Source organism: Choloepus didactylus, chromosome X (assembly GCF_015220235.1).
Source record: "Choloepus didactylus isolate mChoDid1 chromosome X, mChoDid1.pri, whole genome shotgun sequence".
Classification (NCBI taxonomy): Eukaryota; Metazoa; Chordata; class Mammalia; order Pilosa; family Megalonychidae; genus Choloepus; species Choloepus didactylus.
The window spans coordinates 155,430,933-155,503,021 of NC_051334.1; positions in this window are offsets into that span (position 1 = coordinate 155,430,933).

The following is a 72,089-nucleotide window of genomic DNA, read 5'->3' on the forward strand; positions in this document are numbered from 1 at the left end:
ATTTATATGTAAAGCTTTAACACAAGATGCAGTTATAATACACAAGACTGCCAGAATTTGGGTGTTATTAAGATTTTTGTTCTATTTTACCAATGATCTATTAACCATACCAAGTATCATAAAAAAATTCACTGGGGACTATGAAACTGAGTGGGCCAAACAAAGGCAAGACTTAATAGAGAGAAGGAAGAGAGGATGCATTGGTTAATGTAGAGATAAACAGAGATACCAGGGCATCAGGAATAGTCATTGTCTAACAAGGGTTCTACCAGTATAAACATGGAAATAAAAAAGGAAAGAAAATCTTTTTAGATTATTTATGTGAAAAAAAGATTAAGTTCATGGAACCTGAACTGGAAGTGTAAGGTAGTACCAAAAGCATTTCCCTATACAGTAATCTGTGCATGCTATTTTCCCTAACTAGATTAATACAGGTATAACTAATTTATTGCACTTTGTTTCACTGTGCTTTGCAGATATTACATTTTTTTACAAATTGAAGATTTGAGGCAACCCTGTGTCAATCAAGTCTATCTGTACCATTTTTTTTCCAGCAGCTTGGGCTCACTTCATGTCACATTTTGATAATTATTGCAATATTTCAAACTTTTTCATTATTATTGTATCTGTTATCATGATCTGTGATCAGTGATCTTTGATGTTACCATTGCAATTGTTTTGGGGCATCATGAAATGGGCTCATATAAGATGGTGAATTTAATAAATAAATGTGTGTATGTTCTGACTGCTCCACTGACCCCATCTCTCTTTCTCTCCTCAGGCATCCCTACTACTCAAGACAGAACAATATTGAAGTTAGGCCACTTAATAACCCTACAATGACATCTAAGTTTTCAAGTGAAAGGAAGAGTCATATTTCTCTAATTTTAAATTAAAAAAATAGAAGTGATTAAGCTTAGTGAGGAAGGCTTGTCAAAAGTCAAAATAGGCTGAAAACAAGTCCTCTTGTACCAAAGAGTTAACCAAATTGTGAATGCAAAGGAAAAGTTCTGGAAGGAAATTAAAAGTGCTTCTCCAGTGAACAAAGAATGATAGGAAAGGGAAACAGTCTTATTGTTGATATGCAGAAAGTTTTAATGGTCTGAACAGAAGATCAAACCAACCATAGCATTCCCTTAAGCCAGAATCTAATCCAGAGCAAGACTCTAACCCTCTTCAAATATATGAAGGCTGAGAGAGGTGAGGAAACTGCAGAAGAAAAGTTTGAATCTATCAGAGATTGGATCGTGAGGTTTAAGGAAAGAAACCATCTCCATAACATAAAAGGGCAAGATGAAGCATCAAATGCTGATGTGGAGACAGCAACAAGTTATCCAAGAAGATCTAGTTAAGATTGTTGATGAAGGTGGATAACTAAACAACAGATTTTCAAAGTAGAAGAAACAGCCTTACATTGGAAGAAGATACCATCTAGGACTTTTGTAGCTAGAAAGAAGTCAATGCCTGGCTTCAAAGTTTCAAAGGACAGACTTGTTTGACTCTCTTCTTAGGGGCTAATGCAGCTGGTGACTTGAAGTTGAAGTCAATGCCCTTAAGAGGTGTGCTAAATCTATTCTGCCTGTGCTCTACAAATGTAACAATAAAGCCCAGATGACAGCACATCTGTTTACAAGATGTTTTACTGAATACTTTAAGCCCAATTTTGAGAAATACTGCTCAGAAAAAAAGATTCCTTTCAAAATATTACTGCTAATTGACAAGGCACCTGGTCACTCAAGAGCTCTGATGGAGATGTTCAATGTGATTAATGTTGTTTTCATTCCTGCTAACACAACATCCATTCTGCAGTCCAAGGACCAGGAAATAATTTTGATTTCAAATCTTATTATTTAAGAAATACATTTGATAGGATTATAGCTGCATTAGATAGTGATTCCTCTGATGGATCTGAACAAAGTAAATTGAAAGCCATGTGGAAATGATTCATCATTCTAGATGTCATTGAGAACATTTGTGATTCATTGGGAAGGGGTCAAATAATCAACATGAACAGGAGTTTGGAATAAGTTGACTTCAGCACTTATGGATGACTTTGATGGGCTCAAGACTTCAGTGGAGGAAGGAACTGCAGATGTGGCGGAAATAGCAGGACAACTAGAATTAGAAGTGCAGTGTGAAGATGTTACCGAATTGCTGTAATCTGGTGTTAAAACTTGAGTGGATGAGGAGTTGCTTCATAGAGCAAAAAAGGTGGTTTCTAGAGATGGAATCTACTCATGGTGAAGATGCTGTGAACATTGTTGAAATGACAACAAAGGATTTACATAAACTAAGTTGATAAAGGAGAGGCAAGGTTTGAGATGATTGACTCTGATTTTGAATGTTCTACTAAGGGTAAAATGCTATCAAACAGCATTGCATGCTACATAAAAATATTTTGTGAAAGGAAGTGTCAATCAATGCATCACTCTTCATTGTCTTATTTTAAGAAAGTGCCACAGCCACTCCAACCTTCAGCAAACACCACTCTGATAAGTCAACAGCCATCAACATCAAAGCAAGACCTTCCACCAGCAAAAAGATTATGACTTGCTGAAGGTTCAGACGACTGTTAACATTTTTCAGTTATAAAGAAATTTTTAATTAAGGTACATACCTTGTTTTGTAGATATAGTGCTATTTCACAATTAATGAACTACAGTATATTGTAAACCATAACTTTTTTATGCACTGGGAAACCAAAAGAAAAAAAAAATGTGTGACTAGCTTTATGGCAGTATTTGCTTTATTTCAGTGGTCTGGAAGCAAACCTTCATTATCTCCAAGACATGTCTTTAATGAGATACACTCAGGGAAATAGTTTCCTTTGCCCCCACTACCCAATTTCAACAGTATCTCATAAATTAATAGCACTTAAAGAAGTACCTTGTATATAGTAGGAACTCTGATATTTCTTCTTTAATGTAATTTTATTGAGATATAGTTACACACCATACAATTCATCCAAAGTATAAAACCATTGGTTCACAGTATAATCACATAGTTGTGAATTAATCACCATGATCCTTTTTAGAACATTTGCATTACTCCAGAAAAATAAATAGAAAGAAAAAAGAAAAACTCAAGCATCCCATACTCCTTACCCTCTCCCTTTATTGACCCCTAGTATTGCACCCTACCCAATTTTAAGATTTGCAATAGAAGTAGGTTAACTAAGACAGCAAAGTATTGTCAGAGATAGATATATAGAAAAGGGGAACAGAACAAAACATGCAAAAAAAATCCATACAATCCCAGGTAACTGATTTTTTTTGCTACATAGTTATACAATCATTATCAAAGATCAGGACTACTGGATTACAGTTCAACAACTTCAGGTATTACCCTCTGGTTATTCTAAAACAATAGATACTAAATAGAAGTATCTATATAGTGAGTCTGTAGTCACAGTCATTTCTTTTTTTGTTATTCATTTTATTGACATATATTCACATACCATGCAGTCATACAAAACAAAGCCTACATTCAGTTGCTCACAGTACCACCACATAGTAGTGCATTCAACAACAAAATCAATCCCTGACACCTTCATTACCACACACACAAAAATAACAAGAAAAAAAACTAAAGTGAAAAAAGAGCAATTAAGGTAAAAAAGAACACTGGGTGCTTTTTTGTTTGTTTTTTCCTTCCCACATTTTTCTACTCAACCATCCATAAACTAGACAAAGGGGAGTGTGGTCCATATGGCTTTCCCAATCACATTGTCACCCCTCATAAGCTACATTTTTATACAATCATCTTCAAGATTCATGTGATATGGGTTGTAGTTGGATAGTTTCAGGTATTTATTGCTAGCTACTCCAATCCACTAGAACCTAAAAAGGGTTGCCTATATTGTGCATAAGAGTACCCACCAGAGTGACCTCTCAGCTCCTTTTGGAATCTCTCTGCCACTGAAGATTATTTCATTTCCTTTCACATCCCCCTTTTTGTCAAGAAGATGTTCTCCATCCCATGATGCCTGGTCTAGTTTCCTCCCTGGGAGTCATATTCCACAGTGCCAGGGAGATTCACTTCGCTGGGTGTCAGATCCCATGTGTGGGGGGGGCAATGATTTCACCTGCCAAGTTGGCTTCGCTAGAGAAAGAGGGCCACATCTGAGCAATGAAGAGGCATTCAGGAGGAGAATCTTAGGCACAATTATAGGCAGGCCTAGCCTCTCCTTTGCAGAAACAGTCTTCCTAAGTGAAAGTCCTGTGGTAGAGGGCTCAACCCATCAAACCACCAGTCCCCTATATCTGTGAGCACATCAGCAACCATCAAGGTGGGGCAGCCCAATATCCCTCATTCTGCACCATCTTCTCAAGGGAGCTCTGCATATTTTTTAATTCATTTTTATTAACTTGTTTTTAAATCAACTATATCAAAATTTTTTTTTTTTAAATACAGTAAAAGAGCATTTCAAACAAACCATAAAAAAGGAGTAAGAAAAAGACAACTAACCTAAGATAACTACTTTACTTCTAACATGTTCCCACTCTACCCCAAGAAAATAACCTAATATAGCAACATTTCTGTGAACTTGTTCCTACCATACTGCCAGACTGACTTCCAGAGTGCCGGAACCATTATACAGTCCCACAAACAATGAATAAGAGTTCTAATTTCTCCACATCCTCTCAAGTATTTGTAGTTTCCTGTTTGTTTAATGGCAGCCATTCTAATTGTTGTGAGATGATATCTCATTGTGGTCTTAATTTGCATCTCTCTAATAACTAGTGAAGCTGAACATTTTTTCATGTGTTTCTTGGCCATTTGTATTTCTTCTTCAGAGAACTGTCTTTTCACATCTTTTGTCCATTTTATAATTGGGTTGTCTGTACTCTTGTCATTGAGTTGTAGGATTTCTTTATATATGCAATATATCAGTCTTTTGCCAAATACACGGTTTCCAAATTTTTTTTTTCCCATTGAGTTGGCTGCCTCTTCACCTTTTTGACAAATTCTTTTGAGGCACAGAAACTTCTAAGCTTGAGGAGTTCCCACTTATCTATTTTGTCTTTTGTTGCTTTTGCTTTGGGTGTAAAGTCTAGGAAGTGGCCACCTAATACAAGTTATTGAAGATGTTTCCCTACATTATCTTCTAGGAGTTTTATGGTACTGCCTTTTATATTGAGATCTTTGGTCCATTTTGAGTTAATTTTTATATAGGGTGTGAGGTAGGGGCCCTGTTTCATTCTTTTGGATATAGATATCCAACTCTCCAAGCCACATTTGTTGAAAAGACTTTTATGTCCCAGTTCAGTGACTTTGGGGGTCTTACAAAGATCAGTCAGCTGTAGATCTGGGGGTCTATCTCCAAATTCTCAATGCAACTCCATTGATCAATATGTCTATCTTTGTGCCAGCACCATGCTGTTTTGACAACTGTGGCTTTATAATAAGGTTCAAAGTCAGGGACTGTAAGCCCTCCCACTTAGTTTTTCTTTTTTAGAGTGTCTTTAGCAATTCGAGGCAACTTACCTTTGCAAATAAATTTGATTACTAGCTTTTCCAAGTCTGCAAAATAGGTTGTTGGAATTTTGATTGGGATTGCATTGAATCTGTAGATGAGTTTGGGTAGAGTTGACAACTTAATGACATTTAGCCTTCCTATCCAGGAACATGAAATATTTTTCCATCTTTTAAGGTCCCCTTCTATTTCTTTTAGTAGAGTTATGTAGTTTTCTTTGTATAGGTCTTTTACATTTTTGGTTAAGTTTATTCCTAGGTACTTGATTTTTTTAGTTGCTATTGAAAATGGTATCCTTTCCTTGACTGTCTCTTCAATTTGTTCATTTCTAGCATATAAAAACATTACTGACTTATGTGCATTAATCTTGTACCCTGATACTTTGCTGAATTTCTTTATTAGCTCTAGTAACTGTATCATTGATTTCTCAGGGATTGCCAGATACAAGATCATATCATCTGCAAACAATGACAGTTTTACTTGTTCCTCTCCAATTTGGTTGCCTTTTATTTCTTTGTCTTGCCTCATTGACTTGGCTAGCACTTCCAGCACAATGTTGAATAACAGTGGTGATAGCAGGCATCCTCGTCTTGTTCCTGATCTTAGAGGGAAGGCTTTCAGTCTCTCACCATTGAGTACTATGCTGGCTGTGGGTTTTCCATATATGCTCTTTATCATATTGAGGAAGTTTCCTTCAACTCCTACCTTTTGAAGTGTTTTTATCAAAAAGGGATGTTGGATTTTGTCAAATGATTTTTCAGCATCTATTGAGATGATCATTTGATTTTTCTCTTTTGATTTGTTAATGTGTTGTAATACATTGATTGATTTTCTTATGTTGAACCATCCTTGCATGCCTGGAAAGAACCCCACTTGGTCACGGTGTATGATTTTCTTAATGTGTCTTTGGATTTGATTTGCAATTATTTTCTTGAGAATTCTTGCATCTGTATTCATTATGGGGATAAGCCTGTAGTTTTCCTTTTTTGTAGCATCTTTGCCTGGTATTAGATTGATGTTAGCTTCATAAAATGAGTTAGTTAGTGTTCCATTTCCTTTGTTGTTTTGAAAAAGTTTAAGTAAGATTGGTGTCAGTTCTTTTGGGAAAGCTTGGTAGCATTCCCCTGTGAAGCTATCTGGCCATGGGCATTTATTTGTGGGAAGCTTTTTGATGACCGATTTGATCTCTTTGCTTGTGATTGGATGGTTGATGTCTGTTTCTTCTCTGGTCAGTCTAGGTTGCTCATATATTTCCAGGAAATTGTCCATTTCCTCTCCATTATCCAGTTTGTTGCCACACAGTTGTTCATAGTATCCTCTTATGTATTTTTTTTAATTTCTTCAGGATCCACAGTAATGTCACCTTACTCATTCATTATTTTGTTTATATGGGTCTTCTCTTTTTTGATTTTGTCAGTCTAGCTAGGGGCTTGTCAATGTTGTTGATCTTCTCAAAGAACCAACTTTTGGTGTTATTTATCCTCTCTATTGTTTTTTTTTTATTATTATTCTCTATGTCATTTATTTCTGCTTTAATCCATGTTATTTCTTTTCTTCTACTTGATTTAGGATTGGTTTGCTGTTCATTTTCTAGCTTCTTCAGTTCTTCCATTAGTTCTTTGATTTTGGCTCTTTCTTCCTTTTTAATATATGCATTTAGTGCCTTAAATTTCCCCCTCAGTACCACTTTTGCTGCATCCCATAGGTTTTATTATGTTGTGCTTTCATTTTCATTTGTCTGTATATTTATCAATTTCTCTTGCTATTTCTTCTTTAACCCACTGATTGTTTAGGAGCATGGTGTGTAACATCCAGGTATTTGTGAATTTTCTAAGTCTCTGATGGTTATTGACATCTAATTCTATTTCATTGTGGTCAGAGAATGTGCTTTGAACAATTTCAATTGTTTTAAATTTATTGAGGCTTGTTTTATGTCCCAGTATATGATCTATTCTGGAGAAAGTTCTGTGAGCACTAGAGAAGAATGTTTATCCTGGTGATTTGGGATGTAATGTTCTATATATGTCTGTTAAATCCAATTCATTTATCAGATTGTTTAGTTTTACACTTTTCTTATTGGTTTTCTGTCTGGTTGATCTAAGTATAGGACAGAGTGATGTGTTGAAGTTTCCCACAGTTATTGTGGAAACATCAATTGCTTCCTTTACTTTTCCCAGTGTTTGTCTCATGTGTTTTGTGGCACCTTGACTGGGTGCATAAACATTTATGATTGTTATTTCTTCTTGTTGAATTGTCCCTGTTATTAGTATGTAGTGGCCTTCTTTGTCTCTCATAACATCCTTGCATTTAAAGTCTATTTTATCTGAGATTAATATTGCTAGTCCTGCTTTCTTTTGGTTGTAGCTTGCATGAAATATTTCTTTCCATCCTTTCACTTTCAATTTCTTTGTGTCCCTGTGTCTAAGATAAGCCTCTTGTAGGCAACATATTGATGGTTCATTTTTTTTAATCCATTCTGTGAATCTCTATATTTTAATTGGGGTGTTTAATCCATTTACATTCAACATTACTACTGTTAAGGCATTTCTTGAATCAGCCATCTTATCCTTTGGTTTGTGTTGGTCATATATATTTTTCCCTCTCTCTCTTAATGTACTTTAATGTACCCATACTGAATCTCTTTAGTACCTAACCTATTTCCACATATCTCTCTCCTTTGTTTCTCTGTCAGTAGGGCTCCCTTTAATATCTGAAGTAAGGTAGGTATTTTATTGGAAAAATCTCTCAGCATCTGTCTGTGAAAAATTTAAGCTGTCCCTCAAATTTGAAGGAGAGCTTTGCAGGATAAAGAATTCTTGGTTGGAAATTTTTCTCTCTCAAAATTTTAAGTATGTCATGCCACTGCCTTCTTGCCTCCATAGTGGCTGCTGAGTAGTCACTAATTAGCCTTATGCTGTTTCCTTTGTATGTGGAGAATTGCTTTTCTCTTGTTGCTTTCAGAACTTGCTTCTTCTCTTCTGTATTTGGCAGTGTAATCAGAATATGTCTCAGAATGGGTTTATTTGGATTTATTCTATTTGGAGTTCGCTGGGCATTTATGATTTGTGTATTTATGGTGTTTAGAAGATTTGGGAAGTTTTCCCCAACAATTTCTTTGAATACTCTTCCTAGACCTTTACTCGTCTCTTTCCCTTCTGGGACACCAATGAGTCTTATATTTGGACATTTTGTATTATCTATCATAACCCCAAGGTCCATTTTGATTTTTTCAATTTTTTCCCCATTGTTTCTTCTGTTCTTTCATTTTTCCATTCTGTCATCCTCTAGGTCACTGATTCGCTGTTCAGTTTCCTCTAGTCTTGTACTATGAGTATCCAGAATCTTTTTAATTTGGTCAACAGTTTCTTTTATTTCCATAAGATCATCTATTTTTTTATTTACTCCTGCAATTTCTTCTTTATGCTGTTCTAGGGTCTTCTTCATGTCCTTTATATCCTATGTCATGCTCTTCTTCATGTCCTTTATATCCTGTTTCATGCTCTCATTGTTCACCTTTAGTTCTTTGATTAATAGCTCCAAGTACTGTGTCTCCTCTGATCTTTTGATTTGGGTGCTTGGGCTTGGGTTATACATATTGTCTGTTTTCTTTTTTCATGTGCTTTAAAATTTTCTGTTGTTTTTGTCCTCTTGGCATTTGCTTAACTTGATTGGGTTCTTTTAGGATTTGTAGACTGATTAAAACCCTTATCTCTAATTTGTCTGATCTACAGCTTCATGGAGTACACTTTAACTAAACAGCAGGTGGTGTCTGTGAGCCACCTATTCCCTTCAAGCCAATTCTCCCCCACTTTGTCTTTGTGTTGAGTGGGGGTGTGAGTCTTGTGGGGTCCAATTGGTGCACCATGCTTGCATGTGTAGTTGGTTTTGCCCTCCCTGTATATGGGGAATCTTTCTGAGTGCTTAGGGAGGCAGCAGCTTTAATAATCAAATCTCCCTGGTGTTCCTGGAGATTTAAAGCTGTTGCAATAGTCTAATCCTTCAGTTCAGTCTTGCCATAGTTTGTCTCTGCCACTGATCCACAAGTCCTTGGTATTGGCATATGGTCCCTGGGACTTGTGTTTGGGTCTCTGTTCCAAGCTGTGCACTCCTAGGTATTCGAGGGATGACTGTGCTATGTCACAGGTGAACACTGTCCCCTCAGGGTGGTTCTGTGCTGCAGGGCTGTGTAGAGGCCTTCCCAGTCTGCTGAAAGGATGGCTGAATGGGGCCATCCCCCATTCACACAGCTCCACCTTCCCAACTCTGGGACAATTAGCTGAGGGTGTGGGAAAGGCTAATGTCCATGCCTGATTTTGTGGTGTGTGAGTGTGTTTCTGGAAACACTTCCTGTCACACTGGGTTGTTTGGGGCAGCTCTGGGCTGTGGAGCTGATGCCAGGCAGGAGTGTTCCCTGCCCACTGAGAAGATGGCTGTAAGGAGACACCCCCCTTTTGTTGGGAAGGTGTGGTGTTTAGCAAATTTTCTCAGCTACTGGACTTATTGACTTGTGTCTCAGAGATCTCTTAGCTCTGCTCTTGTCTGGGCCCAAATTGCAAGTCTTTGATTCATTCTGTAATGGGCTTCTTAGAGTAATTGTTTTAGAAAAAGAGAAAAACAGGGGGAAAAAAAGGAAGGGCCCGCTTTGCCAATCTAATGGGCTACTGAAATGCTAAGAGACAAGGAGATTATGACCATTAAGGAATGATCCAGGGAGCAGAGAAAACAGCTCTTCAGACAAAGAAACTCACCTTCTTGATTTGCATATGAGCCTGACTCTGCCTGAGCCCTGCCCTTCCTTGTTCTTTGTTCACCAGAACTCCAAAAATCTCTGCTTTTATTTTTGGGTTTTCCTTGCTGTTTTTGCTATCCCTATCTCCTCTCCACTGGGCTGACTGCTCTTGGGTTCTCTGGTGTCTGGTCTCAGTCTATCTATTTTTGGAGTTTTTATCAGCAGAATGAGTTTGCAATAAGAGCCACAACTACTGTTTTCCCTCCTCTTTCCCAACACTGACAGCCCCTCCTCCCACAGGGTTGAGCCTGGCAGGGAGGAACATGGGTCTCCTGGCCAGGAAAAAAAGATTTTGCTGATCTCAGTTGTTCCATGTATTCATGTGTGTTGTATAAAGTTTGCCCAAAGTCAAATTGCTCTGTGGTGTCTGGTCCATGCAGTTCCTGGCTTTCTACCTACTGCCCTGGAGGAGTATCTAAAACCTACACCTCACCACTCTGCCATCTTGCCCCATCTCCCACAGTCATTTCTTAAACCCTAAATTCTCAGTTACACCTCCTCCCTCTCATTTGATATTTCTCTCAATCTTCATGGATATCAGGGCAATGATCATTTTATTTTTTTTAACGCTGGAAAGGGGTTTTGACCTTATGAGATAGAGGACTGAAACTTTTTATATTCTTGGAGAGACTGGTATGCTGTGTTTTTGGTTTTATCTGGCATAGGATCAAGCCAGAGGCTTAAAGATTCTGAAAGAATAAACTTACTAAGAAAAACTTTTATAGAGTCCTTGATAGAGCCCAGGACACTCCCTAGGGTTTTCAGGAATACTGTTGGTTGGGACTTGGCATACTATAGTAGTTTTCAGTATGTGGCTAAACTTCCATAAGAGTAACCCCCAGAATGAACTTTTGACTGCATTTGAAATCTCTTAGCCACTGAAACTTCATTTTGTTCCATTTCTTTTCCCTCTTTTGGTCAAGGACATTCTCAATCTCACAATGCCAGATCCAGGCTCATCCCTGGTTGTCCGTTCCCACATTGACAGGAAGACTTACACCCCTGGGAGTCATGTCCTATGTAGGGGGGGTAGTGAGTTTATTTGCAGAGTTGGTTGAGAGAGGCCACATCTGAGCAACAAAAGAGGCTCTCTGGCAATGACTTTTAGGCTTATTTACAAGAAGGTCTAACTTTGCCATTGCAGAAATAATTTCATAAAGGCAAGCCTCAAGATTGAGGGCTTGGCTTATTAATTTGGGAGTCCCTAATGCCTGAGAGAATATCAGGATTTACCCAGGTGTGGAAGCTTAATAGTTCCACATTTTTCCCTGGTCTCTCAAGGGGAATTTGCTAATACTTTTTTATTTTCTGCCCAAAATACTCTGGGCTGTATCTGGGTATTACATTCACCTGTACTGAATAATAAGATTTTATTTCTTATTCTAGTTTCCATGTAATTAGGTTGTTCATATAAAATGACAAGATAGTATAAATTAGATAGAGTCCTACAAAAAATTTAAATTTTGGACCAAGTAAATGTCTCTTCCTTTGGTCTCACACAGAAGTTGAAGTTTTAGAATGCAGACAATGTCATCCTTTCCATGTATTCTGATTTACCTTAGACCTAACCAGATCCATTTTATTCATATCTCTAATTGAATTCTGAAGTGTTTTTCAGCTTTCAGCTTCTTTCACAGCTGCTGTATGGAGTAATGCTGACTTTCAGAGCTACAATACTCTTAACTCAGAGTCTCAGGTGTCACACAGATACCCACAGTTGCAGGGAACTACCAGGTTGTATGCAATGAGCACAGTATCTCACAATTTAGAAATAACAGTTAAAACTCAGGAATAGATGTGACTGCTGTAAGAACTTACAATCTAGGAACCTTTATAAGGAAATTTATTTGAACATTCTGTTCTCCTTAGTCACTGATTGTCTAATTTCTGCCCACTTTCTATCCCCTGATAACCTATGCTCTCAAATTCAATTCTCTTAGTTTGCTCAATATAGTTATTTTAGTGATACCATATATTCTTTAACTTTTTTTCTGGCTTATTTCAGTCAACACAATGTCCTCAGTGTTCATTCACCTAGTTGGCATTCCACACAACTTCATTCCTTCCTGCCAACACTCAATATACTGTCATATTTTTACACCACAGTTCACCCTTCCATTCAACAGTCCATGTACACTTAGGCCATCTCCAAACATTGCATTTGAGAATAATGCCACCATAAATACCAGTGTGAAAATGCTTACTTGTGTCCCTGCTTTCAGTTCTTCCAAGTGTTTGTCTAATAATGTAGTTGCAGGATCAATTGGCAACCATATACTTAGCCTCATGTGGCGCCAACACACTGCCTTCCAGAGGGGCTACACAGTTCTATTTCCCTACCAACAGTGGATATGTGTATCTCTCTTTCCACATTTATCCAGGACTTGTGTCATTCTGTTTACTTTGTAAACAGTTTTATTCACACACCATACAACTCATCTGAAGTCATAATCAATGGTTCCTGGTATAATCACACAGTTAGGCATTCACCACCACAATCTATATGAGAATATTTCCACTTCTGAAAAGCAAGAAAAGGCTGTAAAAACAGAAAAAAAGAGAGAAAAAGGAGTAACAACAGCACCACGAATACCATAACCCTCCCTTACATCCCCCTCTTATTGACTTTTAGCTTTGGTATATTGTCTTTGTTACAGTTAATGAAAGAACACTGCAATTTTATAGTTAATCATAGACCCTAGTTTGCTTAATTGTATTTTTTCCATATACCATCCCATTTTTGACACTTGCAATGGTGAAATTCAATTGTTCTCTTTCAAGTAAAACTTTCTTATATCTGTACATGTAATCATCAACATTGTCTGCTCTAGGTTTTGTTATGTTATCAGTCCCAATTTTTAACTTCTATCTTTTCTTCTGGTGTCATACATGTTCCTAGCCTTCCTCTTTCAAACAGAATCATACTCAGCTTCTTTCTTTATACTTACAGTATTGCTATCATCACATAATATTGTGTTATCCTTTTCTGGACATTTACATTTGATATTGTTGAATGTTCTGTACTCTTTCAGCATCAAAGGTCCAATCTCTAATCTCTTTCTAAATCCTGAAAACCTGTGTTCTCAACTTTAACTCTTAGAGTTTGCTCACTATACTTAGTTCATATTAGTGAAATCATGGCTTATTTTGTTATTATAATGTCCTTGAGGTTCATTCACATTGTAGCATGCATCATTACTTTATTCTGCCTTACAGCTGTGTAATATTCCATCACATGGATATACCACAGTGTGATTATCCACTCGTCCACCTTCCAGAGTGTTTGCATATTCCCACCAACAGTGAATGAGTGTGCTTCTTTCTCCACATCCTCTCCAGCACTTGTTTTCTGCTTTTTTTCTTGATAATGGCCATTCTAGTAGGTGTGAGATGATATTCATATTTCCCTAATAGCTAGTGAAGTTGAACATCTTTTCATATGCTTTTGAGCCATTTGTATATCCTCTTTGAAAAAGTGTCAATCCTTGTCTTTTGCCCATTTTTTAAATTGGCAATTCATTTTTTAAATTATTGTTGAGTTGAGGGATCTCTTTATATATCCTGGATATTAAACCATTATCTGATATTTGGTTTACAAATATTATCTCCCATTGCATAGGCTGCCTTTTTACTTTCCTAAGAAATCCTTTCATGTGGAAAAGTATTCAATTTTGAGTAGATCTCATTTATCTATTTCTTCTTTCATTGTTCATGCTTTCAGTGTAAGGTCAAGGAAATCACCTCCTATACAAGATCCTTAAGTTATTTAACTATGTTTCATTCATAACATTTTATGGTCTTAGTTCTAATGTTTAGTTATTTGATCCATTTTGAGTTAATTTTTGCATAAGTTGTGTGATAGGTAAATCCTCTTTCACTCTTTTGGATATGTATATCCAGTTCTCCAAGCACCATTTGAGTCTATTTGACCACCTTATCAAAGATCAACTGTCCGCATATGGGAGGGTCCAACTCTGAACCCTCAATTTCATTTTGTTGGTCAGTATATCTATCTTTATGCCAATACCATGCTGTTTTGACCACTGTAGCTTTGTAATATGCTTTAAAGTCAGGTAGTGTGAGATCTCCCAATTCATTTATCTTTCTGAAGATATTTTTAGCTATTCAGGGCACCCTGCCCTTCCAAATAAATTTGATTATAGATTTTTCTATTTCCACAAAGAAAGCTCTTGGAATTTTAATTGGTATTGAAATGAATCTATAAGTCAATTTGGGTAGAATTGACATCTTACTGATGTTTAGTCTCCAATCCATGAACATGGTATGTCCTTCCACTTATTTAGGTCTTCCTTGATTTCTTTCAGCATTCTTTTTTTTTTTTTTTTTTTTAGTTTTCTTTGTATAGGTCTTCTATGTACTTTGTTAAGTTTATTCCTAAATAATTTATTCTTTTGGTAGCTATTGTAAATGGAATTTTTTATTTCTCCTCAGATTTCTCATTAGTAGTTTATAGAAACACTACTGATTTTTGCATATTGATCTTGTATCCTGCCACTTTGCTGTACTCGTATATTAGCTTTAGTAGCTTCAATGTATATTTTTCAGGATTTTATGCATATAGGATCATGTCATCTACAAACAGTGAAAGTTTCACTTCTTCCTTTCCAAGTTGGATGTCTTTTATTTCTTTTTCTTGCTTATTGCTCTATCTAGAACTTCCAGCACAGTGTTGAATAATGATGGTGACAGTGGGCATCACTGTCTTCATCCTGATTTTAAAGAGAAAGCCTTCAGTCTTTCTCCATTGAGTATCATCTTAGCTGTGTGTTTTTCATATATTCCCTTTATAATGTTAAAGAATTTTCCTACTGTTCCTATCCTTTGAGGGTTTTCATCAAGAAAGGATGTTGAAATTTGTCGTGTCTTTTCTGTGTCAATCAAGTCTATCATGTGGTTTTTTCTCTTTAATTTATTGATGTGATGTGTTAAATTAATTGATTTTCTTATGATGAACCACCCTTGCATACCTGGAATAAAATCCACTTGTTCATGTTTTGATTCTTTTAATGTGCTGCTGTTTTTGATTTGCAAGTTTTATTTTGAGGATTTTAGCATGTATATTCATCAAAGGGATTGGTCTGTAATTTTCATTTTTTGCAGTTTTTTTGCCTGACTGGGTTTGCTTTAGGGCTTTGCTTCAACAGTTGAGTCATCCATATTTTTCAGCCAAAACAGGGCTGGGTTTCCCTGTAGGGGATGTCTACCACCTCCAGTAGTATTAAGATAGGGTCTGGAACATTTTTAAAAGCCCTTCAATCCCCTTGTGCTTTTCAGTCTGTCCTTCAGATGGCTCTCTTCAGTGTCTTAATTGTCCTCAGAAGCTTTTTTGCCTCTGAGCACAGACTACATCTGAACAGGAGGGGCTGAAACATGGGATTCCTGTGCCCTCATTTTGCTGACCATAATCTGGCTCAATATGGGGCTGTGTCCTCCTTTTACCTATTGCAGAGGACCCCTCAGCTTTCCCATTTTTCCAGCTGACCCTTAGGCAAGGAAATGGCTGCCTGCTGCTGTTCCTTTCAAGGGTTGAGGAAGGGCTTCCTGATCCAGGGCTAGAAACATAATATTCTCAGACATTTTTCCCTCACTGACCTGGGCATTGAAATGTCCCACCCTGTCCCCCATGTCTCTGAATGGTGGGGTTCTGTCACTGCTGTGAGAGATTTTATGGTCTATGTCCCAGGTGGGAGGGATTCCAGATGCTGTTTCTGTGCACTTCCTGCACTGTGTGATACCAATTTAGGGGTAAGGGAGAGGACTGGCCTGTCTAGGATGGAAGATTCCTACCTGATATTTTTTCTCTTTCTTCAATTTGGTATTTGTAGGGTCCTTCTCCAGTCTATATCTTCCTCCAGAGCTCTGAACACTTCAGAACTGTCCTTTTTTTTTTGAATCTCTGAAGAGAGGTTTTAGAAGCTGTTTATATCACAATGTTGATGACTTCACTCCTCTGATATTTCTTGAATTGTGTGCTGATTCAATCAAACATAACTCTTCAGTTTAACATAGAGGTATCTCTTAAGTACAACACGATGTAGTGCTTCTTTGTTGTAATACCATTATTTTTAATGAAATAGTTTTCCTTAATGTTTACATATGTTTCTGTGTCTATCTATCCATTGATCAATCATTTATCTATCCATCTAACAAATGATTTCACTCATTCATTTATTTAGCAGATATTTATTGGCCCTTTGCCTTTGCTGGGCACTATTAGGCACTGAGGATACAGCCTCCATACAACCTCAAAAACAACCTTTGCCTTTATTGGGAGAAACAGACAATAAACAAATAAACATTAAAGCACATAGCATGCTAAATGGTGGTAAATTCTTTAAAGAACAGTAAGCAGGAAAGGAGTAGAGAGGGCTGATGTTTTATATACAATAGTCAAAACTGTTCTCAATAATGTGAAAGTTGAGAAAAAAATGAGATTTGAGATTTAGACACGAAGCTATCTGGAGGAAGAGAATTACAGGCAAAGGAACAGAAAGAATTGTCAAAGAGGAGAGGAGTGCTATTTTTAAATCACCCAAAAGGATGTGATCACCTAGGGAGTGAGTGAAAATAAGAGGTGCCATGTGCCCCAAAGTATAAACGTCTGGGATATTTATTACAGCCATTCATCCATTCACATTCTCATTCTTGCACTCCATCTGACTCTCTGAGAACTCTGGTACATGCTCAGGAATGAGAGCTAATGTAGCCAACTATACTGTCTTCACTTTCCGATCATTAAGTGTTAAAATAAGCATATTTTCAAAAATGCTTTATGTCACTATTCTGTTAGTGCACTCTGCCATGTGCATTGTTTACTACACAATTGTCTTTCTAACATATCTTTGGTGTTTTTTTTTTTTTTTTTTTTTTGCAGCAGTTTGATTTTAAAAAGTGTTAAAATCATAGTATTAAGACTGCCTCAATGGTTGCCAAAATATATCCTTTATGTTGGATAGAGGTTCCTTTGAGAAAATAGTGGAGGAAATGGTAAAAATTGCAAGAAAAATGATTGGGCAAGCTATTTGACATTATGGAATGCACACAAACCACTACAACTTGAAAGTACTCACTAAAATGGTGCAAAGGGAAGTTGTAAGAAACTACGGACAGAGGCATTTCATAACTTCTGGGGTTTTGAAGAGAGCAAAAGTGTGATTTTACACTGCAATATTTCTGGACACTTTTCCTTACGGACTGTGCTGAAAGGGATCTGGCTGATTTTGTTAGTGCTCTCATTTCAAGGAATGCAGTCTGGCTGCACACCCATATGTGTTGCCCTTTCTGTCAGTTGGTCATAAAATGATGTTTTCAATGGAAATGTTCCTTGTTTTTAAAGGACATCCTCTTTTCCCACACAAGCCCACTGTGCTTTTTGAGGTAGAGTTTGCTTGAAATTCATCTCCAAGAGGATAGAATCTTCAATACTACCTAGTCAAAGACTATCATTTTACAGGTTACAGAATTGTGGTCTAGAAAGGACCAAAATTTTTCTTAAGGTCACTACTTCAGATAAATGACAGATCTTTCACTTAAGCTTGGGTCTTTGGATTTCCCCTAAATGTTCAAAATTAGATATAAGCAAATACAAATCAAATAAGCCTACCAAGCTTTCTCCTCTTCAACCTTTGAATTTGTCACATGTTTTTCTCTTCTATAATATTCAGGAACAAGTTCTAGGCAAAGAATTATGAAATATCTTTGGAGTTTTTATTTAACTCTTTATAAAATTAAATATTGTACACTTTGAGGAAAGGAAACATATATTACTCATTTTCTACATTGCTTTGATATTTAGCAAAATGCTTCACATATTGTGGGTGTCCACAGAAAGCTGATTGAAAATCAATGACAAAAATGAAATACAACATATGAACACTATGGTTTATTTTAGATTAAATAATAGATGCTACTATTTATCCATCTCCAGGCACTGTGTTAAGAGATTCATATGCATATTTCACTTATTCTTCAAAACCTTGTGAGGTGGGTAGTATTACTACTATCCCCATTTTATGGATGGAAACACTGGAGTTGTGCAACTCGCCAAGGTCAGGCATATAAGAAGATATATGAGGGAGGTTCTAGAATCTATGGCTGACAGATTCCAAACTTAGGACTTTTTAGATATTACACTTTATTGTCTCCTAATCAGAAATGGTAAAAAAAAAAAAGAACAAGATTCATAACATTAATAAGGATCCTAGCTTCAACCAAATCTACATGGGACAGCAGGAAAATAAACTATCCCATATGGTTTCTTGGGACTTGTTTCCCAAACTATTTTCAATTCTTCTAGAATTCAGAAATGAATAAAATTATTTAGGCTAAAAATAAGTGGAATCATTGAAGTCTAACCAAAACTATGAACAGCAAATCTGTTGGCCCATTAATGGTAGTAAGTGAAATCTTAGGAAACATTTTTAGAAGTATATACCAAATGAAACCTGAACATTATGCAAGGCATGCCTCCCAAAACTATATATTAAATGAATTTCCTGTGTTCATTTGGTATTTAGCAGCATGCTTTTAATTATTGAATTTCTCTAAATAAGACCTACTTCTATAGATCTACACTTAATAATGTCCACTAGGAAGAAACTACAATGTTCTTAGCATTTAGCCCTCATAGCAAGCATGCAAGAGAGGTATTAATATCTCTATTTTGTAGAATCATATGTGTCATAACACTCTTATTGTTCCCAAGGTGGTTTCCAATGATTTAGGATGAAAGTGGGGAAAGGATAGTTATAACATTAATGTAAGTGACTTAGGTCAGGATTATTTTCACACCTTGTCAGTAATAATGTCATGTCCAGTTATGTTAGTAAATACCACCTTAAAATGTATGCTTTTAGAAATGGAGTTTTGGGTTCTAGTCACATAAATTACCATGGAAATTGTGTCTCCACGGTTTTCTAGAAATTTGCCCACTTTTCCTTCAAGAATGTCCTCTCAGTAACTCTGGAAAACTCAATTGTTCTGAGATGTTCATTGCTTTCATATGTGATTCCTGCATTAAGATAGAGGAACTGACATCACCTTCAAAATTCTTTCTGGGAGTAGAAGGTAGTTACAAGAAACATCTGTCACTTTGATCTATTGAGGGAGGCCTATACACCACATCTTGAGGCAGCATCTTCTTTGGGGAACACTCTACAGGTGAATAATAATGCAGATCTTTGTAACTGTCAGTGAAAGTAGCATTCATATGAGTAAAAGAAAATTAGTTTTCTGTAGTGTGGAATTCAAAATGATTAAACACATTCTTCTCACCCACTTAATACTGTACTAATTTTCTCTCCTCCACTCTCCCAAAACAAATGGACAGAGTAGACAATACTAATCTGTGTTAAATCCTGTCTAAAATATAAGTACTTCCTGTAGTATTCTTTCCACAAACCTGAAAATATACTTGGAAAAAAAATAATACTGCTTAAATCAAATAACAAAATGATCTTATGGTATTATTTTGCTCTGTCTAAACATCCTCTTTCATAGCTCAGACAAAAATCTGCTAGAATGGTATAAAATCCATCTCCTTTCTCCTGTCCCCACCCCCACTCTGTTTGAAGAATTCAATTTTGTAATTGTTGATTAGTGTGGCAAGCAGCTACATGGCATCTAAATATTTTTGATGAAAACTTTAATGAAATAAATGTCCTCAATAAGAATTTCAAGTGGAGTCTTACCAACACACTATTTTGAACTCCGATTGTAATGGAAAGATGGTGTTTTAAAAATTAGAGAGCCTGGAGTAGGATTCAGGCTCTGCAAATTACGAGTCCTATTTTCCTACACAACTCAAACTATCTTCAATTTCTTCATCTGTAGAAACAATAAAGCAAGAAAATATTTTACTTGCCTATATTCCTATGTTTTTGGTGAACAAAATTTGAAATTTGGGATGTGAAAATACACTTAAAATTGGGTTTAAATGACAAACATGGATGTGATCTTATTAATAGATGTGGCAATGGAAATATTTGAGCTCTATTCCTGATCTTGACAACAATTAGTAAGATCTTTACTATTCTTATGCTTCTCCTCTCATGAAAACAAAAGATGTATTTTATAAGATTTTTCATAAATATATTGCCTCTAGTTTATTGATGATAAAGTCTCTAGGTTTTATTAAAGGGATTATTTATACTTTTCTCTGGATATCCACATATACTGAAAGTATTGACAAGATGCAACCAACCAGATGGGCAATGTACAAATTTACCCATTTCTGCTTTGTTGAAAATGTCAGAGTGATTGAGACAAAAATTTGAGAAATCTCTCTATATCCTATTTATACAAGTAAAAGATATAGATTCTACAAGGCCTAGGTACAAATACAACCTTCAATATCATTCCCGCATTTAAAAAGTACTCATTGACTATCTATGATATATTAGGTACAATGCCTGACTCTAGGTACACATATCAAGAGTATAATTTGGTTTTAGTCTAATGGGTAAACAGATATGTAAGGAGATCAAGGAAATGGTCAGTAAGCATCTAACATTTATTAACCAAATACTATGTGCTAGGCACTATAAGACAATATGGTAACTGCTATAATGGAGGAATAGACAAGGTATGAGAGAAATCTAGAGGAAAGATCACCTAATTAATAGTTCTTTCTATGCTCCTGTAGTGTTATTTATGGTTTAGTAATATATTGTTCACTGTCCTGTGGTTATTGTTTATCCATTTTTTTCCTCTAATAACCCATAAGCAACTGGAGGACAAGGACATTGTGTTAGATGGAGAAGCCTAGTATTCTGTTATGAACATGGTAGGTACTAGATAAATGTCACTTAAGTTTCTTTAACAGAGTGTAACAATAAGCTAAGTAAAGTGCAATGAACTTTTGATTGTAAGTGGTCTTTTCCTTGACTTATTTGATTTCTGAAAAAGTACAACATGCTGAAAATGTTGCATCTTCAACATTTTTGTTGTTACTGAATTTTTTGTATTAGTGAAAAAAACAATACTTTCAAGAATCCATTGGAATATTTGATTAAAGCCATCTTTCATTTTGAGAACCTTACTTCTCTAAGAGAGAATGGTAAGCCTGTATATAGGTTTTAGGCTTCTTGAAATAAGTCTGTTATCCAGATACATGTGCCTTTATTGTCAATAGGGATCCAGTTGCCATGGCAAGTGAGGTATGTAGCATGTTACAGAGCAACATTTGTTGACAGTTTCAAGTTGGATTACTGCCCAGCCAGGCTTTTAGAAGAAAAGATAGTGCATATTCTATTTTTATAGTTAAAAATAATAGTCTTTGGTCTAAGTCAAACATATTCCCCATCCAAGATGCCCTCGCTATAGCAATTCACTTATACTTTTGGGGGATATTTTAAAAATTAATTTCTTACATTTAATTGATTCAAAAAAGGTGATTTCTCTGTATAACTGATACAATATGTTGTGCAAAGTCTTATTTATGGTGAAGAGCCTCAAGGTGTGCCTTTGAATATTTTTCTCATTTGCACAAGTACCTTGTATAGGAGTAGTGTTGGGAAGAGGGAGGGCAGAGGGGGTAGTTGTTCATAATCATGATTTTCTCTTTGCCAGCACAAAGATTTTTCAGATGATTACAACATAGGAGACATTAGGGAATTTACTTCATTTGCTCTTTCTTATAGTTTGGTTCTTGGCTAAAATTATATGCACTGCCCTATGGATGAAGACAGAGATGTAAGATCTAGCATCACCTTAGCTGCCATGGAAATTTCTTTTTTCAGACCAGGGATGGGTCAGAAGATCACTTGTATTATATTTAGTAATATCTGCCTGTGCATTTCTAAAAGTGACCATCCAGCTTGAACTTATTTGCACTCAAAGGCAAAGATGAATATAAGCTGAAGGGACAGCCCTCAATTGAAACTATCTTATCACACAAACAACTTTGCAGTTACAAGCTATGAAAAAGATAGACAGACCCAGATAGGGAAGATGAAATGTGGAAATAAGTTTGCAAAAGCTCCAAACAGAAAATCAGGCCGAGCCAACTGATTAAATAAAACATTGATATTAGTCACTCCTGATTTCATTCAAGACTCTTCCTTCTCCAGTGGTTGAGCCCCAGACAGTTTCCAAGAAGACAGTGTGAATACCATAAGCAGGGCATTAATCAGTCCTATGTTATTTGCAATGTTGGGTTTAGGCCCCCTCTTTGCTTCCTAAATGAGGATGTATCAACATAATCTCTCCTCTAAATCCCAACTCCCTCCAGTCCTAGCTCTCTAGAGTGATCGTTTTGAAAGAATAAAGGAAAAACCTCTAAAGCCAAACTTCTTAATGTCAGGGTCATGGAATTCTTAAAATTGGATAGAAAAAAATTACAGTATTATTTTCACTAACCTTTCATTGAAATTTAGCATTGTGGTTGAAACTGAACCACAGTGGTATTACCAGAAGCTCAACTTGGTCACCAAAAGAAATCACAGATTTCGTTACTATGCTCAGCATTACTTTGAAATTATGGTATTTTTAGGCCTCCTGCTAGACATTTTTACTTAATGTTTTAGTAATGAAGAGCATATATACTCTAAATAAAATTAAAAAAAATATTTTGATAACTGCAGTTTTATATAATTGGTTTTCTTTGTAATCCCTTGTATTTTATTTTATGCATTTAAGAAACATATATTCTGTGAAGGGGTCTATAGGCTTCATCAAAGTGACAAAGGGGTCAGTGGCATGACAACAGATTAATATCCCCTAATGGAGAAGTAGATGAAGTTAGTAAACTGTTCTGACCCCAACTTCAGTATTCATTTCTTAGGGTAGGACACTTACCTTTACCAGCAAATAAACTAAATTTTTAAATAGTTTCTAAAACTTGTCTAAGGAAAACAATCAGTTATGGTACTTCTTAAAATACAGATACCTGGACCAAACCCTCGACTTGCTGAACCAGACAGAGTGGCCTGGGATCTGTAATTCAAAGAACACAAATCTGTGCTTTGATCTTAGGAAAAATTGGGGAAAGACTGAATTAGAGGAATCTTTAAGGACTGAAAACAGGAATTTAGTTAAAAGTCTAGCAACTGGGTGAATGTGTTTTTGAAACCAGGATAATCAGTGTTACTCTGCCAGCCAAGGAAGGGTGGCTGACAGACTTAGGACAGTTCTCATGGCATGGTTCCAGACCAGTGGCAGCAGCAGTACATAGAAACTTGTTAGGAATGAAATTTCTTGGACCACAACCCAGATCCCATTTGCTGAATAACCATGGACTGCTCACCTGACCTCCTCTGGTGGTGGGCACAGAAATTTGTGCTTAACAAGCCCATCTGGTGACTACAACTGAGACTCATATTTGAAAACCAGTGTACTTCATGATGAATTTTGTGCCATGCTAAAGAGTACAATCTTTCCCCAGAATGTTAATAACTTTTTAACTGTTTTAATATTATACAATAAGACATACAAGTTACATTGACTTAGTGCATATATATGTATATGATATATAGACACATACAAAAAAATATTTCACAAGACAATCCCTATCCCTACTATATGTGATGTACTCTTAAGTATTCTATTCTATTTTTTATACTTTCTTATTTAAAAATTTCAAAAGATTCCAAATACTCTATGCCTACCAAGTAGCAATTTTCCTTTCCCCCTTCCCCCTGTAACCTCTAATCTCATTTCTGTCTCTATGAATTTGTTTTTTCTATATATTTCATATAAATGATGTCATACAGTATTTGTCACTGTATGCTTGGTTTATTTCATTCAGAATAATGTTTTCAAGGTTTGACATGTTATAGCATGAATTAGAACTTCATTCATTTTTATGACTATATAATATTCCATCATATGTATATACCACATTTTGTTTAGCCATTAATCTGTTCATGGACTCCTGGGTTGTTTACATCTTTTAGCTACTGTGAATAATGCTGCTATGATCATTGCTGTACAAGTATCCATTTGAGCTCCTGTTTTAAATTCTTTTGGGCATATACCTAGAAGTGGAATTACTGGGTCATATGGTAATTATATGTATAGCATTTCAGGAATTGCCATACTGCTTTCCACAGTGGCTGCCCCATTTTACTTTCTTACCAAAAATGCACAAGACTCCCAATTTCCCCCTCTTCTTTGCCAATAATTGTTTGCTTGTTTTTAAAATTTTTTGGTGATATCATATATATACCACTCAAAATTTCCCATTTTAAACACTTTCAAGTGTTATTAATTGCATTCACAATATTGTGCTACTACTACCACTATTACCAAAGCTTTTCCATCACCCCAAACAGAGACTCTGTACCCATTAAGCAATAACTCCACATTCCTCCCCTAACCCAAGCCCCTGGTAACCTGTAACTATTTTCTGTCTCTATGAATTTTCTTTATTCTAGTTATTTTACATAAGTGAGATCATACAGTATTTGTCCTTTTATATCTGGCTTATTTAACTCAAGATGCTGTTTTTAGCATGTATCAGAACTTCATTCTTTTTATATCTGAATAATATTCTAATATATATTATATATGTGATTTTATATATATATATATATCACAATTTGTTCATCCATGTATTTATTGAGGATACTTGGGGTGCTTACTTTTGGCTATTGTGAATAACACTGCTCTGTTTGCTGTACTTGTAGAAATATATGTTTCTGTCCCTGTATACAACTTTGGTTATATACCTAGGAGCAGAATTATCAGGTTATATGGTAATTTTATGTAAAGCTCTCTCTCAACTTTCTCAGGAGCCACAAAACTGTTTTCCACAGTGGTTCTATCATTTTACAATCCCACCAACAATGTAAAGTGGTTCCAATTTTTCCACAGCCTTATCAACACTTTTTATTTTCTGTTGTTATTTTTTATAACATCATAGTGGGTGTAAAGGGGTATCATGTAGTTTTGACTTGCATTTCCCTGAAGACCAACAATGTTGAGCATCTATTCATATGCTTATTGGCCATATAGGAAAATGAACTCAAAATGGATTTATGACCTAACATGGGAGCTAAAACCATAAAATTCTTACAGAAAATCATAGGGGAAAACCTTCATAAATCTTGTATTTGGCAGTGATTTCTTAGGTATGACACCAAAAGCAAGGCAACAAAAGAAAAAAATAGATAAATTGGACTTAAAATTTAAAAAAAATTGTGTGTCAAAAGATATTATCAAAAAAGTGAAAAGTAAACATACAGAATGGGATAAAATAGTTTCAAACTATATTATCTGATAAGGATTTAATGTCCATAATATATAAAGAACTACTACAACTCAACAACAGAAAGATAAACATCTCAACTTAAAAATTGGCTAAGGACTTAAATAAACATTTCTCCAAAGATGATATGCTTCATTTTAAAAATATGTTTTATTTAAAAAAATGATGATGGGTGACCCACTACCTTGAATGCATGAACCCAATGTTCAAAATGCCAGCTTCAAAATGGAGAACCACTGAAAATTTTAAGCAGAAGGGTGAAAGGACTAGTTTGCATTTGAAAATCAACTACCTATGACTAGGAGAGACTGAGTGTAGGAATAGGGGCAATTTCAGAAGCAGGGAGTTCAATTAGAAGGCTCTTGCAGTAGTTCCAGAGAGAAATGATTGAATGAGTATAGTAGTGGCAGTTGGGATTGAGAGGAATGGCCATTTTTGAGAAATATTTAGGAGGTCAGTTAGACAGAAGTATGTTATTCATCCCTTGTGATCCTATAATAAGGGAGGAGGAGACAAAGATGAATCCAAGGTAGTCATCCACCATAATGAAATGGGTACATAATGATCATCCACTTCCATCCTACAAGTATTAGAACTCCATAAAAGATTGACAAATACCTGGAGTTTTGTCAAAATTCTCAGGGGATGGTTTCCTAGAGCTTCAGGCCACTTTTCTTGTCTCCTCTAGGGGGAGAGATTTGATTCTGACCCTCGTGTTTGTTCACACTTAGTTGCCTATTTCTGCTGTCATCCATCATCTCAGCTCAGTCTTTTTTCAGGATACCTATAAAAGAGGTGTCCTTATAGATATATCAAGCCTCTTTTGTGAGGTATTCATGGCAATTAAAAAAGTCTGAATGCTCTATTTTTGGCATTCAAGGTCCTCTGCAATCTGACCTTATGCTTCCTGTTTAGCTTTTTGTTTTTCAGTTCTTTCTTAAAGCAAAATCTCAATTCCAGAGTGGTTTGTCTCCTTATGCTCTTTGGAACACAATATGCTTATTCACACATTCTGCCTTTTTAATTACATGGTTTCCTTCAGAGTTCCTTCCATGATTATCCAAGTCTTGACTATTTTTAAGGCTCAGCTCAAGCCCATATTCTCCAGGGAGTCCACAATGGTCTCACCTTCCTATACACAGATACAACATGAATTGTTGCACTACCATTATTAGCTTTCGGCCATGCAATGACTTGTATTGATGTTTAACTCCTTCAAGTGACTGGAAATCAGGAGACCAGGTTTCTCATCTGGCTCTTTCACTGGTTGGCTGTATGATTCTAAGCAATTTACAACCCCACAATTAGCCTGTTTCCTCATGTATAAAATGAAGTTCATTGACTAGATAATATCAAAAGTCATTTTTTTGTTTTATGTTTCTATAATTATTCATTTATATTCCTACCAAGTTCCTGAAAATGTGCATGTTGGATGGGCCTATAAGAATAAACAAATACACACACACACACACACACACATACACACACATATAATTATAGAACATAAATAAATTGGTAAAATGAAATGGAAGAAGGAATGAGACTAATGCAAAAATGAGGACCCATAGGATTCTATGCAATTATTAAAAATGGATGACCAATTTAATTCTCAGTTTCCAGCCAAAAAAAAAAAAAAAAATGAGCAGAAAATTCTGATCAAATACACGGTACAGAGAAGTGAAACCAAAAGCTCAAGAAAGGCAAAACTTTCTAATATTATAAACAAGAAGAAATTTCTCCAAAGGTTCAGTATAAAGTACTGTCATCAGTAACATCCTTACAATAAAGTGATAAGTGCTCCTCAGAATATAAAAAAATGGGGTTCCAATGAAGAACAGTTTAGAAAAAAAGCAATACAGTCAGAGGTGGGGAAGAAAGGGGAAGAGAGGAAGAATGAATGAAATAGGGTTTAGGCACATAGCTGTTTAATCTAGAACTGGATTTTAGAATCCTCAGACTGAGAATGAATGGCTTGCACATATATCCTTCATATACTGTTCCAAAAATATGTTTACTTTTGGCTAAACATTTTTTTAACTTTTTATTTTGAAGTAATTTTGAAACTGCATGACAGTTGCAAAAATAATAAAAGCCTCATAAAATGAACTCCAACATATCCCTCGCCAAATAACCAGATCCACCAATTTCAACATTTTGTCACCTTTGCCATATCATTCTATCATCTATCTATCATTGATCTATCTCAATTTCCAGTTATCTTTCTGAACATTTGAGAGCAAGTTGCACATATCATAATCCTTGAACACATAACAATTCCATGTACATTTCCTATGAACAAGGATATTCAATTATGTAATCACTTTAAGAAAAGTTATCATGTTCAAACACTTTAACATTGATATAAAGTTTACATTCTATACTCCATGTTTTCTTATGTCCCAATAATGTCCTTTTTTTCACCTTTTCCTTGTCTTCTTTAATGTAATTTTATTTAGGTATACTCACATACCATAAAATCATCCAAAGTGTACAATCAGTTGTTCACAGTATCCTCATATAGTTGTGCATTCATCACCAAAATCAATTTTGAAAATTTCATTTGTCCAAAAAAAATAAAAGTAAGAATAAAAATAAAAGTAAGAATAAAAATAAAAGTAAATACAAAAGTAAAAATAAAAGGAAAAAGGAAAATCCAGAGCATTCCATATCTCTCACTTCCCCCTATTTCACATTTTTTATCCCCATTTTTCTTCTCATCTGTCCATACACTGGATAAAGGGAGTGTAAGCCATATGGTTTTCCCAATCACATGATCACACTATATAAGCTTTATAGTCATAAAATCATCTTCAAGAATCCAGACTGCTGGATTGCAGTTCAGCAGTCTCATGTATTTCCTTCTAGCTATTCTAATACACTAACAACCAAAAAAAAAGGGATATGTGTATGTATGTATGTATATATATATATAATGCATAAGAAAAACCTCCATGATGACCCCCCATCTCGATTTGAAATATCTCAGTCACTGAAATTCTTGTTTCTTTCCTCATACCCCATTTGGTCAAGAAGGTTTTCTCAATCACATGATGCCAAGTTCATGCTAATTCCCAGGAGTCATGTCCCATGTTGCCAGGGAGATTTAGACCCATGGGAGTCATGTCACATATAAGGTGTAGGGAAGTGTGTTTACCTGCAGAGTTGGCTTAGAGAGAGAGGCCACATCTGAGCAACAAAAGAGGTTCTCTGGGGAAGACCCTTAGGCACAATTACAAGTAGGCTTAGCATCGCCTTTGCACTAACAAGATTCAGAAGGGCAAGCCCCAAGATTGAGTGCACAACCTTCTGAGTTTGTAGTCCCCAATGCTTGTAAGAATATCAGTAATTCCCAGGTGGGGAAGGTTAATATTTCCAAATTTTCCCCCACTCCCTCAAGAGGGCTTTGCAAATACTTTTTTTTATTCTCTGCCCAAATTACTCTTGGATATTTTGGGGCTTCAAACTAACCTGTAAAAATCAATCAGCTCTCACTCCCTATTCAAGAACTCATGTAATTATGTTGTTTGAATAAACTGCCCATAAAAGTTAAATTATATAGTGTGCTACAGAAAATATAGATCTCACACCAAACAAACATCTCTTCCATTAGTCTCACACAGAAGTCGAAATTTTAAAACACAGGTAATGTCATCCTTTACCCTTTAGTCTGATTTGTCTTTATCCTAATCAAGTCAATTTTGTTCATATCTCTAATTGAAGTCTGATCTCTTTTTCAGCTTCTTTAACAGTTGCTGTATGGCATAATGCTTCCATTCGTAGCAGCCAAACAATGGTTCTTAGTCGTAGGTCTCACACAGATACCCGAAGTTCCAGGAACCCATCAGGTTATACACAAAGAGCTCAGCATCTCAGAATTTAGAAATAGCTGTTTCAACTCAGGAAGGGATGTGACTCTGTAAGAGCTTACAATCTAGTAACATGTATAATAAGTCTTCCCCTGATAACCTATGCTCTCAGATTCAATTATCAGAATTTTCACCTTATTGTTAGTCTTTTCATTTCTAGCTTATTTCACTCAACATCCATTTGCCTATTTGCATACCTTACAACTTCATTTCTTCTTTATTTGATCAGGTTCTTTTAGGATATGAAGGATTATTCAAACACTAACTTCTAATTTGTCAGATCTACAGCTTGGTGGTGTACACTTTAACCAGCAGATGGCATCCATGAGTCACCTGTTCCCCTCAAGTCAGTTCTACCCGACTTTGTTTTTGTGTTCTGTGGGGGTCTGGTTCATGTGGGGTCCAGTTGGTGCAACAAGTATGGGTGTGTTGTTGATGCTGTCCACCCTGAATCTGGGACATGTGTCTGAGCAGTTAGGGAGGCAGGGCAGCTTTAATAATGAAACCTCCCAGGTGTTCCTAGAGATTTAAGGCTGTTGCAAGAGTCTAAACCTTCATTTCAGCCTCACCACAGATTGTCTCTGCCACTGACCCACAAGTCCTTGGTATTAGTGTATGGTTCCTGGGATTTCCAAGTGGGTCCCTCTTCCAAGCTGTGCCCTTCTAGGGCCTCTGCTGAGGGAAGGTTGTGCTATGTCACAAGTGCATGATGTCCCTCAAGGGAAGTTCTGGGCCACTGGGCCATGTAGGTGTGTTCCCATCCTGCTGTAAGAATAGCTGAATGGGGCATGTCAATATCCCCCTTTTCACACAGCTCCACCTTCCCAGCTCCGGGACAATTAGCTGTGGGTACACAAAAGGCTATTGTCAACTCCTGATATTGTGGTGTGCTCCATGATGCTGGAAACACTTCCTGTCACACTTGGTTTTTTGCTGTGGTTCTGGGCTGTGGCACCTGCACTGGGCAGGAGTGTTCCCAGCCCGCTGGGAAAATGGCTGCAAGGGGCATTGTTATTTTCCCCTTTTGGCTCACCTCTGCCTTCCTCACTCCAAGACAATTAGCAGTGGGTGTGCAAAAGGCTATCTTCCATGCCAGATACTGAGGCATACCCACAGTCCATTCCTGCCATGCTTCACTGTGTAGTTCTGCCATATCTGCAGTCGCTTTTGGGTTTTTTTAAGAAAGTACTAGTCTGCCTCCAAGCACCAACCCACAGTTTCCCCACACCACAGCATGGATGCTGGATGTTCAGCAGACTTACTCACTCATTTCAGAATGCAGACTCCTGGTTTCATGCAGCACATGGTCCCTGTGGATTTAGCAGACCTTGTCCAGCTGGTGTATCGCTGGAACTGGTATTCTGGGTCACTTTCTGGATTTTATCTAGTATTTTTCATGGAAGTGTTTTTTTTTTTTTTGCCCTGTCTCTCCTAGCTGCCATATTAGGTTCTCCTCCACTTCATTCCTTCTTGCTGCCACTCAATAGTCCATTGTATGCATACATCACATTTCACCATTCCGTTCATCATTCAATGTATCCTTAGGCTACCTCCACCCATTGCAAATCATGAATACTGTGTAACAAAAACACCAGCATGCAAATGTCCATTCATGCCCCCACTCTCAGTTCCTCCAAGTATACAACCAATAAGGGAGTTGTGGGACCATATGGCAACCCCCTACCTAGATTCCTGTGAAAGCACCACACTGCCCTCCACTGGGCTACACCATTCTAATTCCCCATCAACAGTGAATAGGTACATCCCTCTCTCCACATTTCCTCCAGTGCCTGTATCCCTCTGTTTATTTTTTAAACAGTTTTATTCACACGTCATACATTCCATCCTAATTAAACCATAAAAGGTTCCCAGTATAATCACACAGATATGCATTCACTACCACAATCTATAAGAGGACATTTCCATTTCTTCCCCAAGGAAAGAGGAAAAGGAGGGAAAAAAAGTGAAGGATAAAAATACAAAAATAGAAGAAAAATAAAAATAAACTACAATGAAAATGTCAATAACACCACTGCCAAGAATCCCATATCACTCCCTTATATCTCCTTTTATAGACATTTAGCTTTGGTATATTGCCTTTGTTACAATTAATGGAAGCATATTACAATGTTACTGTGAACTCTGGACTCTAGTTTTCATTGATTGCACTTTCCCTTATACCATCCCATTTTAAACACCTTGCAATGTTGACATTCATTTGTTCTCCCTTATGAAAAGCATACTTAAATTTAAACATTTAATCACCATCATTGGCTGTTCTAGATTTTGCTAAGTTATACAGTCCCAGACTTTATTTTCTGTCTTTCCTTCTGGTATCATACATGCCCCTAACCTTCAAATGTGTTAACAGTCATCTTTGTTTAGTGTATTTACAATATTGTGCTACCATCACACAGTGTTTTTCTATCCATTTCTGCATCTACACATTCAATTCTGTGGAACATTCTGTACTTCTTCAGCATCAAATGCCAGATTTCCACTCACTTTCTATCTCCAGAGACCCTGTGTTATCAACTTTAATTCTCAAAGATCAATGATTAATGATAATTCATATTACTGAGAACATAGAGTTTTCATCCTTTTGTTTCTGTGTAATTTCCCTCAGGATAATGTCCTCCAGAGTCATAACTGTTGTTTCATGTGTCATGACTTTATTCTGTCTTGCCACTGTATGATATTCCATTGTAGGTATATACCACACATTGTTTATCCACTTGTCCATTGATCGACATGTGGGATATTTCCATCTTTGGGCAACTTTGAATAATGCTACTAAAAGCATTGGTATGCAAATGTCCATTCATGCCACTGCCTTCAATTCATCTGAACATATAACTAACAATGGGATTGCTGGTTAATATGGCAATTCATACTTAGCTTCCTGAAAAACTGTCAAACTGCCTTCCAGAGTGGTTGCACAATTCTTCATTCCCATCAACAGAGAATAAGTGTGCTGCTTTGTCCACATCTTCTCCAGCACTTGTAGTTTTCTGCTTTTTTTTATAATGCCCATTCTAATAGGTGTGAGATGATATTTCATTGTGGTTTTGATTTGCATTTTCCTAATATTCAGTAAAGTTGAGCATCTTTTTGTATGCTTTTTTAAAATTCAATTTTATTGAGATTGTTCACATACCATACAATCATCCAATGTGCACAGTCAATTGCCCACAGTACCATCATACAGCTGTGCAACCATTATTCCAGGAAAGAAATAAAAACAATAAAGAAAACTCATATCCTCCCATACCCCTAACCCCACACCCTCCATTATTCTCTCATGGTATTGGTATAGTATATTTCTTACAGTTGATGAAAGAATGTTAAAATACTAACTGTACTACATAGTTTTCAATAGGGTATTTTTCTTTATATACCCCTCTGTTATTAACTTCTAGTTATAGTGTCATACATTTGTTCTACTTCATGAAAGAGATTTCTAATATTTGTACAGTTAATCATGGAAATTTTTCACCACAAAATTCAGTTTTATACATCCCCATATTTAACCTCCAAGTTTCCTTCCAGTTATATACATGATTCTAAGCTTCCCCTTTCCACCACATTCACACACCATTAAGCACTGTTAGTTATTCTCACAATAACATGCTACTGTCACCTCTGTCCATTTCCAAACACTTAAGTTCAACCTAGTTAAACATTCTGTTCATAATATGCAACTGCTCCCCATTCTTTAGCCTCATTCTATATCCTGGTAACATATTTCATGTCTATGAGTTTACATATAATAAGTAGTTCATGTCAGTGAGACCGTATGATATCTGTCCTTTTGTATCTGACTTATTTCACTCAATATAGTGCCATAAAGCTTTCTTAATCATCCTGTTTTTTGTTTTCATTTTGTCTTCTAAGATGGTTTTGTTCACCCATCATATCTTCTGTCCTTAGTAAACAATCAATGATTCCCTGTATAATCATGTATTTATGCATTCACCACCATCACCACTATCTATATAAGGACATCTCCATTTCTTCCCCAAAGGAGGAGGAAAATTCAAAGAATGTAGAGAGACAAAAGAAAAATAAAAGAAAGATTTAAAAAATGACAGCAAAAAGGCAACAAAAGGAAAGATAGAATTAAACTAAAGTACAAAAAAGAGTCGGACAACATCACCAATGCTAAGAGTCCCGTAACCCTCCCTTGTATCCCCCTTTTATAGGCGTTTAGCTTTGGTATATTGCCTTTGTTACATTAAAGGAAGCACAATACAATGTTATTGTTAACTATAGTCTTTAGTTCACATTGATTGCATTTTTCCCCAATACCACCCCATGTTTAACACATTGTAAGGTTAATATTCATTTGTTCTCCCCCATGTAAATACATATTTGTACATTTTATCACAATTGTTGAGCACTCTAGGTTTCAGTGAGTTATACAGTCCCACTCTTTATCTTTTCTATTTCCTTCTGGTGTCTGTCCCAAATGCTCCTAACCTTCCTCTTTCAACCATACTCACAGTCATCTTTGTTCAGAGTACATACACTGCTTTGCTACCATCACCCAAAATTGTGTTCCAAACCTCTCACTCCTGTCTTTTCCTATCAGTCTGTAGTGCTTCCTTTAGTATTTCCTGTAGTGCAGGTATCTTTTCACAAATTCTCTCATTGTTTGTCAGAGAATATTTTAAACTGTCCCTCATATTTGAAGGACAGTTTTGCTGGATATAGGATTCTTGGTTGGTGGTTTTTCTCTTTCATATCTTAAATGTATCACACCACTTCCTTCTTGCCTCCATGGTTTCTACTGAAAAATCCACACATAGTCTTATCAAGCTTCCTTTGCATGTGATACATAGCTTTTCTCTTGCTGCTTTCAGTATTATCTCTTTGTCTTTGATGTTTGATAATCTGATTATTAAGTGTCTTGGCTTTGGTCTGTTCAGATATTTTCTGTTTTGGGTATGCTGCACTTCTTGGGTCTTAAATTTTATGTCTTTCATAAGAGATGGGAAATGTTAATTGACATTTCCTTTATTATTGCTTCTGTCACTTTTCCCTTCTCCTCCTTCTGGGACACCCATGACACGCGCATTCATGCATGTCATGTTGTCATTAAATTCCCTCAGATGTTGCTCATATTTTTACATTCTTTTTCCTATCTGTTCTTTTGTGTGTAGGATTTCAGGTGTCTTGTTCTCCAGTTCCTGAGTGTTTTCTTCTGCCTCTTGAACTCTGCTATTGTATGTCCCCATTGTGTTTTTCATCTCTTTTGTTGTACCTTTCATTTTCATAGATTCTGCCAGTGGTTTTTTTCAAAGTTTTGATTTCTAACTTATGTTCACCCAGGATTTTCTTTATATCCTTCATCTTTTTAGCCATATCTTCCCTGAACTCATTGATTTTGTTTTTTTATTTGATTTAGCATATTTCTTTGAAAATCATTAATTGACTACTTCATTAAAGTGAAACAATATCTCAGCTGTATCTTGATTGAGGTGTAAGTTTATTCCTTTGACTGCGTGATATCTCCACCCTTCCCAGTGTAGTTTGTAGTCCTCTGTTTTCTATGCATCTGGCTTCCCCAGTTACCCCAATCAGATTTTCCCAGAACAGAATAGGTTCTGGTCTCACAATGGGATTATATTCTGTTTCAAATCTCCCTGAGGGTGTGTCTTAGAAATAGACTTTCCTGTGAGGTCTCTAGCCACTGTACTAGAGAGTGTCAGCCTGTCACTCGTGATTGGTGAAAAGAAGTGTGCCCCCTTTAATTCTTAACTTAGGTTGCTTCTGTTTTGACTGTTTTCCTCCAGGCCCTAGGGTATGAATTCTGAGGGGAGGGCAGGCCCTTGAGCTTGGCCACACCTCTTTCTTCTTAGGGAAGATACATCTACATCCCCTAGGGAGCTATTTTCAGTATTTCAATAGTTTCTTTGTCTCTCTGACTCCCCCCTGTCTGGATCAGAGCACTGTGAACTGAAAATGGCTGTGGCTCCACTGAGCCATTTGGGTTGAAAGAGAGAAAAAGGGAAAGAAACCCCCCTTCAGAGCCAGTCCACAGCACCCCAATTCAGCCCATCAGTCATATAGGGCACCTGGTCTTCTGGGCTCCCCCTCCAGGGCACAGGTGTTTTCTGGCTCTCTAATATCAGTCTCTAAAAATCTCTGTATTTTTTTTTTCTTTTTTAAATTATTTTTTTCCTCTTCATCAGCCCCACATACTCTCCACTGGGAGCAATCTCAGGGTACTTTGCTGTCTTGTCTATGTTTGTAGCTTGCATTCAGCATTCCACATTTGTTAATTTAAAACTGATTTGGAGCTGGTCTAAGCTATATTTGCTTTCTCCAAGAATGCTGCTTTCTCCCACAGTGAGGTCCTGCAGCTCAGCTTGCCATGGTGGGAGGTCTGCAGTTTTTACTTACAGATTTTATGCTGCAATCTCAGCCTTTCCACCCAATCCACATTGGTGTATGATTTGTGACAGTCACAGTTGTCCCCCAGCAGTTGTTCCAGATTATTTACTAGTTGTTCCTCATTGTTTATTAGTTGTTCCAGGGGACTGAATTCCACAACTCTCTATACCACCATCTTAGCTCCTCCTCCTAATCATATGCTTTTGAGCCATTTGTATGTCCTCTTCAGAAAGGTGTCTATGTCTTTTGCCCATTTTAAGTTGGGATATTTTTCTTTTTTGTTGTTGAGTTATAGGGTCTCTTACTTTATACTTTGTATACTTTGGATATTAAGCTCTTTTCTAATATGTGGATCTCAAATATTGTCTCCCATTGCATAGGTTGCCTTTTTTACTTTTATGACAAAGTCCTTGTATGTACAAAAGCATTAACTTTTGAGGAAATCCCATTTATCTATTTCTTCTTTCACTGCTAACACTTTGGGTATAAGGTCTAGGAAACCATCTCCTATCACAAGTTTTTAAAGATACTTCCCTATATTTTCTTCTGAAAGTTTTATGTTTTAAGCTCTGATGTTTAAGTATTTCACCCATTTTGAGTTAATTTTCATATAAGGTGTTAGGGTCCTCTTTTATTGTTTTGGATATGGATATCCAGTTCCCCAAACACCAATTATTGAATAGGCTGCTCTGTCCCAGTTGCATTGGCTTGGCCACATTATCAAAATCAATTGTTCATGGATGAAAGAGTGTATTTCTGAACACTCAGTTTGATTCCATTGTTCAGTATGTCTATCTTTATGCCAGTACCATGCAGCTTTGACCACTATAGCTTTCTAATATGCTTTAAAATCAGGTATTGTGAGACCTCCTACTTTCTTCCTGTCTCTCAAGATATTTTTGGCTCTTAGGGGCACCCTGTCCTTCCAAATAAATTTGGTTAGTTGCTTTAATATTTCTGCAAAGTAAGTTGTTGGGATTTTAATTGGTATTGCATTGAATCTATAGATCAGTTTAGGTATAATTGACATCTTAACTATATTAATCTTCCAATCCAGGAACATGGCATGTCCTTCCATTTATTTAGGCCCTCTGTCATTTCTTTTAGCCATTTCTTGTAGTTTTCTGTGTATAGGTCATTTGTGTCTTTGGTTACATTTGTTCCTAAATATTTGATTCTTTTGTATGCTATTTTTTCTTGATTTCCTCCTCATGTTGTTCATTACTAGTGTATAGTAACACTACTCTTTTTGCATATTGATCTTGAACCCTGCCACTTTGCTGTCTTCATTTATTAGCTTTAGTAGCTCTGCTGTACATTTTTCTGGACTTTCCACATATAGTATCATAATTTTTGCAGTGAAAGATTTACTTCTTCCTTTCCAACTTGGATGCATTTTTTTTTCTTTTTTTTTTTGCTAATTGCTCTAGCTAGGACTTCAAGCACAATGACGAATAACAGTGACAGTGGGCATCCTTGTCTTCTTGCTTATCTTAGACGGAAAGCTTTTAGTCCTTCCCCACTGAGCATGATGCTAGCTGTGGGTTTTTCATAGATTTCCTTTATCATATTAAGGAATATCCCTTATATTCTTATTCATTTGAGTGTTTTCACCAAGAAAGGATGCTGAATTTTCTCAAATGCCTTTCTGCGTCAACTGAGATGATTATGGAGTTTTCCACTTTTATTTATTGTTGTGCATTACATTAATAGATTTTCTTGTGGTGAGCCAATGTTGTATTCCTGGAATAAATCTCACTTAGTCATAGTGTATAATGCTTTTAATTTTCTGCCAGATTTGATTTGTGAGTATTTTGTTGAGGATTTTGCATCTATATTCATTAAGGATATTGTTGTTTAATTTACTTTTAGTATCTTTGGCTTTGATATTAGGGTATGTTGGCTTCACAGAATGAGTCAGGTAGCTTCCCTACTCTTCAAAACTTTTTGAAGAGTTTGAGCAGCAAATGTACTGATTCTTTCTTGACTGCTTGGTAGAATTCACATGTGAAGCAATCTGGTCCTGGACTTTTCTTTTTTTGGAGCTATTTTATGACTGATTCAATCTCTTTACTTCCGATTGATTTGTTGAGGTCATCTTTTTCTTCTCAAGACAATGTTGCTTGTTCATGCTTTTCTAGGAAGTTGTTCATTTTGTCTAAGTTGTCTAGTTTGAGCATATAGTTGTTCATAGTATCATCCCATTACCTCCTTTATTTCTGTGGGGTCAGAAGTTATGTCCCCTTGCCCATTTTTTATTTTATTTCTTTTGTATCCTCTCTCTCTCTCTCTCTCTCTCTCTCTCTCTCTCTCTCTCTCTCTCTGTCTCTGTCTCTCTCTCCCCTCTCTCTTTCTCTCTCTTTCATTAGCCTAGCTAAGAGTCTGTCAATTTTATTGATTTCCTTAAAAAAACAAGTTCTGATTTTGCCGACTTTCTCTGTTGTTTTCATCACCTCAATTTCTTTTGTTTCTGCTCCAATCTTTATTTTTTACTTTCTGTTTGCTTTGGAGTTACTTTGTTGTTCTTTCTCTAGTTCCTCCAGGTGGACAGTTAATTCCTACATTATTGCTCTTTCTTCTTTTATAATATAGGGTTTTACAGCAATAAATTTTCTTTTCAGCTCCACCTTTGCTGCATCCCATAAGTTCTGATATGTCATGTTTTAGTTTTCATTTACCTCAAAATATCTACTAATTTCTCTTGCAATTTCTTCCTTGACCCACTGTTTAAGACTGTGTTTTTTAAGCCTCCATATATTTCTGAATTTTCTGGCCTTCTGCCTGTTATTGATTTCTAACTTCATTCCATTATGATCCAATAAAGTGTTTTATAAAATACCAATATTTTAAAATTTATTGAGACTTGTTTTTTGACCCACTATTTGGTCTATGCTGGAGAATGATCCATGAGCACTTGACAAAAGGTCTAGCCTGCTGTTCTATAAATGTCTGTCAAGTCTAGTTCATTTATCTTACTACTTATCATCTCTATTTCTGTATTGATCCTCTGTCTGTATGTTCTGTCCTTTAGTAAGAGCAGTGTATTGAAGTCTCTAGCCATCATTGTAGAGAAGTCTACCTTTCTCCTCAGTGTCGTCAGTGTTTGCATAATGTATTTTGGGAAACTCTGGGTTGGTGAATAAATACTTATGGCTCTTAAATCTTCTTGATGAATTGTCCCTTTTATTAATATATAGTGTCCTTTTTGTGTATTTTCATAGTTTTACATTTGAATCCTAATTTGCCTGATGTTAGTACAGCTATGCTTGCTCTTTTATGTTTGTTCTTTGAATGAAATATCTATTCCCAACCTTTCCCTTTCAGCATATTTTTGTCCTTGTGTCTAAAGCGAGTCTCCTGTAGATAGCATATAGATGTGTCCTGTTTTTTAATCCATTCTGCCAGTCTATGTCTTTTCATTTTTGGAGTTTAATCCATTAATATTTTATGTTATTAATACAAGGGCAGTACATTCTTCTACCATTTTGCCCTTTGGATTTTATGTGTCATATCTTATTTTTTTTTTCTCTCTCCTTTTACCCTTCATAATAATCTTCACTTCTACACTCTTCTCTAAATCACTCTCTCTTGCCTTTTTCTATCAGCCTGTAGCACTCCTTTTATTTTTTCTTGCAGAGCAGGTCTATTGTTCCCAAACTCTCTGTGTCTGTCTGAAAATATTTTAAACTCTCAATCATTTTTGATGGACTTTTGTCAGATATAGAATTCTCAGTTGGCAGTTTTCTCTTTCATTATCTTAAATATATCATCCCATGACCTTCATGCCTCCATCGTTTGTGTTGAGAAATCCCGGCATAGTTTTATCTAGCTTCCCTTGTATGTGATGGATTGCTTTATTCTTGCTGCTTTCCAAATTCTTTCTTTGACTTTGACATTTAACAATCTGACTAGTGTTTCGGAGTAGGTCCATTTGGATCTTTTCTGTTTGGGGTATGCTGTGCTTCTTTGATCTGCAATTTTATGTCTTTGATAAGAGTTAGGAAATTTCAGTGATTATTATCCTCCAGTATTCTTTCTGCCCCTGTTCCCTTCTCCTCTCCTTTTAAGACACCTATATCACATATATTAATGTGCTTAAAGTCATTAAACACCCTGAGACCCTTCACAAATTTTTCCATTCATTTCCCTATCTGTTCTTTAGTGTGTAGGATATCAGATGTCTTATTCTTTAACTCACTAATCCTTTATTCTGCCCTTTAAATCTGCTGCTGTAAATTCCACTGTATTTTTATGTCTTCTATTGTGTCTTTCATTCCCATAAGTCCTGTTATTTTCTTTTTTTCCCCAAACTTTTGAGTTCTTTATGCTGGACCAATGTTTTTATATCCTTCATCTCTTTTGCCATTTCTTCCCTCAACTCCTTGATTTCATTTTTGAATTGTTTTAGCATGTGTCTTTTAGCACCTTTAATTAGTAGTTTCAACTATTGTATCTTGTTTGAAATGTTAGTTTGTTCTTTTCTCTAAGCCATATCTTCATATACCCTAGTGTGACTCATAAATTTTTGCTCTTGTCTAGTCATCTGATTTCCTTTATCAGGACATTTTCACTCTATTTTTTTTTTGGTTGTTGTTAGCCCTGCCTCCTCTCTGCTGGGGCAAAATCTCCCAGTTCCTTTTCTGTGTTCTGTTGGTTTATCTGTGCTCAGAGCTTTTATTAAGCAGTCCCAACATGTTAACTGTTTCTGCAAGTGGGGTCTTGTTGAGCCACCCTCCTTTGTTCCAATGAAATCTGCTTCTTTTTCCTTGGGGAACTAGTTCTAAGACAGCTTGCAATGCCTGTGGGGGAGAGGTGCCAGCCTCCATGGCCTGGGAAACTTATAGTTCTTCATTTTGATCTCAGCAATTCCAACCATTCCAGATTGGTTTGATGTGTGTTCTGTAACAGAATTCCCTGAAATAGCTGCTCCAGACAGTTCCTGGCTACTTAGTAGCTTCCCCTGAGGAGTAACTAAATTCCACACCTCACCACTTTGCCACTTTGCCACCCAAATATGTCCTATTGAGAATTTTCTTCATTCTTAGATACCATCCAGTCTCACATTGCATTTAATTTTTATTACCTCTTTAGTTTTTCTTTCTTTTTTAATTGTACAAAGTTATATACAACATAAATCATCCTATCCCAACCCTCACCACAATACTCACAATGTTGCAGTACCCTCACCACCATGCATTATTAAGTTTACCTTCTCTGCAAAAAAAAAAACTTTACCCTCATTTCACATTAATGCCCCATTTCAGCTTCCCCCACCCCTGGAAACCTGTACTTTACTTTCTTTCTCTATGAGTTTGCATATTGTCTGATGCATTCTTTTTGGATTCCTTGGGACCTAAATTTAACATCATAAATCTATAACAATCTCATTTGAATTGATACCAACTTAATTTCAATAGCATATAAAAACTATGCCCTATACTCCCCTCTACCCCCATCTTTTTTTAGCTCTTGTCACAAATTACTTATTTATACATTATGAGTCTGAAACCGTTGATTCATCATTACATTTTACACATTTGCCTTTTAGAAACTGTAGGGCATAAAAAGTAGCATTACAAATCACAAATATATTAATACTGCTATTTATATTTAGCTATGGCATTATCTTTACTTGAGGCCTTTATTTCTTCAGTCAATTGTAGTGTTCTTATCTTTAAACCTGTAGAACTCCTTTTAGCACTTTGTGTAGGCTGTCCTAGTGATGATGCATTACCTTTACCTTTTTTTAATCTGTGAATGTGTTAAGATCTCCCTCATTTTTTGAAAGACAGTTTTGCTGAATATAGAATTCTTGGTTTGCAATTTGTTTTCAGAACTTCAAATTTGTCTTCCCACTTCCTTCTTGCTTTCTTAGTTTCAAATGAGAAATCATCAATAAACCTTATTGAGGCTCCTTTGTGGGTGATGTGTTCTTTCTCTCTTGCCACTCTCAGAATTCTCTATCTTTGGCATTCAACAGTTTGATTATATCATGACATAGCATGGCTCTACTGGGATTTATCTTGTTTGGTGTTCACTGAGCATCTATAATGTGTATATTCATGTCTTTTGCTAAATTTGGGAGGTTGTCAGCCATTTTCTTTGCATCTTCTTTTTACTGTCTTATCTGCACTTTCTGTCAATTTTTCTCCTTCTAGGACTCTCACAATGCATATATTGCCATGCCTGATGGTTTCCAACAGTTTCCTCAGAATCTGTTAACTTTTCTTCATTCCTTTTTCTTTCTGTTCCAGAGTTACATATTTCAATTATCTTCTCTTCAAGTTTACTGAGTGTTCTGTCAGCTCCAATCTGCTGAACTCCTCTAGGGATTTTTTTTCTGTTACTGTGTTCCTCAGCTCTGTTTGGTTCCATTTTCCAATTTCCATCTCCTTATTGATATTCTCTTTGTGTTAATATAACACTTTCCTGATTTCCTTTAGTTCTTTGTCTTTCCTCATTGATGGCTTCTAATACTTTAATCTTCTTTGCTGGTCCATCACTTCCTGCTTTTTTGTGGGATTTGTAATCTTTTGTTGAATCCCATATATTTTGATGCTTTTATGTAATCACTGGAATTTAAACACTCAGGCATCTGTTCCTTAAGCTAGCATCCAGCAAGTGCTATGAAAGAGTGTTCCTAGAATGCCAGGAATTAACCAAAAAATAAAAGAAGAAAAAAAAATCACCTTTCCCAATATTTGCAGCTTGAAATATGTGAATTCTCTCCTTCAAAATTTATCCATAAAATCAGTTTATGGAATAGTTCCTGGCCAAAGAACAGGGGTCTCCCTTGTCCTTTCTGTGCATGCATCTTGCCTTGAGCATGTGTGTTTGGCCCTAAGAATTTCCCCATTTATATGGTTCTATTGTCTCCTTTTCCCTTGGTTTTTCTCATGGTTTTCTCATGGTTCTGAGCCCTGCACTGTATGTCCAATAGTCAGCAATCTCTAGGATACTGCACTGCATTTCCTACAGCCAGCAATATCTTGTTCTAAGCATCCACTTGACTGCTCTCCCATAGCTTTATTCAGTAAGAGAGCTTTGTGAGCTGCCTTTTACAAGTAAGACAAATTATGGGACAGTGGGTCAACCAGGTCACAACCAGAAAGTTAGTCCAGACATACATGTTCCCAGGATATGCATAGAATTACTCTGTCCACTGTGGAACTGGGACCAGGAACATGAGCTGTGAGAATGACAAGCCAGTGTGGTATCAGGTAAGGGCCAGCCAGGGCACAGGAGTTAATACCGCTTCTAAGAATCCTGTTACTTTAATTGTCTTCTGGACCCTTGGGAAAGATGTTTCTGTCAGCTACTTTTAGTTGTTCAAAACTTAGGTGGGGGATCAAAGTAAATGAGACTTTTAGGAGTTAAGATGGCAGCATAGAGAGGAGTGGAAGACTGTTAGTCTCCCCCAGAACAATTCATAAATGACAAAAAACTAGTAAATAACCTGGGATAACTGTGGGGAGACAAACGTGACTGTCCACTCATCATCAACCAACCTGAATTGGGAGGAGTGCCCAAGATCACAGCATAAAATCTGTAAGTAAATCTGCAGACCTGCACTGAGAGCTTAGAGCCAAGAGCCCCTCCCTCATGGAAGCCTCATTGTGCTAGAGAGCAGCACTCTCTCAGCCCAGCTCCAACTGGGGTTTTAATGTTAACTGCTCAGTACAGACAGTGAATCCTCAACAAGCAGACAGAAGCTTTTAGTGACAACTGACCTTGGGAGAGTCGGGGGACATATCGGTCTCAGGACCGGGAGCCCAGAGGATCAGGTATTATTTCTGGCTTATGGGTGAATGTGGTAGCTTTTCTGTCCCTTTTTCTCTCTGTGGAGAAAACCTCAGCTGTTTTCAGCCACCAGCACTTTGCAGTAAAGACAGCCTCAGCCATTTTAAAATCAAAACACTTTGATCAGTAGAGTCAGAGGAACAAAGAACTTACTGATATGCAATGACCTCTATTGAAGGTCACAGCTTCCCAAGAGGAAAGGGAGGGGCCCAGCTCTACTGCCCACCTTTCTGGAACCAGACCCCAAAGCCTGGGGGAGGAGAGCCAAAGGCCAAAACCTCTTACACAGGCAGTGACAGGCTGACAGGTGCACCTGCCAGGCAAAAAAGCACAGGTGTATCAATCCTTGGACGGTGTTAAAAATGGGGAGGCATTGGGGGAGGGATGCAATCAATGTAAACTAGAGACTGTAACTAACAGAATCATTGTATTATGCTTCTTTTAATGTAACAAAGGTGATATACCAAGGTAAATGCAGATAAGAGGGGGCGATAGGGGAGGATGTTAGACACTTGACATTGGTGGTGTTGTCTGACTACTCTACTTTGATTTAAGGTTACTTTTCCTTTTGCTACTTCTTAGCTTTCATTTTTTTTCCTCTTTCTTTTGCCTCTCTACCTTCTTTGATTCTCCCTCTTGCCCTGTGGAAGAAATGCAGATGCCCTTATATAGATAGTGGTGAAGGTGGTGAACACATAAAGATGTGACCATACAGAGAACCATTGATTGTTTACTTAGGATGGAATGTATGGTATGTGATCAAAACCATCTTAAAAAAAATGGGTTGATGACAAAACCTCAAGGACAATATACTGAGTGAAATAAGCCAGACACATAAGGACAAATATTGCAGGGTCTTACTGATAAGAACTAATTATAATATGTAATCGCATAGACATGAAATATAAGGTACCAAGATAAAGGACGAGGCTTAAGAATGGGGAGTGGTTGCTTAGTATGAGCAGAATGTTCAACTAGGATGAACTTAAATGTTTGGAAATGAACAGGTTTCAGTAGCAAGATGTGAGAATAACTAACAGTGATGAATGGTGCATGAATGAGGTGGAAAGGGGAAGCTCAGAGTCATATATATCACCAGAAAGAAAGTTGGAGGTCAAAAGATGGGAATGTATAAAACTGAATCCTATGGTGGGCAATGTCCATGATTAACTGGACAAATATTAGAAAACTCTTCCATGAATCAGAACAAATGTATGACAATACAACTAGAAGTTAATAATAGAGGGGCATATAGGGAAGAAATATATACCTATTGCAAACTATATACTACAGTTAGTAGTATTTCAACATTCTTTCAAAAACAGTAACAAATGAACTTTGCCAACACTACAAGTCATCAATTGAGGGGTGTTGGTTAGGGATATGGGAGGGTTCGAGTTTCCTTTCCTTTTTTTTTCTTTTTTTTTTCTTTTTACTTCTTTCACTTTATTTCCTGTCTGGAGTAATGAAAGTGTTCTAAAAATTGAACAAAAATTAAGTGTGATGATGGATGCACAGCTGTATGAGTGTACCAGGGGCAACTGATTGCACACTTTGGATCTTTGGATAATTGTATGGTATCTGAACAATCCCAATAAAAATTAAAAAAAAAAATTAGGTGGTTAGGAGAGACAGGGCAAAAAAATAATCTCTGGGAAAAATATTAGATGAAAGACAGAAAGTGACTCAGAACACCAGTTCCAGCAATGCACAAGCTGAAAAAGGTCTGTTAAATCCCACAGGGACATGCATTTGGTGAAATTGGGAGTCTGCATTCTGAAATGAGTGAGTAAACCTGCTGAATAACCAGAAGCCATGCTGCAGTCTGAGAAAGCCATGGGTTGGCATTTGGAGTTAGGATAGTTTTAAAAACCCAAAACCAGCTGTGGATATGCCAGTGAGAACTACATGGTGAAGTGCAGTGAGAAATGCATCTCCAAAACCTGTGGGCATGCCTCAATATCTGGTGTGGATGATAGCCTTTCATGAACCTCCTGCTAATTGTCTCAGAGCGAGGAAGCAGAGATTAGACAAAAGGTGAAAATAGTCATGGCCCTTACACCCATCTTCCTGGTAGGTGAGGAATGCTCCTGCCTGGTGACAGTGCCACAGCTCAGAGCTGTGCCAAAAACTGCAGTGTGATGGGAAGTGTTTCCAGCAACATGCACATATGCTCCAATATCTGGCATGGACAATAGCCTTTCACACACCCAGAGCTAATTGTCCCAGAGCTCAGAAAAAAAGGGGGAATTAATTCACACCACAGAGCTATCTTTTCAGCAGGGTGGAAATGCCGCTACATGGCCCTGTGGCCCAGAACTTCCCTTGGGGGATGGTGCTAACTTATAACATAGCTGCCTTACCACAGCAGAGGCCCTAGGAGGACACAGCTTGGAAGAGGGACCCACCCAGAAGTCCCAGGGACAACATGCAAATACCAAGGACTTGTGAGTCAGTGGCAGAGACAGACTGTGGTGAGATGGAACTGAAGGTTTAGACTGTTGGAAAAGCTTTAAATTTTCAGGAACACCTGGGAGGTTTGATTATTAAAGGTGCCCTCCCTCACTAACCACTCAGATACATGCCCCACATTTGAGCAGGCAGCACCAACTACACATGCAAACTTGGTGAACCAACTGAACCCCAAAAGATTCAGACCCCCACTCACCACAAAGACAAAGTTGGGGAGTACTGGCTTGAGGGGAATGGGGGCTCATGGATGCCACCTGCTGGTTAGTTAAAGAAAGTGTACGCCACCAAGCTGTAGATCTGACAAATTAGAGATAAGTGTCTGAATAATCTGACCTATCCTAAAACAACCCTATCAAGTTACGCAAATGCCAAGAGGCCAAAAACATAAAATTTTACAGCAATTGAAAAAAACATGATATGGATAACCCATATCCAAACACCCAAATCAAAAAGCTCAGAGGAGATACAGTACTTGGAGCAATTAATCACAGAACTAAAGACAAACAATGAGAGCATGGCACAGGATATAAAGGACATGAAGAAGACCCTAGAAGAGCATAAAGAAGAATTTGCAAGAGTAAATAAAAAATAGACAATCTTATGGAAATAAAAGAAACTTTTGAGCAAATTAAAATGATTCTGGATACTCATAGTACAAGACTAGATGAAGCTGAACAATGAATCAGTGACTTTGAGGACCACAGAATGGAAAATGTAAGAAGAAAAGAAAGAATGGGGAAAAATCAAAAAAGTAGAAATCAACTTCAGGGATATGAGAGATAAAATAAAATGTCAAAATATAAGACTCATTTGTGTTCCAGAAGTGGAAGAGTAGAGTAAAGGTATAGGAAGAGTATTCAAAGACATTGTTGGGGAAAACATCTCAAACTTTCTAAACAACATAAATACACAGATCATAAATGCCTAGCGTACTCCAAATAGAATAACTCCAAATAAACTCACTCTGAGACATATTCTGATAAGATTCTCAAATACTGAAGAGAAGGACCAAGTTCTGAAAGCAGCAGTAGAAAAACAATGCACTATTACAAAGGAAAGAGCATAAGACAAAACCAGTGACTACTCAGCAGCCACCATGGAGGTCAGAGGGCAGTGGCATAACAGAATTAAAATTCTGAAAGAGAAAAACTGCCAACCAAGAATTCTTTATCCAGCAAAGCTCTCCTTCAAATTTGATGGAGACCTTAAATTTTTCACAGACAAAAAAATGTTAAGAGAATTTGCTAAAAAGAGACTTGCCCTTCTTGAGATACTAAAAGGTGATCTACTGACAGAGAAGCAAAGAAAGGAGAGAGAGATGCGGAGGAAGGTTCAGAACCAAAGAGATGCAGTATGGGTACATTAATTGACATTAATAGAGGGAAGGAAAAATATATGTGACAAACATAAAGCAAAGGATAGGATGGCTGATTCAAGAAATGCCTTCACAGTAATATTGTTGAATGTAAATGGATTAAACTCCCCAATTAAAAGATATAGATTGGCAGAGTAGATAAAAAAATATGAACCATAAATATGTTGCATTCAAGCAACTCATCTTAGACACAGGGACACAAAGAAATTGAAAGTGAAAGGATGGAAAATTATTTCATGCAAGCTACAGCCAAAAGAAAGCAGGAGCAGCAATATTAGTCTCTGATAAACTTTAAATTCAAGGATATCATGAGAGACAAAGAAGGCCACTACATAGTAATATAAGGGGCAATTCAACAAGAAGAAATAACAAACATAAAGATTTATGCACCCAATGAAGGTGCCACAAAATACGTGAGACAAACGCTGGCAAAACTAAAGAAGCAATTGATGTTTCCACAATAATTGTGGGAGACTTCAATACATCACTCTCTTCTATGGATAGATCAACAAGACAGAAGACCAATAAGGAAACAGAAAACCTAAACAATCTGATAAATGAATTGGAATTAACATACATATATAGAACATTACATCCCAAATCACCAGGATACACATTCTTCTCTAGTGCTCACAGAACTTTCTCCAGAATAGATCCTATGCTGGGACATAAAACAAGCCTCAATAAATTTAAAAAAAATGAAATTATTCAAAGCACATTCTCTGACAACCACGGAATACAGTTAAAAATCAATAACCATCAGACACTTAGAAAATTCACAAATACCCACAGGTTAAAAAACACACTCCTAAACAATCAGTGGGTTAAAGAAGAAATAACAAGAGAAATTGCTAAATATATAGAGATGAATGAAAATGAGAACACAGCATATCAAAACTTATGGGATGCAGCAAAAGCCGTACTGAGGTGGAAATTTATGGCACTAAATACATACATCAAAAAGGAAGAAAGTTAAAATCAAAGAACTAATGGAGCAACTGAAGAAGCTAGAAAATGAACAGCAAACTAATTCAAAACCAACTAGAAGAAAACAAATAAGGATTAAAGCAGAAATAAAGGACATAGAGAACAAAAAAAAAACAGTAGAGAGAATAAATTTAAAAAGTTCATTCTTTCAGAAGATCAACAAGATTGACAAGCCCTTAGCTAGACTGACAAAATCAAAAAGAGAGAAGACCCATATAAACAAAATAATGAATGAGAAAGGTGACATTACTGGGGATACTGAATTAATTTAAAAAATATATAAGAAGATAGTATGAGCAGCTGTATGCCAACAAACCAGATAATGTAGAGGAAATGGGCAATTTCCTGGAAACATATGTACAACCTAGACTGACCAGAGAAGAAACAGGAGACCTCAACCAACCAATCACAAAGAGATCCAATCAGTCATCCAAAAACTTCACACAAATAAATGCCCAGGGCCAGATGGCTTTACCAGGGAATTCTACCAAACTTTCCAGAAAGAACTGACACCCATCTTACTTAAACTCTTTCAAAACATCGAAGAAAAGGGTACACTACCTAACACTTTTATGAAGCTAACATGAATCTAATACCAAAACCAGGAAAAGATGCTACAAAAAAGGAAAACTATAGTCCAATCTCCTTAATGAATATAGATGCAAAAATTCTCAACAAAATACTTGCAAATCAAATCCAAAGGCACATTAAGAAAATCATACACCATGAACAAGTGGGGTTCATTCCAGGCATGTAAAGATGGTTCAACATAAGGACATCAATCAATGTAATATAACACATTAAGAAATCAAGAGGGAAAAATCAAATGATCATCTCAATAGATGCTGAAAAACATTCAACAAATTCTCAAATCCCTCTTTGATAAAAACACTTCAAAAGGTAGGAATTGAAGGAAACTTCCTCAATATTATAAAGAGCATATATGAAAAAACCACAGCCAGCATAGAACTCAATGGTGAGAGCCTGAAAGCCTTCCCTCTAAGATGAGGAATGAGACAAGGATGCCCAGTGTCATCACTGTTATTCAACATTGTGCTAGAAGTGCTAGCCAAGGCAATCTAGCAAGACAAAGAAATAAAAGGCATCCAGATTGGAAAGGAAGAATTAAAAATGTCATTATTTGCAGATGATATGATCTTGTATCTGGAAAACCCTGAGAAATCAATGATACAGCAACTATAGCTAATAAACAAATTTAGCAAAGTCACAGGATACAAGATTAATGCACATAAGTCAGTAATGTTTCTATATGCTAGAAATGAACAAAGTGAAGAGACATTCAAGAAAAAGATACCATTCTCAATAGCAACTAAAAAGAAATCATGTACCTAAGAATAAACTTAACAAATGATGTAGAAGACCTATAGAAAGAAAACTGCATAACTCCACTAAAAGAAATAGAATGGGACCTTAAATTTGGAAAATATTCCATGTTCATGGATAGGAAGGCTAAATGTCATTAAGATGTCAATTCTACCCAAACTCATGTACAGAATCAATGCAATCACAATCAAAATTCCAGCAACTTAATTTGCAGACTCGGAAAAGCCAGTTATCAAATTTATTTGGAAAAAGGAGTTGCCTTGAATTGCTAAAAACACTCTAAAAATGAAAAATGAAGTGGGAGGACTTACACTCCCTGACTTTGAAGCACATTTAAAGCCACAGTAGTCAATATAGCATGATTCTGGCAAAAAAAGTAGACACATTGATCAACGGACTGGAATTGAGAATTTGGAGATAGACCCCCAGATCTACAGCTGACTGATCATTGGGGAGGCCTGCAAAGCCACTGAACTGGGACATAGTCTTTTCAACAAATGAGGCTGGGAGAGTTGGATATCTATATCCAAAAGAAGGAAGGAGGACCCCTACCTCACACCATACACAAAATTTAATTCAAAGTGGATAGAAGACCTCAATATAAAAGACAGTACCATAAAACTCCTAGAAGGTAATGTAGGGAGACATCTTCAATAACTTGTATTAAGATATCACTTCCTAGACCTTACAACCAAAGCACAAGCAACAAAGTAACAAATAGATAAATGGGAACTCCTCAAACAGAGATTTCTGTACCTCAACACAATTTGTCAAAAAGGTGAAGAAGCATACAACTCAATGGGAAAAAGATTTTGGAAACCATGTATCTGACAAGACTAATATCTTGCATATACAAAGAAATCCTGCAACACAATGACAATAGTACAGACTGCCCAATTATAAAATGTGCACATGATATGCAGATACAGTTCTCTGAAGGGGAAATACAAATGGCCAAGAAACACATGAAAAACTGCTCAGCATCATTATCTATTAGACAGATGCAAATTAAGACCACAATGAGATACCATCTCACACCAATTAGAATGGCTACCATTAAACAAAAAGGAAACTTCAAATACTGGAGAGGATGTGGAGAAATTGTAACTCTTATTCATTGTTTCTGGGATTCTATAATGGTTCAGCCACTCTGTAAGACAGTCAGGAAGTTCCTTAAAAAACAAGATATAGTGTTACCCTTTGATCCAGCAATAGCACTTCTCAGTATATACCTGGAAGACTTGAAAGCAGTGACACGAACAGATATTTGCATGCCCATGTTCATAACAGCATTATTCACAATCTCCAACAGATGGAAACAATGCAGATTTCCTTCAACAGATGAGTGGATGAATAATATGTGGTTTATACACACAATGGAATACTATGCTGCAGTAAGAAGGAACGATGTCATGAAACATATGACAACATGGTAGAACCTTGAAGACATAATGCTGAGCAAAATAAGACAGGCACAAAAAGAGAAATATTATATGCTACCACTAATGTGAACACTTAAAACTGTAAAAAAAAAAAATGGTTTATAATGTAGAATATAGGGGACCTAGTGATAGAGAGCAATTAGTGAAGGGGGAATGATAACCCAATAAGAACAGATAAGCTATTGTGGGTAAATTTAATGTTCTGGGAATGCCCAGGAATTTCTAAGGTTTGTTAATTTCTGGTGGGTACGGTAGGAAGAAGTTCACAGAAATGTTACTATGTTAGGTTACTTTCTTAGGGTAGACTAGGAACATGTTGGAAGTAAAGTAGTTATATTAGGTTAGTTTTCTTTTTCTTATTCCCTTGCTTTGGTTTGTTTAAAATATTTTTTAGTGTAAGTTTCCCTTTTAAGTTTTTTTTGATATAGTTAATAGTTAATTAAAATATCAATGAAAAAATATGCAGAGCCCACCTGGGGAGCTGGGAGAGAAATCAGGGATGTTGGGCTTCCCCACCTCGATGGTTGCTGATGTGTTCACAGACATTGGGGTCTCGTGATTTGATGGTCTGCACCCTCTATCACTGGACTTGCCCTTGGGAAGACTGTTACTACAAAGGAGAGGCTAGACCTCCGTATAATTTTGACTAAGTGTCTCTTCCTGAATTCCTCTTGGTTGCTCTGTTGTGACACTCGCTCTCTAGCTAAGCCAACTTGGCAGGTGAAAGAACTTCCCTCCCCACTACATGGGATCTGACACCCAGGGGTGTAAATCTCCCTGGGAATATGGAATATGACTCCCAGGGAGGAATCTAGACCTGACATAATGGGATGGAGAACACCTTCTTGACCAAATGGGGGATGTGAAAGGAAATGAAATAAGCTTCAGTGGCAGAGATATTCCAAAAGGAGCCTAGAGGACACTTTGGTGGGCACTCTTATGCACAATATAGACAACCCTTTTTAGGTTCTAATGAATTGGAATAGCTAGCACTAAATATCTGAAACTATCAAACTGCAACCCATAAACCTTGAATCTTGAAGATGATTGTATAAAAATGTAGCTCATGAGGGGTGACAATGTGATTGGGAAAGCCATATGGACCACAGAGATGGTGAAAGGAATGCAAAAATATAAACACGTTCTTAGGGAGCTGAGTGACTTCATGAATTGCACAAACATATGTGTTATGGGTGTCCCAGAGGGATAAGAGAGGGGGAAAGGAGAAGAAAGAATAATAGAAGAAATAATCACTGAAAATTTCCCAACTTTTATGAAAGACAGAAAATTAGAGACTCAAGAAGTACAGTGACGCCAAACAGAATAGGCCACAATAGATGTACACCAAGACACTTATTGACCAGATTGTCCAATGTCAAAGACAAAGAGAGAATTCTGAAAGCAGCAAGAGAAAAGCAATCCATCACATAAAAGGGAAGTTCAATAAGAAAATGCACAAATTTCTCTGCAGAAACTATGGAGGCGAGAAGACAGTGGTATGATATATTTAACATACTGAAAGAGAAGGACTGCAGACCAAGAATTCTATATCCAGCAAAGCTGTTCTTCAAAAATGAGACCTAGATTAAAATATTTTCAGACAAATAGACACTGAGAGAGTTTGTGAATACAAGACTGGTGATAGAGTAAACACTAAAGGGAGTGCTACAGGCTGATAGGAAAAGACAGGAGAGAGAGGTTTGGAGAAGAGTGTAGACATGAAGATTATCAGAAAGGGTAAAAAGAGAGAGAGGAGAAAATAAAACATGACATATAAAATCCAAAAGACAAAATGATAGGAGAAAGTACTCCCTTATAGTAATAACGCTAAATGTTAATGGATTAAACTCCCCAATAAATAGGCACAGACTGGCAGAATGGAGCAAAAAACAGCACCAATCTATACGCTGTCAACAAGAAACTCACCTTAGACACAAGGACAAAAATAGGCTGAAAGTAAAAGGTTGGAAAATGATAGTTCATTCAGACAGCAACCAGAAAAAAGCAGAGTAGTGATATTTATATCAGAGTAGACTTCAAAAGTAAAACAATTCAAAGAGACAAGGAAAGACACTATATATTAATACAAGGGTCAATTCATCAAGAAAACACAAGCATAAACATTTATGCACCAAGCAAGAATGTCCCAAAATTCATGAGGCAGACACTGAGAACACTGAAAGGAAAAGTAGATAAATCCACAATAATTGTTGGAGAATTCAATACACCACTCTCATCAATGGATAGAACATCTAGACAGAGGATCAACAAGGGAACAGAGATGTTGAATTGTATGATAAATGAACTAGACTTGAGAGACATTTATAGAACACTACACCCCACAACAGCAAGATACACATTCTTCTCAAGTGCTCATGGAACATTTTCTAGGATGGACCACATACTAGGTCACAAAGGAAGCCTTAACAAATTTAAAAATGTTGATATTATAAAAAAAACTATCTCAGATCATAACAGAATGAAGTTGGCAATAAATAACAGCAGAAGATTAAAAATTCACAAATATGTGGAGACTAAGTAGCACACTCTTGGAAAACCAGTGGGTAAAGGAAGGAATTACAATAGAAATTAGTGAATACCTCGAGGTAAATGACAATGAAAACACAACATATCAAAACTTATGGGATGCAGAAAAGGTGGTGGTGAGAGGGAAATTTATTGCCTTAAATGCCTATATTAAAAGAAGACAGAGCAAAATTTAGAAATTAACCATCCACCTGGAAGAACCAGAGAAAGAACAGCAAATAAACTCCAAAGCAAACAGAAGGAAAGAAATAACAAAGATCAGAGCAGAAATAATTGAAACTGAGAACAGGAAAAAAATAGAGAATCAACAAAACCAGAAGCTGGTTCTTCCAGGAAATCAACAAAATTGATGGACTCTACTAGCCTAACAAAAAGAGACAGACAGACAGACAGATAGATAGATAGATAGATAGATAGATAGATGAAAATAAATGCAATCAGAAATGAGAAAGGAGACATAACTACTGACCCTGCAGACATAATGAGATATTGAGAAGATGCTATGAGCAACTATATGCTAATAAAGTGGACAACTTACATGAAATGGAAAACTTCCTAGAAAAGCATAAACAAACAACATTGACCTGAGAAGAAATAGAGGACCTCAACAAACCAATCACAAGCAAAGATATTGAGTCAGTCATCAAAAAGCATAGTCCAGGACCAGTAAACTTTACATGTGAATTCTACCAAGCATTCAAGAAAGAATTAATACCAATCCTGCTCAAACTCTTCAAAAAAATTGAAGATGATGGAAAACTACCCAAATCATTCTATGAAGCCAACATCACCCAATACCAAAATCAGACACATACTACAAAAAAATAAAATTATAAATCAATCTCTTTAATGAATATAGATGCAAAAATCCTCAACAAAATTCTCACAAATCAAATCCAGGAGCACATTAAAATAATTATATACCATGACCAAGTGGGGTTTATTTCAGGTGTGCAATGCTGGTTCAACATGAGAAAATCAATTAATGTAATACACCACATCAATCAATCAATCAGTCAAAGCAAAAGAACCACATGATCATCTCAATCAATGCAGAAAAGGCATTTGACAAAATTCAACATCCTTTCTTTTTTTTTTTTTTTTTTTTTTTTTAAATTCAGTTTTATTGAAATACATTCACACATCATACAATCATCCATGATATGCAATCCACTGTCCACAGTATGATAACATAGTTATGCGTTCATCACCACAATCTATCTCTGAACATTTTCCTTACATCAGAAAGAACCAGAACAAGAATAAAAAATAAAAGTGAAAAAAAAACACCCAAATCATCCCCCCATCCCACCCCATTTGTCCTTTAGTTTTTATCCCCATTCCTCCACTCATCCATACACTAGACAAAGGGGGTGTGATCCACAAGGTCTTCAAAATCACACTGTCACCCCTTGTAACCCACATTACCATACAATTGTCTTCAGGAGTCCAGGCTGCTGGGTTGGAGCTTGGCAGTGTCAGGCATCTACCTCCAGCTACTCCAATACATTAATTCCTAAGAGGTGTTATCTATATAGTGCATAAGAATGTCCACCAGAGTGACCTCTCGACTCCATTTGGAATCTCTCAGCCACTGAAACCATTTTGTCTCATTTTGCATCCCCCTTTTGGTCAAGAAGATACTCTCAGTCCCACGATGCCGGGTCTACATTCATCCCCGGGAGTCATACTCTGCGTTGCCAGGGAGATTTACACCCCTGGGAGTTGGGTCCCATGTAGGGGGGAGGGCAGCGAGTTCACCTGTCGAGATGGCTCAGTTAGAGAGAGAGAGGGCCACATCTGAGCAACAAAGAGGTACTCAGGGGGAGACTCTTAGGCACCATTACATACAACTTTAGACTCTCCTTTGTGGTAATGAGCTTCATAAGGGCAAGGTCCCATGCTCAAGGGCTCAGCACATCAAACCACCAGTCTCAATGTTTGTGACAACATACGCTAGGGGATCAGCATCTCAAAGTTTAGAGATAGGCCTTACAATTCAGGGATAGAGTTAACTGCTGTAAGAGCTTACAATCTAGGTACTATTACAATTATTGTGTCCACGTTAGGCTATGTTCTAAGATTCAATTCTGAGTTTACACATTGTAGTTAGTCCATATTGGTGAGGCATCATTGCTCTCACCATGTTTTCTCCAACACTTTTACTCCTATATATATATTTTCCTACAATTTTATAGACTTATATTCACATACCATACATTTATCCACAGTGTACAATCAGTTGTTCATGGTATCATCATAAAGTTGTACATTTATCACTACAATCAGCATTTGAACATATTGATTACTACAGGAAATTTTTTTTTTTTTTTTTTTTTTTTTTTAGCAATAAGAAAAAATGTTAAAAAGAAAAATAACATGTCATACAATACAATATACTACTAAGGACAGCAAATAACACCACTACCAAGAATCCCATATTACTCCCCTATATCCCTTTCTCATATACATTTAGCAATGGCATATTGCCTTTGTTACATTTAATGGAGGTATATTACAATGTTACTGTTGACCATAGACTCCAGTTTGCTTTGATTATGTTTTTTCCTGAATACCATCCCTTTTTCAAATTTCTACATGGTTGACATTCATTTGCTTTCCCACATGCAAAAACATTTTTATATTTGTATATTTAGTAACAGTCATTGGCCACTCCAGTTTTTGCCACGTTATACAGTCCCAGTCTTTATCATCTATCGTTACCTCTGGTGTCATACATTCTCCTATCCCACCTCTTTCAGCTTTACTCACAGACATCTTTGTTCAGTGTACTTACAATACCGTGCTACCATCACACAGCATTATGCTATCTATTTCTGGATCTATGCGATCAATCCTAAACATTCTGTAGTCCTTCAGCATCAAATGGCTGATCTCTGCCCTCTTTCTATCTCCTGGTCGCCTGTTTGTCAGCTTTTAACTCCCAAAGTTTGTTCATTAATATCTGTTCATATTAGTGAGACCATACAGAATCTGTCCTTTTGTTTCTGGCTAACTTCACTCAACATAATGTCCTCAAGGTTCAGCCACATTATTACATGATCCATGTCTTTGTTCTGTCTTACAGCTGCATAATATTCCATCATGTGTATATACCACAGTTTGTTTATCCACTCGTCCTTTGATGGACATTTGGGCTGTTTCCATCTCTTGGCAATTGTGAATAATGCTGCAATAAACATTGGTCTACAAATGTCTGTTTGTGTCTTAAGTTTCAGTTCCTCTGAGTATATACCCAGCAATGGAATAGCTGGGTCATATGGCAAATCTATATTTAGCTTCCTGAGGAACCTCCATACTGTCTTCCAGAGTGGTTGCACCATTCTACATTCCCACCAACAATGAATAAGTGTGCCTCTTTCTCCACATCCTCTCCAGCACTTGTCATTTTCTGTTTTTTGGATAATGGCCATTCTGGTAGGTGTGAGATGATATCTCATTGTGGTTTTGATTTGCATTTCCTTAATAGCCAGTGAAGTTGAGCATTTTTTCATATGCTTTTGAGCCATTTGTATTTCCTCTTCAGAAAAATGTCTGTTCATGTCTTTTGCCCATTTTTTAATTGGATTGTTTGTCTTTCTGGTATTGAGATGCAGGATTCCTTTATATATTCGGGATATTAAACCCTTATCTGCTATGTGGTTTCCAAATATCATCTCCCATTGTGTAGGTTGCCTTTTGACTTTTCTGACAAAGTCCTTTGATGTACAAAAGTGTTTAATTTTGAGGAGATCCCATTTGTCTATTTGTTCCTTGGTTGCTCGTGCCTTGGGTGTGAGGTCTAAGAAACCACCTCCTTTCACAAGATCTCTAAGATACTGTCCTACATTTTCTTCTAAGAGTTTTATGGTCTTGGTGCTAATGTTTAGGTCTTTGATCCACTTTGAGTTAATTTTGGAATAAGGTGTGAGATGGACATCCTCTTTCATTCTTTTGGAAATGGATATCCAGTTCTCCAAACACCATTTATTGAACAGGCTGCTCTTTCCCAGTTGCTTTGGCTTCACTGCCTTATCAAAGATCAGTTGTCCATAGATGTGAGGGTCTACTTCTGAACACTCAATTCGATTCCATTGATCAGTATATCTGTCCTTATGCCACTACCATGCTGTTTTGAGCACTGTAGCTTTGTAATATGCTTCAAAGTCAGGTAGTGTGAGACCTCCCACTTCATTCCTCTTCCTCAAGACATTTTTGGCTATTCGGGGCACCGTACCCTTCCAAATAAATTTAGTTATTGGTTTTTCTATTTCTTTAAAGTAAGTTGTTGGGATTTGAATTGGTATTGCATTGAATCTGTAAATCAGTTTAGGTAAAATTGCCATCTTAACTATATTTAGTCTTCCAATCCATGAACATGGTATGTTCTTCCATTTTTTCAGGTCTTGTTCAATTTCTTTTAGCAGTTTCTTATAGTTTTCGATGTAAAGGTCTTTTGTGTCCTTGGTTAAGTTTATTCCTAAATACTTGATTCTTTTGGTTGCTATTGTAAATGGGATTTTTTTCTTGATTTCCTCCTCTTGTTGCACATTACTTGTGTATAGGAACACTACAGATTTTTGTGTGTTGATCTTGTAGCCTGCTACTTTGCTGTATTCATTGACTAGTTGTAGTAGCTTTGCTGTAGATTTTTCCGGATTTCCTACATATAGAATCATGTCATCTGCAAATAGTGAAAGTTTTACTTCTTCCTCTCCAATTTGGATGCCTTTTATTTCTTTTTCTTGCCTAATTGCTCTAGCTAGAACTTCCAGCACAATGTTGAATAGCAATGGTGATAGTGGGCATCCCTGTCTTCTTCCTGTTCTTAGAGGAAAAGCTTTCAGTCTCTCCCCATTGAGTGTGATGTTAGCTGTGGGTTTTTCATATATTGCCTTTATCATGTTGAAAAAGTTCCCTTCTATTCCTATCCTTTGAAGTGTTTTCATCAGGAAAGGATGTTGAATTTTGTCAAATGCCTTTTCTGCATCAATCGAGATGATCATGTGGTTCTTCTGCTTTGATTTATTGATGTGGTGTATTACATTAATTGATTTTCTTGTGTTGAACCAGCCTTGCATACCTGGAATAAATCCCACCTGGTCGTGGTGTATAATTCTTTTAATGTGCTGCTGGATTCGATTTGCGAGTATTTTGTTGAGGATTTTTGCATCTATATTCATTAAAGAAATTGGTCTATAATTTTCTTTTTTTGTAGTGTCTTTGCCTGGTTTTGGTATTAGGGTGATGTTGGCTTCATAGAAAGAGTTAGGTAGCTTTCCCTCTTCTTCAATTTTTTTGAAGAGATTGAGCAGGATTGGTACTAATTCGTTCTTGAATGCTTGGTAGAATTCACATGTGAAACCATCTGGTCCTGGGCTTTTCCTTTTTGGGAGCTTTTTGATGACTGACTCAATCTCTTTACTTGTGATTGGTTTGTTGAGGTCATCTATTTCTTCTTGAGTTAATGTTGGTTGTTTATGGTTTTCTAGGAAGTTGTCCATTTCATCTAAGTTGTCTAGTTTATTAGCATATAGTTGCTCATAGTATCTTCTCATTATCTCCTTAATTTCTGCAGGGTCGGTAGTTATATTTCCTTTACCATTTCTGATTGCATTTATTTGCATCTGCTCTCTCTTTTTTTTTGTTAGCCTAGCCAGTGGTCCATCGATTTTATTGATTTTCTCAAAGAACCAACTTCTGGTTTTGTTGATTCTCTCTATTGTTTTCCTGTTCTCAATTGCATTTATTTCTGCTCTAATCTTTGTTATTTCTTCCCTTCTGCTTGCTTTGGGGTTAGTTTGCTGTTCTTTCTCTAATTCCTCCAGGTGAGCAGTTAACTCTTCAATTTTTGCTCTCTCTTCTCTTTTAATATAGGCATTTAGGGCAATAAATTTCCCTCTCAGCACCGCCTTTGCTGCATCCCATAAGTTTTGATAAGTTGTGTTTTCATTGTCATTTGCCTCGAGGTATTTACTAATTTCTCTTGTAATTTCTTCCTTTACCCACTGGTTTTCTAAGAGGGTGTTGTTTAGCCTCCATATGTTTGTGAATTTTATGACCTTCTGCCTTTTATTTATTTCCAACTTCATTCCATTGTGGTCTGAGAAAGTGTTTTGTATAATATCAATATTTTTAAATTTGTTGAGACTTGCTTTGTGACCCAACATGTGGTCTATCCTAGAGAATGTTCCATGAGCACTTGAGAAAAAAGTGTATCCTGCTGTTGTTGGGTGTAGTGTTCTATAAATGTCTGTCAAGTCTAGTTCATTTATCATACAATTCAACATCTCTGTTTCTTTAGTGATCCTCTGTCTAGATGTTCTATCCATTGATGAGAGTGGTGTATTGAAGTCTCCAACTATTATTGTAGAGGTATCTCTTTCTCCTTTCAGTGATCGCAGTGTTTGCCTCATGAATTTTGGGGCATTCTGGTTTGGTGCATAAATATTTATGACTGTTATGTTTTCTTGATGAATTGACCCTTTTATTAATATATAGTGTCCTTCTTTGTCTCTTTTAATTGTTTCACTTTTGAAGTCTAACTTGTCTGATATTAATATAGCTACTCCCGCTTTTTTCTGGTTGTTGTTTGCATGAAATATCTTTTTCCAACCTTTCACTTTCAGTCTATGTTTGTCCTTGTGTCTAAAGTGAGTTTCTTGTAGACAGCATATAGATGGGTCCTGTTTTTTAATCCATTCTGCCAGTCTGTGTCTTTTTATTGGGGAGTTTAATCCATTTACATTTAGTGTTATTACTGTAAGGGCAGTACTTTCTACTACCATTTTGTTTTTTGGAATTTATATGTCATATCTTATTTTTTCCTCTCTTTTTACCTTTCCTGATAATCTTCATTTCTGCACTCTTCTCCAACTCTCTCTCTCCTGTCTTTTCCTATCAGCCTGTAGCACTCCCTTTAGTATTTCTTGTAGTGCTGGTCTCTTATTCACAAACTCTGTCAGTGTCTGTTTGTCTGAAAATGTTTTAATCTCTCCCTCATTTTTGAAGGAAAGTTTTGCTGGATATAGAATTCTTGGTTGGCAGTTTTTCTCTTTCAGTATCTTAAATATATCATGCCACTGTCTTCTTGCCTCCATGGTTTCTGCAGAGAAATCTGTACATAGTCTTATTGACTTTCCCTTGTATGTGATGGATTGCTTTTCTCTTGCTGCTTTCAGAATCCTCTCTTTGTCTTTGACATTGGACAATCTGACCAGTAAGTGTCTTGGAGTAGGTCTATTGGGATCTATTCTATTTGGGGTACGTTGTACTTCTTGAATCTCTAATTTTCTGTCTTTTATAAGAGTTGGGAAATTTTCAGTGAATGTATCTTCTATTACTCTTTCTGCCCCTTTTCCCTTCTCTTCTCCTTCTGGGATACCCATAACACGTATATTTGTGCGTTTCATGTTGTCACTCAGCTCCCTAAGACCCTGCTCATATTTTTCCATTTTTTTCACCAGCTGTTCTTTTGTGTGTATGAATTCGAATGACCTGTCTTCCAGTTCACTGATCCTTTCTTCTGCCTGTTCAAATCTACTGTTGTGTCCCTCCATTGTGTTTTTCATCTCCTCCATTGTGGCCTTCATTCCCATGAGTTCTGCCATTTGTTTTTTTAAGTTTATGAATTCTTCTTTATGGTCAGCCAGTGTCTTCTTTATATCCTTCAGCTCTTTTGCTATATCTTCCTTCATTTCATCAAATTTATTTAGCATTAGTTGCCTCCACTCCCGTGTCTCAGCTGAGCTATTAGTTTGTTCCTTTGGCTGGTCCATGTTTTCGTGTTTCCTGGTATGGCTTGTTATCTTAAGTTGTCTAGGCATCTGATTCTCTTGATTAGTTTATTTTGGAGCTTGTTTTCTGTCTTTTACCTAGTGGTTTTCTTGTTGGTTGGCTTTGTTCTCTGGCCTCTGTTATTCAGTTCAACTTATTCTAGACCTCTAACTTAGGTTCTATTTAGTTGATCACAATTTTTCCCCTCTTGTTTTTTCTGTTTCTTGCTCTGCCTCTATGTAACCTTTTTGTGAGTGGGTCTCCTTGGATATGGTCGACCCTAGTCAGATTTTCCCAGTCTAGTGAGGCCCAGGTCTCATTGGGAGGGTATGGAGTTTTCCTGAGAATGAGACCCTCCTATGAGGCCTTTAGAATTGGTGCTTTTCCTCTCCTGTCCAGCAGGTGGCACTGGCCAGCCCGCAGCTCCCCCACCAGTGTAAGGAGGTATGGAGCCTTTAGTTCTCCTGGTGACTCTGAGCCTGTCAGGGGCCTGGCTGACTGAAGCTGGAATCTGAATTCCCAGAAGGAGGACTGCCAGTTGAGCTGGGCCTCCCTCCACTCTCCCAATCCTCAGACCTCCAGTTGTCTCTCAGGGACACTATTCCCTTCTCCTCTCTCCTCTTTGGGGCCTCTCAAAGTAGATTCCTTGGTCAGCCTGAGTTACCAATTAAAGATGGAGCTGGAGGCCTTCAGTAGTGAATACGGAATTCAAAGACACTGTGGGTACTCTGTCTCCTCTCAAGCCCAGCCTAGTCCCTCAACCTGGGCTTTCCGATAGAAAATAACCACATATATTACTTTTAGATAAAAAAAAAAAAGTAGAAAAGAAATCAAGAAAAAGAAAAAAGGGAAAAAAAAAAAGAGTCTCTTTTAAATGTCTTTCCCCAGCCTGGAAGTTTTGTCAGTGTCAGAATAGAGCATTTAAAGTTAAGCTTTGGGCTATTGTCTGATAATTACTCTCCAACCGCTTCAGTTCCACCCCTGCCAGGGGCTATTGAAATGCAAAGAGATAAGGGATCAGTGAGAAGCCAGAAGGGACAAAATGTAAGGGAAAAAAAAATGGCTTTTTTGGAGTCTGGGAATGGGTGCCCGCTTTTACGTGCCCCCACTTCTTGGAGCCCAGCCCTTCTTTAGCACCCCAGCTCCCAAAGTTAGTTAATTAATTTGTTAATTAATTCTGCAGTTGAGGCTGGGTTGAGCCTCCCTTCTTGCCCTCAGCAGATTGCTGTTTTTTGGTTCTTTCCCCCCCCCCCTTTCAGGAAGCCAGCAGCAAGACAGTCTGTGAGGTCTGGGTGGGGAGGGGCGCCAGACCCCTGGTCCGGGGAACTTACAATGTTCGCTGCGATCTCAGCTTTTCCTCCAATTCCAAACTTGAGTCCAATGTGTGACTGGTTACTGGAGACCCCGAAAACGCTGTTTCATATAGTTCTTGGGTAACTCTGGTTTTTTGTTTTTTTAACGTGAGCAACTGTGTGAATGGTGATGTTGCCCCTTGTGAGATGGGAAACAACAAGGAACGCGTCGGAAGCTCTCAGAGAAGTCCAAAACTTGAAACCCCGCCTCCACAGGGAGCCCACAAGCGCACCGCCTTAGCCGGAACTCAACCGCCCGGCGCGGGACCGGAGAAATCAGTTCAGTTTTAAAACCATAACTATGTGCTAGGCCTTGGAAATAAGATGAAGCCCCTTTTCTCTCAAAGTTTACTTGCCAGGAGCTGTGCTGGCGTCCTCGGCTCCGAGCCACATGTTGGCTCGATCTCAGGAGATCATCGAGACTTTGGTTCCAGTTTCGGACACGGAGTCAGCTCTAGAGCTGCCCGCAAGGACTGCTCAGTTTGCTTTTCCACTTTGGGATGTGAATGGCAACCGAACTCAGCATGAAAAGCTCCCGGAGGCAGATCCAATGCTAGATTGGGTACAGAAGGAGGCCCTAGACATGCTTCCTCAACTCAAAAGTGGGATTCACACTCCAGGTCTGAGTCATGCTGAAGATCACCAGTCATATGAAATACTTGTTCCACCTTCAGCTTGTCAAAATCAGGGCTACGGTTCTGAGAAATCATATTTCGAAACAAACGTGTAAGACTATATGAGATGGCCTATTCTATTACCCTAGCCTCTCTCACTGCAAATTTTAGATGAAAAATCCGAGTTTATCAAAAACAAATCCCGACATGATTACAACAACGACTAACTGGCGAGCAAGACCCCGCCTCCCCCCTGACCTGTTCAACATCCTTTCCTGATGAAAACAATTAAAAGATAGGAAAAGAAGGGAATTTTCTCAATATGATAAAGGCAATATATGAAAAACCCACAGCTAACATCATACTCAATAGGGAGAGACTGAAAGCTTTCCCTCTAAGATCTGGAACAAGACAGGGATTCCCACTATCACCATTGTTATTCAACACTGTGCTGGAAGTTCTAGCTAGAGCAATCAGGCAAGAAAGAGAAATAAAAGGCATCCAAATTGGAGAGGAAGAAGTAAAACTTTCACTGTTTTCAGACGACATGATTCTATATTTAGAAAATCCAGAAAAATATACAGCAAAGCCATTAGAGATAATCAACGAATACAGCAAAGTGGCAGGTTACAAGATCAACATGCAAAAATCTCTAGTGTTCTTATACACAAGTAATGTGCAACAAGAGGAAGAAATAAAAAAAAATCCATTTACAATAGCAATAAAAAGAATCAAGTATTTAGGAATAAACTTAATGAAGGCCACCAAAGACATATACAAAGAAAACTGCAAGAAACTGCTAAAAGAAATTGAACAGGACCTAAAAAATAGAAGAACATACAGTGTTCATGGATTGGAAGACTAAATATAATTAACATGTCAACTCTACCTGAACTGATTTGTATATTCAATGCAATACCAATTAAAATCCCAGCAACTTATTTTGCAGAAATAGAAAAATCAACAACCAAATTCATTTGGAAGGACAACGTGCCCCTAGTAGTCAAAAATATCTTGAGAAAGAGGAATTAAGTGGAAAGTCTCACACTACATGACTTTGAAGCATATTACAAAGCTACATTCCTCAAAATAGCATGATACTGGCATAAGGCCAGATATACTGACCAATGGAATTGAATTGAGTATTCAGAAATAGACTCTGGCATTTACGGGCAACTGATCTTTGATAAAGCAGTCAAGCAAAAGCAACTGGGAAAGAGCAGCCTTTTCAATAAATCATGTTTGTAGAACTGGATATCCATTTCCAAAAGAATGAAAGAGGACTCCTACCTCACACCTTATACAAAAATTAACTCTAATTGGATCAAAGACCTAAACATAAGCATTAAGACTATAAGACTCTTAGCAGAAAATGTAGGACACTATCTTAAAGGTGTTATGACAGGAGGTGGTTTCCTACACCTTACACCCAAAGTGCAAGCAACCAAAGAACAAGTAGACAAATGGGATCTCCTCAAAATCAAACACTTTTGTACATGAAAGGACTTTGTTAGAAAAGTAAAAAAATGGCAGCCTACACAATGGGAGACAATATTAGGAAACCATATATCAGATAAGGATTTAATATCCTGAATATAGAAAGCAATCCTACAACACAACAGAAAGACAAACAACCCAACTGAAAAAAAATGGGCAAAAGACATGGACAGACACTTTTCTGAGGAGTAAATATAAATGGCTCAAAGACATATGAAAAAATCCTCAACTTCACTGGAAATTAGGGAAATGCAAATCAAAACCACAATGAGGTACCATCACACACCTACCAGAATAGCCATTATACAAAAAATGGAATATTAAAAGTGCTGGAGAGGATGTGGAGAAAGATGCACACTTACACATTGCTGGTGGGAATGTAGAATGGTGCAACCACTCTGGAAGACAGTGTGTAAGTTCCTCAGGAAGCTAAGTATAGATTTGCCATATGACCCAGCTATTCCATTGCTAGGTATATACTCAAAAGAACTGAAAGCTAAGACACAAATGGACATTTGTAAATTGATGTTTATTGCAGCATTATTCATGATTGCCAAGAGATGGAAGCAACCCAAATGTTCATCAATGGGTGAGTGGATAAACAAACTGTGGTATATACACATGATGGAATGTTATGCAGTGTAAGACAGAACAAAGACATAGAACATATAATGACATGGATATACCTTGAGGACATTATGTTGAGCAAAGTTAGCCAGAAACAAAAAGACAAATACTCTATGGTCTCACGAATATGAAACAACACTAATGAGCAAACTTCCTGGTTAAAAGCTGATAACCCAGGCTACCAGGAGATAGAAAGAGGGTAGAAATCAGGCATTTTATGCTGAAGGACTACAGAAATGTTCAGCAGAATTGATTGTATAGATCCAGAAAAAGATAGTATAATAGTGTGTGATGGTAGCACAATATTGCAAGTACATGGAACAAAGATGTCTGTGAGTAAAGCTGAAAGAGCTGAGATAGGAGAATGTATGACACCAGAGGTAAAGATAGATGATGAATACTGGGACTGTATAACTTGGCAAAAATTGGAGTGGCCAATGACTGTTGCTAAATATACAAATATAAAAATGTTCTCACATGTGGGAGAACAAATGAATGTCAACCATGCAGAGTGCTGAAAAAGGGATGGTATTTGGGAAAAAGCATAATCAAAGCAACTGGAGTCTATGGTCAACAATAACATTCCAATATGTTTCCATTAAATGTAACAAAGGCAATATACCAAAGTTAAATGTGTATGAGAGGGAGATATAAGAGAGGGATATGGGATTCTTGGTAGTGGTATTGTTTTTTGTCCTTAATATTATATTGTATTGCATGACTTTTTTTCTTTTTATTATCTTTTATTATTCACCAAAAAACACTTTTTCTTAACAATCAATATGCTCAAGTGCTGACTGTAGTGATAAATGTACAGCTATGTGATGTTGCCATGAACAACTGACTGTACATTGCAGATCTTTGTATGTTATGTGAATACATCTCTATAAGATTGTAGGAAAAACATAAATAGAGTTAACAGTGCTGAAGAAAATGGAGAGAGAGATGTACCTATTTACTGTTGATGTGGAGGCAGAATGGTGTAGCCTTTCTGGAAGTCACTGTGGTGGCTCCACATGAAGCTAAGTATGTAGGGCCATAAGGTTCTACAGCCTCATTATGGGGTATGTATTTGGAAGATCTGAGAACAGAGACATGAATGGACATTTGCATACTTGTGTTTATGGAGGCAGTACTCATGATTTGCAATGGGTGGAGGTGGCCTAAGAGTACACTGACTGAGGAACAGAATGGTGAACTGTGGTGTATGAGTACAATGGAATATTGAGTAACTATGAAGAGTGAAGCTGTGACACACATAATGAGGTGAATGGATCCTGTAGACAGCATGTTGAGTGAAATACACCAGAAACAAAGGCAAACACTATAATGCCTCACCAATATGGACTAACTACAATGTGTAAACTCAGAATGAAATCTTAAAGCACAGCCTAACACGGAAATGATTATTGTAATGGTCCCTAGATTGTAAGCTCTTACAACAGTCAAATCTATTCCTGAATTGTAATTGCTATCTCCAAACTCTAATATGTTGATCCCTTAATGTATAACATGATTGGTCTCTGGAACATTGGGTATATGTGCTACATCTTAAACTCAGAGCTAGAGCTCAGCAGATATGAATATCAGTATTAATGCATACAGCAACTCTTAAAAGAAAAAAAAGGCTGAAATAGAGCCCAGACATCAATTAGAGATATGAATAAAGCAGATCTTGTTAAGACTAGGGCAAATCAGGCCAAATGGTAAAGGCTGAAACTGTGTTCAAACTTCAACTTCATTGTGAGACCAAGGGAAGAGATGTATATTTGGTGTAGGATCTATATTTTCTAAACAATATAACTTCTACAGTCAGTTTGTTCAAACACTACAATTACATGGAATTTTGCATAGGAAGTGAGCTATGGTAGATCTGTATAGATTAGAATGAAATAGCAACACATCCTAAAGTAATTTGGGTGGAGAATAAAAATATGTATTTGGGGACCCCTGAAGAGCTGGGGGAGAATGCAATCCTCACCTGGATTGTTGCTGATGTTCTCACAAACATTGGGGACTGACGGCTTGATGTGCTGAGCCCTCTGTCTTGGGGCTGGCCCCTATGAAGCTTGTTGCTGAAAAGAGATGGTAAACATACTTATAATTATGCCTAAGAATCTTCCCCTGCGTGCCTCTTTGTTGCTCAGATGTGACCCTCTGTAACTAAGCCACCTTGGAGGATGATCTTGCTGCCCTCCCCACTACATGGGACCTGACTCCCAGGGGTGTAAATCTCCATGGAAATGCAGGATATGACACCTGGAGTTGAATCTGTTCCCAGCATCATGGGATTGAGAACATCTTGACCAAAAAGGGGATGCAAAATGAAATGAAATAAAGCTTCAGTGGCTGAGAGATTTCAAATGGAGTCAAGAGGTCAGTCTGGTGGACATTCTTATGCATTATTTAGATAACACTTTTTAAGTTTAATATATTGGAATAGCTAGAAGTAAATACCTGAAACTACCAAACTCCAACCCTGTAGCTTTGATTCTTGAAGATGATTGTATAACAATGTGGCTTACAAGGGGTGACAGTGTGATTGTGAAAACCTTGTGGATTGCACTCCCTTTATCCAGTGTATGGATGGATGAGTAGAAAAATGAAAACTAGGGTGGGATGGGGGGTGATTTGTGTGTTCTTTTTTATTTTTATTTTTTATTCTGATTCTGATTCTTTCTGGTGTAAAGAAAATGTTCAAAAATAGATTGGGGTGATGAATGCACAACTATAAGATGGTACTGTGAACAGTTAATTGTACACCATGGGTGATTGTATGGTATATGAATATATCTCAATAAAACTGAATTTAAGAAAAATGAACATACTTGTATATAGATATAGTACAATTGTCAAAATCAAGCAATTTGATATTGGTAAAACCTTGTTGTCTTATTCAAATTCCAGAAATAAATTTCAACAGCTCTCTTGTTATTTCTTGTCATGTTTTGAAGAATACAGGCCTGATATTTTGAAGAATGGTCCTGATTTTGAGTTTATTAAATATTTCCTCATGGTTAGATTGAATTTTTGCATTTTTTTCAGGAATACCAGAAAAATGATGAGTGCTTTTCAATGAAATGTATCAGAAAGCAATTTTGGTTTATCCCAATATTGATGATTTTAACTTTGATTACTGAGGTAAGGTGCTTTCTTCCATGTTTCTCCACTGCAATGATACTATTTTCTCTTCATAATTAAAGAGTTATTTTTAAGAAATTTGTTTTAGTTCCCTAACTGCTAAAACAAATACCACACAACGGATTGGCTTAACAATAGGAATTTATTAGCTCACAGTTTCAGAGGCTAGAATCCTTACTTCCTCCTGGGGTTGTTATCTTTTGACTAGCCAACAATATTTCAGATACTTTGATCTTTTGTCACATGGCATTGCACATACGGGCATCTTCTTTCTCTTGTGGATTTTATTGACATCCAGCTTCTGACTGCTCCCAGTGGCTTCTCTCTCCATCTGATTTTCACTCTGCTTATATAGGAGTCCTAATTTGAATTAAAGCCAAACCTCATTTATTTGAGCCACATCTTAACTGAAGTAATATCTTCAATACATCTTATTTACAATGGGTCTACAATCACCAGAATGTGAACCAAGACCACATATATGTCCAAACTAGGGTACACAATTTCATCCACCACAGAGACACTTTAGGACTGTATAAATATCTTGTTTCCCAACACATCATCAACCGTAAGCTGTTAATTTATTGGCTATTTTCTGACTCCATCATTTATTCTACATTTATTAGTTGGAATTCTGTTATAAGGTTGAGATTTCCATCTCTCCCATTTGCTTATTTACTGATTTATTTGTAACCCTAGGGACTCATGGATCCTTATTTTATTCTCTATGATATAATTCTTATAATTATTATTATGAAGTTCAAATTTTGTCCCAATATAAGCCCTTTCAAGTCAACTCCTGTGTCCTTTTGACATGTCCTCATGATTCTTTGAGCAAGTCTTTACTTTCTGGCATACCATGATATCTCAAGATCATCTTGTGCTTTCCATGCCCTAGTCACACAAAAACTTGGTATCTTTTTATGAAAATCTTTAAGAGGCACCTGAATAAGAATATCATCCAAACTCAGCAGAAAGAGAACCTATGAATAGGACTGACAATGCCAACTTTAACCATAAAAGAATCCCAATAAAATGGACATCCAGAATACTTAGCTCATTGGTGTATGTTGTCTTCCAGAGAATTTCCTTTTACTAGAGACAGACTCATTATTCTTCAGTTTTTATATCAACTACAGTGCCTAGGACAGTACTTAGAATATAATAATTGAGCTGAATTTTTTTTACAAGCAGTGAACTGTAATAAATTTCATTCAAAGAAGCCTGCTGGCATTGGCTTGCTTTTCCCTAAGTATTTCACATGCCACTTATACCAATTTTATATATACTCATGGAATTCTCTCTACCCCCATAATGGATCCTGGTGGGAATGAAGTGGACAGAAGAAAGAGGAGAATTTCAACAATGGTAGGAATAGTTTTATTTGGTCTTATTACAGATTCACTGTTTTCAAGACGCTGAAGAGGAAAAGCTGCCTGAACCTAAATGAAGCAGTTTTGTTCTTTATGTGTTTACTAAATCCCCTAACTCATCATCCCAGCATCCCACTTAGCCTTCGCCAAGGCAGAAGGCTCAACATCAAAGCTGTGAAAGTGGCATGGTGTTTATTGTCATGACAGGCAATTTCCAGCTCTCACAAAGCAAATAACTTTGCAAAGATGCAGGTGTGTCTGTATTTTCCCCATTGGTCCAGCCAGTAATTTGCATTGTTACTTGAATCTGTTATTCTATCATCCCTACTTGCCTGATCTGTACTATCAACTCAGCCCCTCAGGATAGGGCAACACTGTGAGTTTCAATATTTGTTGAATGCTAGATGTTGACACAAATTGCATTGTATTTTAAAATGTTTGGGGACTTGTTATCATTATCACTGCAAAGGGATAATATAACAGCTTTGAGTTTAGCAGCCTCCCAAGATATATTATAAACTCCATATTGTGGCTTATTTTGGCACATCTGGCATTTGAATTTCTATTGACATAATTGTGAAGATATCATCATTGAGATCTCAGCTCCAGTACTGGCTTTGTGGGAGAACTTTTGAATGTACAGCCCTCACTTCCAGTGCATATTGCTCCCTTCTAAGCTCACCTACTACTCCCCTTGAGAGAAGTTTAGAATGACACCTCATGACATATTTACAGAATCAGAATAAAAATTGTTTCCAGAAGGGCTTAAATAGGCCCATAGGTAATCCACATTGATTTGTTAGTTCAAATATACTTGAAATAATTAGGGGCCTCTCATATTCTTGAGGTCAGTTTTATGGCCTGGTGTTACTGTTGGTTGAACAGCTGTCTCTAGTAGTGCAACACTTGGCTGTTTATGTATTTTCACAAAGTATTTAGCTTGGAATATTTAACAAGTTTACAAGTTGTCTCATACATAATAAAAAATTATTTCCCCAAAGCCAGAGAAAATGTCACCGCCAGATGAGTACACTCGGTAACATTCACACAATCTTACAGAGATTGCCTTACTGCTCTAAATAGGCAGAAATATAATGAATTCAGTAGCTAGGAATATTCCAAATTATATTGCTACCTGTTACTTTTGAAAAATGCTTTTACATTAAGTCACTTAGCTATGGTAAGGACAATACAATGGAGCAACGAATTATACCTATCTTACCAAAATGTCTAGTAATTTGGATAATAAATATAAATTAATATTGTATCTGTCCTTGTGCTGCAAATGGCATCTGCATTTCATATCTGCAATAAAATGCCAGCTATTTCCCTAATGATCTCATTTATTCCATTATACATCTCTAAATAACAGTATGCCTAGAGATTTGTAGGTTGTAAATATATTCTTATTGCTGAAACTTGTACGTATTGAAAAATGTCTTACTTCCTGGAGATATGGCTGTCCATTTTTCTATCTTATAAATTAGGGTGCATCATTAACACTTTGTTTAAGTAGCTATTATTTAAAAGAATTATAAGCTGTAACACCTAGCACTAAGGCCAAGACAAATATCAGGATCTTTGGAACTGTTAATTTAAGTTAATCTTTATTAGTAGAAAAATAGATATTTCCAAAACAATAAAAATTTATTGCAGTATTTAATGTGTGCCAGGGACAGTAAGGCCATATGTATATGGTTGAGGGGGTATAGATAATCAATGCAAGATTCATCCTTAAGACATATACACCTCATAACTTTATGTATGCAAGAGAGATCTCTCTTGCATACATAAAGTTATGAGGTGCTCTATAAATCAACAAAAGGAAATAGTGTCCTGTGATGAATAGAGCACTAAACCAAGAGTTAAGTGTCCTAGATTATGGTCCCAGATGCTTGACTAATAGGAGTCTCACTTTCTTCTTCTGCAATAAGTATGATAGGAGCTACTATACCTTAAAAGTTTGTTGAGATGATCAAATGAGATAAT